General features: G+C 38.3%; 1 long non-coding RNA gene across 2 annotated transcripts; it reads left to right on the top strand.

Moving 5' to 3' along the window:
• Positions 1 to 27,448: 27,448 nt before the first annotated feature.
• LOC310923961 lies at positions 27,449 to 46,163 on the top strand. Of its 2 annotated transcripts, none has more exons than XR_014592728.1 (3): positions 27,449 to 27,657; positions 42,395 to 42,503; positions 45,796 to 46,163. It is a non-coding gene; the product is annotated as an uncharacterized lncRNA (long non-coding RNA). The 2 variants fall into 2 exon arrangements; XR_014592729.1 differs by lacking the exons at positions 42,395 to 42,503; positions 45,796 to 46,163 and adding exons at positions 28,808 to 28,874; positions 30,920 to 30,982.
• The last annotated feature ends 25,926 nt before the right edge of the window (positions 46,164 to 72,089 follow it).

Genomic DNA, 72,089 nt, shown 5'->3' with positions numbered 1-72,089 from the left:
AATATTTTAAAAGAGAACTTACCAGCTGCACTCCCCAGATTCTGTCTCTCACTCTTGTCCTCCCCCCTTTATTAAACTTACTCTTGTCCCTGTGAGGTTCTTTCTAGATCAGTAGAAATGCATTTAAGCATTGGTAAAATGACAGTTTTCTGGGCGGATAAGTAATTGAGTAACAAGACAGAAATCAATGTTGCTTAGTCATATGCTATTTCTTCATTCTTTTATATAATTAGTATGAAAATTTTGATTTTATTAGATATCATTTTAATAGGTAGATCCAATTATGTTCTCAAAGGATAAAGATGATGAAGACTTAAGCTCTGCTGGTGTGACAATTCAAGCTGTCAGGCTGCCATAGCTTGCTCGGTTCGTGGTTCCTCCTCCGCTGAATCCTCAGATGAACAAATGCTCTGTCACTGCTCTATTTTGGTGCCACTATTCAGCTGGTAACGTTTTATAAAAACATTTCATTCTCCAAGGACTGTATTGTTCTAGAAGTCTTGCCGACACAAAAGCAATAAATAACTAATTAGGTCAACAAGAAGACATGGCAACTTGTAACTGCCTACATGACGGTGTCGATGTATAAATACCCTGACTCGTGATTTCTAGGGCAGAAGGAGATGGTTTAGCAAAAAAGACAATCCTCTCACTGTGCTTGGAGTATTGTACAGGAGATATAGCAGGCACCTGAGGCACAGACTCACAATTTCCTGTGAAGGAGTGCTTTGGTTCTGGATATAATCCCCAGAATACAGCCCTTTGGGCATCATCCTCTCTCATGTACAATGGGGCAGGGCTCCTGTCCCACCAGACAAGTACCTCAAGGCAAGAGATTCAGGCTTGCAAAGATGTGGTGTGTATAAGGGGCTAAATAAGGTAGATAAATCATGTCAGAGTGATTCTGAATTTTTCTTCTCATAATGTGTGATTAACACCCAGCACCAGGAAGATACTCTTAGTCCTGCTGCAGAAGCTGTTTTTGATAATTTATTAGGGCCCATCAAGAGCTATGGACATTGACTAGGCCCAGAAGTAATCACAGCTTTGTATCTGTCTGTGCCAAATTTTAGGATTAAATCAATCTTCCACTACAATCTTCTGCCACTCATCCCTGCCCCTCCTTTCCCACCTTCAGCAGCCATCTAGGAGGTCCTTTGACAGCAAGGAGCGGATGGAAATTTCCAAGGCCAGCCAAAGAAGAGATCAGCTGTGCAGCTCCCAGTAAACCAGCAGCTTTCAGCACCTCAGAGACACTTTTCCAATTAATATGCTTTTCTTCCCCATGCTCTTGGTCTTTATCTCACTGTCCTTCTAAGTGGGAGATTAAACTCTGGAAATGGAATCTGGATGAAAATCTGCAATTATCAAGGGGGACAGGGTCAAACAGCAAATGGAACAGTGGAAATTAATCTGATACTGCCGGACAATGCAGTTTGATTGCAATTATATGAATGCCAGTAAACTGTGCACACATGGCAGATTTTCCACCTATTTATTGAAATAAGAGCTACATTTATGATATCCCATAGAGGATCATAAATATTCAAGGACCTAAATTTTCATTAGTACACTAGCAAGTAAATTTTCAAAGTGATGCATAGGGATTTAACTGCATGAGTCCCATTAATGTCACTACTTTGAAAATTTACTTCCCATGAACTTCTAGAGGATTGGGAAAAAAAAAATGAAAAAATATTCTCATAATTTTAAGAAGTAGACAGGAAAAATCTTGTCATCACTTTGGCACTCTGGTACTTTAATTGGTTAAGAATAATTTAAATCATATCTTCAAAAGTAAGCTCCATTTTAGGCACAGACACAGATGGTGATATTCCATCAAGAGTTTCTGCTGCACACTAATAGACAATGTACTAACAGGCCTTTTACTTTGCTGTAAATATTAAGAGTAGACCAATTCTGCGTGACTTCTGGGAGAAGTTTAATGGGAATTCTTCCTCATGAAATTAGCAATCAGACTCTGGGATCTGAAATTTATAACTCTGGAGTGGGATTATTTTCTAATCTTTTGAGGGCTCAGTTCCCCTTGGGCCAGTTATTAAGTTACATTAGAAAATTCTCTTTTTCACATGAAAAACAAATATTTTATGGGTGGCAGAATTTTAATTCAAAAAAGAGTAACATTTTTTGTCACGCATAGAATTACCAATCTGCTTTCTCTTTCTCTGAAATATATTTTAAACAAACTTTATGCTGCATTTTCTCTTTTGTCTATAATAGAACATGTGAGTGCAATCAGAGTACAGCCAAATATGTACAGTTTTCCTCAAAGAATCCATCGGATTGTGGAAATTCATGCATCACTGTAAATTTTGTAGCTGGGAAGAACAAGGAAAACCATGGGAGAAGCCCTTACTTTGAGGTTATAAACTTTCAGACCTAAGAGGCTGAGAGGGGTATGTGCTCACCAACATTTTGTGTGGGCATCACTAGAGAAAAAAACCCGAGGTGAGTGAACATTCTAGATCTGATTTCAGCTCATGGACACATGTGAAACTTCAAATTCACAGCTGCTGGTTGGGTTGAGCATGGGTCCTTGTTGGCAGAAAGAGCAAATGAAGAGGATGCAGATACCTCCAAGAGGTGTTTCTTTGCACCAGCCTCTGCTGCAGAGAAGGAGTGGATTTCACAGCTTGCTTTGCCTGTCAATGAGGATGATGAGCTGTGATGACTGAGCTACCATAAGGAAAGATGCTGAAAGAAACTGATAATTCAAAAGCTTCAAGTCAGTAGGCCTAAAGGATAGACATCACAGACTTCTAAATCTTGACAGGGCAGAGCAGCTAACAAACTGCACAGACTTTAATTAAAAATGCCTACTCTATCAGTAACTTAGAGGGTGGCAAAATTAATATCTCTAATTAAAAAGGCTTCATAAATGATCCAAAAAGTTACAGATGAATAAACATTACATCTATATCAGGAAAGTAAAACAATAAACACCTGAAAGTCCAGGATGTGATAAAGCCTAGCCTGCTGAGTTTTCTGAAGAGTCTCACTGATATGCTAAAATTCAGTGAATGTCTCCAAAGCAATAGATAGCAGGCAGTTTATTCAGTCCTCTGACAAGGTCCTGCACAGGAAATTAGTAAGGAAAGTAAATATTTGTGAACTAAAGTATCACTGTGGATCAAAACTTTATAAGAGACAGAAAACTAAGACTAGAATTGAACTGTCAGTTTTTGCTGGGGGAAAACACAAAGTGCCTCAAAATCACACCTGAGACCAAGGTTTTTTGGCAGAGTCATGCTTTGGAGTAGCAAAGTAAGCAGGTTGCAGAAGTTATTTAGGTTATAGAAATGCAGAGAGGACTGCAAGGAACTTCAGGGAGATCAGATGCTGTGCTCACAGAAGCTTTCATTAAGTACAATGCATTTCAAGCACAGAAAATATTCACCTGGGGAAAAAAAAAAAAAAAAAAAAAAAAAAAAAAAGTAGACTCTTCCTATACTTCAAACAGTATTAAGTAATTTTCCTACTGCTCCAGGGAGGAAGAATGCAAATGCAAAGAAAATGAGAGATGGCATATTATAAACAACTGAATGAAAGTATCTGTTCAGAGTGTTTTCAGTAGACTGTGGAACTCTTTGGTGCTGCAAGTCATCAAGGCTGAGAATTTAGAGACTCTGACTTACATTTTATGAAAACAAGAAATTAATGCCGTACAGAAGTATAATGACTAATTCCAGAAAAAGGGAAGCAAAAGGATGAAAGGGATTTAACATTGTGTTGGCTTGCATTGTCTTTAAACTAGAAAATCTGCCAGTGGCTGGGTTTTTACATTCTTAACAGTGGTAACTAATTCTGCAAGCAGACTTCTTATTTCTTGATCTAAAAATACTTTCTGCAATGAAAATTTTTTTCAGCTTCTCTTCTGGTTCCTCAGATTCATATGTTCAAATTGTAGAATAGTGAGGGGCAAAGTCAAGAGAGTTCAGAGAGTTGAGAGAGTGGTTAATATTTTTTTGGTATTTTCACTATCTAACTGAAGGACATTCAGCACTTATCATCAGTGTAACCACAACTGGGAAACAGCAAGTGGGGAGTAGAAGGAAGATTAATTTTAAACTTGATTGCTGTAGCAATAGAAATATTACCAAAGGATAACCATAAAATACTGTAAGGCAGGAACCAGTGCCCAGTAAAAGCAGGGATGTTTAAACATGGGACTATTAAAGTCCTAATTCTGACAGGGAAGGGCCCAAGACTTGGAATGATGTATAATTAAAATGTCCCCAAGACAATGATAAGTAGTTATATCGTTTGGGAGAAGAAGGGTGAGTCTGGGGATGGATAGAAATACAGCCATGAGAAACCCAGTCCTTAATAGTTTGTTCTCAGATGTGTCTTTGGAACCTTGATTTATTTCATTTTCATGTGCCTTCTTGACACATAAAGTCTCCTTTCCCTCCCTCTTCCTTCTGTCTGGAGGTTGTGACAAGTGTGGAAGGTGCTTCAATTAGAGAAAAAAATGAGCTACAAACTTGTACCTGTACTCCCTCACAGAGTGACTAGCACATTTCAGGAACTCAAACCTGGGGAAGATAGGAAAAATCCAAAGAAATTTTAAATGAGAGAAACAGAACTGACCAAGACAAGCAAAGGAAAATTTCCTAACACTAATCTACACAGCAAAGAAGATTATTTTTCCAGTTTAGTTTTAAGTGCAAAATCTTTCATACACCTCCAGAGAGGCTCTTTATTTGCAGAAAAGTAATATAAAGATTGTAATGTGTCAAATCAAACTGTCACTCCCCTCCCCCTTATACAGATTCATCTCTCTCCCTCTCTTTGTCTGCCTCCCTCTGCATGCTCCAAGTTTAATCTGCAGTTTGACTTCAAATGCAATAATTCACTAGCTCCAGGCATGTGCTTAAAGGACTATGTATAATTGTAATTTTGAAGAGATTAATACCTTATATTGATCCCCTATTTCTTCATCTATCTTGACAGCATGTAGTAATTTTTAAGAAAAGGAAAAGTGATTTGTTTTCAAAAGGGTCCTGGTTTATTGCCTATTCATGTACTTGTTAGAACTCCTGTATTCTGCTAAAATCAGTGTGGTAGAGCATGCAGAGTGAATATGTGTTTAGATTTATTGGTTACAGTTGAGAGCACATGGGAAAAGTTATAGTCTAGAATGAAAGCCAGCAGAAGTGTCTGTTGATTTGAAAGGACAGGTTTTCTCTATTAGAAATAGCCCTTGCTGGGCACATGCAGTTTTTGTCCCAGTTCAATGGCTACATTTTACAGGCAATGTGGACATGTTCTACACCCTAAAATGAGATGGTGTTTCTTAATTGTTTTGAATGTATTGCATGTCCTAACAGAAGTGAGCTACATTTTTGTCTGGTAAACAGTTTTTCTGTCTGAGGTAATTTATCTGGCCATTAGATTAGTGGGTTTTTTTTCTTTTTTTTTTTTTTTTTCTTTTTTTTTTCTTTCTGTCTAAACACTTTAATTGGAAATGCAATGCTAATATGACAAACAGGCTTCATAAGATACTTCAGGGTGTAAAGAAAGAAATTTGCTAAGAAATAAAGGACACCTGCAGATTCTTATATGTTTTTGGTTTAATTGTGCCCAGAACGTAGACTCCATAGAGTGAAACTAGGAACACTACAAACTACTCAGGGAAGAACTTTGCAATAGAATTGCCTCAATTCTGTGACATCCCAACTACTTGCAACCCCTGTTCATTTAAATGACAACTTATGTGAGTCCTTGCAGTCTATCTAAGTCTTTATCACATTAAAAAAAAAAAAGGTTCTTTTGTTACATATCATATATCTGCAGTGTTTTTGTAAAATTACATATTTCAGACTCCAATGAAGAAAGACACTTTTAAAAGCAGAAATAGGCACAATTGGAAGTTTGATATGAATGATTCAAGAGTTGAGAATTTAGGAATATATTAGTAGATCTAGGCATACAAATAAAAGTGGTCACCACTTAAAATAGTCTGCTAAATCTTTATAGAGATGCATGAGAATATCCATTATTTGAAGAAAAAAAAATGTAAGCACAATAAGGAAAATATTCAGATTGCTATAATATCAAGAAGCAAATAACTTCCATGAAAATGACAATATACAATCTTGCACTGCATTCAAAATTCTCTCAGCCACTCCATAAATAGCTTTCTCTATGTGCATTTAGAGTGAGTTTTTGGAGCTCTATTGCACTGATTGTTAATACCAACCCCTTGACTATGTGTTTTGTACTAAATGAATCCACCCTTTAGTTATGATATGGAGGCAATATGATTTTGGTCTAAAATTTATGCACAGAATATCTATGCATAATACTGCTGGCTCAAGTTGTATTCAGAAAATAACATAAATTGAAATATCTTTGGTTTTGTAAATTTAAATTAGAAGCCTGTGAAGTTTTCCAGTCAACATGATATTTGCAGAAAGATAGTAAAAAAGTATACATATTGTTGGCTGGCTCAAGCTGTGTCTGCATTAGCATTTTGGACCATTTTGCACAGCAATTCAGTCACAAGAGAACTCGATTCCTTTCAGGTGAAATTGGGCAGGAAACCCTGATTCAGGTGCAGGTTTAATGCACTACATACCCTAATGGGCTTTAACCAGTGATATGGGCTCAGGACATTTCCAAGCCACATTCATAGTGAGGGCACACAATTCTTCAGGCCAGGCTAAATGTAATCTAAAGTAAAAGGTGCAAACTGCATATAATATTGGGGCTCCAGCAGCAACTGCTTTGATCTGGTGCTATGCTCCTGCTGAGCTACCCACTTGCTAATGTAGGCACAGCCTTATGTGTGCTTTCAGATCACCAGTGGTGCCCCTGTTAAGGCCAGAGACATAGATCAGATGAAAATAATAGACTCAGAATTAATCAAAACCCTTCATAGTTTTAGTCACCTTTTTCTTTTCATTAAAACTTTATGGTAGCAAGGCCAGGTATAATTAATGAAAAAGCCTTTTCTCAGCCAGGATTATTCTGAGGTATAAGCCTGATTAGTTTCCACTCATTCTTTGACTCATTTCATGTTCATTATATAGAGTTAACATCAAAAAATTAACTGTAACTCCTTTCCATTGAAAAACTGAACTACTGAAATGAGAAAGCATAGATTATCCAGACGAGAAAATTTACATTCAATGAAGTGTTTTATTACCAAAAGAAAGGAGGGAATGTGATTTTAAGAAAGTATTAATATGAATTTTGCTATTGTTCCCATATTGCAAGTTTAAATGAGAATGACAAAACTGAGTACAGAAACTTTTCAATGCAACAGTGAACCAGAAACCTTTTCCATACAGGCCAATGGGTACTACAAAAATAGGAGAAAAATAAAGATGTCCTGAGGCAGTAAATTAGATTCTTCTACATGTTCCTTTTATTTACAGAACTTTTCCAGTACATGAGTATTTTAAATGTTAAAATATTGCAAACCCCATTACAAACATTATTGTGCATGTTTTCCAAAAACAAGCGTCTGGATGATGATAGTCTGACTTTTTGTTTCTAATTTCACTTCATGTGTGACTTAGTGAGATGATATGAACTGAGGAACTAAATTTCACAAATGCTAGTAGTGACTAGCTCAGGTGTAAGAATATATGACTTGCTTCTGTTCACAAATAATTCATAAGGTCTGTAATCTAGCATGACACCCCTGCTTAGTTGATGACTGTGCTATTAATCAAAAGCAAGAGTTGACAATTTTTCAATCTTTAGCAAATAAAAGTTTTGCCATCTTGTTGAAACCAGTGATTCAGCAGTGAGACTATAAAAGACATCTAATTATTGTATTCTGTAAATCTTGGTCACATAAACACAATCTCTATTTTTTTGTTTGTTTGTTTATTTGTTTGCTTATTTGATTGCTTCTACTCCCCATCTACAGTTTCATTCATACCTTTTCCCAGGTCTGTGTGTAGAATACCACAAATACTTTTGCAGCACAAATACAGGTTTTACTTCCTAGTCCCTTCCATCTAAGATGTGCTCACCTTAGATGTGCCCATCTCAGATGTTTCTACCTCAGCTTCTGGCATCCAGAAAGTTTCTCAGCTGGCCCTGTATCTCTGGGGTTTATTCTGCCTTCCTGTAAATTTATAGCTGCACATTGCATTCCTCCATTGATTTATATGCATCTTCTGTATTTCTGCAGGAGGCATCATGTCAACTCTCCCTTCCTTTCCCAGGCCCTGTACCCCATCTGTCTTTCATTTCAGAAGTTTCGCACTGCTGAGAAAGCATTTATGGCTATTTCTGGCCAGCTGCCCACTATGCTTTTAGGGGACTTGTTTGTTTTGTAAAAAAAAGAAAAAAATTATCCTAAGTACTAAAATCAAACAGAAGTGACAGAAATTTCAGAAATAGCAAATACTCTTTCACTTGTTATTGTACAGAAAACAAATTGCAAAACCTGAGGCCTGTGTTTTATATCTCAGAGTTCCAAGAATTTGAAAGCAACCTTGGAATGGTTTACAAACTGCTGAAACCTACAAGGCAGCTGAGGGAGAAGACTGCACAGTTATATTGAGAGATTTAGAGCTGAATTAAGGTGCATTGCAAAAAAACCTGGTGGATAAAAAAAAAATCCTTCCTTGGGCATAATCAGATCTGGGTTAGTTGGATTAATGTCTGTGCTTCTTTTCAAGACTCTGTCTCAAAGATAAACAAACATCAGCAAAGAACAACAACACACCAACAAAACAACAAAAAATAGATGAAAGCTTTATGAGTTTTCTCTAAATGTAATAAGAGGTGTTAGTTATTTTATCAGCTCTCAAGTTTGCACAATAAATATTAAGGTGACAGGCTGTCCAGAAGCAATGGGATTTAGTGTAAACAGTATGAAAATGAGTCAGAAAACCTTAATTCTCCTCCTAGGCACTAATTTTGGCAAACTTATTTCTTTCCTTCTCCTGTTTTGAGCATTTTGTAAATGCTAGTTAATACTAATAATAGGCAGGAAGGGTAGCAAGATTCCTGAAATACAGTGGGAGGAAAAATGTTTTACTTGCCTCAATACAGGTGGAGAAAATAATCTGATTGAATTTCAAGATTCCCATGAGAAAGAGCAGGAAAAATATTCCCACAAACCTTCATAATAAATACTATAAAAATGCACAGTACATGTTTAAGCCATATTTAAGGGTATTTTATGAATATTTTTAGATGACCTTTTACATTAAAAAATGGTTATTTTTTAAATTACAGTAACCTAATCTTATAATTATGTTCAAGAAAATGTGCCATAGTTATTGACTAGGAAGCCATAGCTGCATAAGAGCCACTCCAGATTAAAGTCACAATTTTCACCAGACTTTTCCTTCTCAAAACTCTGCCTTTTCCATCTTTGCTTATGCAGGACTCAGGCTGCAGGGGTAATTATTCAAAGTGTAATGTGCCTCCCTTGTTTAGAAATCATTCATGTTCTAAACCTTTAGGGGGATGCACTGAAGCTTAATATATGTCACAGCAGCCAACATATTGTCAAATCTGCTGTCAAGACCACCTGCAAACAAATTGTTAGCTCATTTTCTAGACCAGGCTTCTAAGGTAAGCCTCAGGTTTCTAGGGTCTTTTTTCCATGATTTTAAGAAGCTAATTTTCTCTGCTTTTCTTAAATGACTTGGTCACAGACACAATACATGAGTTAAAAGTTATATGCCTGATTCTAATTCTGATGTTTTGACAGCTAGCCTAGGTGATACCCATTATGATATCAGAGTGACTGGCAAACTGTGAAGGAACACACACACTTTAGCAAAGGCCAGTTCAACAAAAGACTTAAATTTGTAACTGGGAATACTCAGTGCCTCTTTAAGTATTTGCAGGGATCTCTGGAATTTCCTGAGTCCTGCATTTGAGGGAAAGTTGCAACCAAAGCAGATGGTTTGTGCATGAAAGTCTTAGAATATTTTATCTATCACTCAATCAAATGATGAAAAAGGAAAAAAAGGAAAAAGAAAAGAGTTTTCTCACCTTGCTGGAACAGAATGGATTTGTGAATTCTCAATCAAGCAGCAAACAGAAAAAAATGGAAAGGCTTTCTGCATCTTCTACCGATTGTCACTCTAATTAAGATACTCTAGGTCACTCTTCTATTAGGGCAGCCATTTTTTACTTATTCTCATGTGTGAAGAAAGAGCATATGGCACTGGAGGTGATAAGCTGAGTTTTTTCATCTTTAGACCACGTGAAGCTTGGTCAATTGAAAAGGAAAGAGACCAACCAACAACAGATAGCTGAGAAAGTATCTCTAAAGCAGGAGCTGTTATGCCATGACCTCAGCAGCAAGAACAAATCCATAGGAGGGTGAACACTAAGTGCTATGACCTGTAGGTCCAGAACATAAATCACAGCCATACTAGACCTTGCTTGAAGCCAGTGAGCTGTGGTCACTTGAGTCAAATTGTTTTCTTTGCTCTGTAAGAGCTAGCAATGGAGCAAAACTAAAGGAGCATGGAGCTATAAGAGTTGGACTTTTTGACATTTAATTTCTGAAGCTGTTTATTTATTTACAGGAATTTATCAGAGTGGTGTTGATTGTGATTACTTTTCTTCTGTTTTACAGTGAACAATATTCATCTCCTATGTCAAAGTCAGAAAATGACCTTGCCATCTTACAGGCTTCTGGCACTGACACTGTTAGAAAAGCTCTCTAATTGCTAGCAAGAATTTTCTTTTTCTTTTTTTTTTTTTACTTCTGCGAATCAGTGAAGCAAAAGTTACAGAAAAAAAAATCCCTCTGAAATTTTGTAAGCTGCAAAGTTTTCAAAATTGTTTGGAAAGAAGTGAGAACAGAGTAAAGCAGAATAAAAAAGTTTTCTTAAATATTAGTCAGCAAAGAATAGCCTGTCTCCAGATCTCCCAGTTTTCTGGTACTGCTACAGTTTTATAATTCCAGTGAGACAGCAAATATGACAACATGGTGAAAATGGCTTTGTTGATGTAGTCTGTGCATGAAAGAGATTCTCTGCCTGCATTCAGGAGACCCGAGAGATGCTCTCAGCTGTGAGCACCCAGAGGTTTCCTCTCAACTTTCATCTCTAAATCAGGGGAACTCCTGCTGCAGTTTTGTCAATCCTGGTGTCCCTGCAGGGCTTGCCTGCTGCCTTCAGGCAGTCTGGCTCTCAGCTGAGGTTTGCTGATCACATCTAAGGGAGATATGAATGTGCTGGCTGAGTGATATGTGTGGCTGGGCTTTCTCAAGCCTGTGGGGAAAGGGCTGAACACACAGGTACCTGCATGGAGGTTTTCAAACAGGAACAAAAGAGATGGTCCTCATTTCCACTGTATCAGGAAGCAAAATGCAAAGCAGATGAGATTCTTTCTGAGTTTTCTGTAGGCAGGGCAGAGGAAAGAAAGGTCTTGAAGGATATCATGGGGCACAGGACCACACGTGAGGACAAACCTGTGGTTCTGTGCAGGGGCTCCATTGCAAGGCTCAGTCCTGAATTGCTGCAGCCCACGAAGCTGGCCAAGCCACACTGTCTGAATATCAAGCCACGATCTGTTCTTCTTCCTGCCTGTCAGCTGAGGGATCCTCAGCCATCTGGCTGGACTGTCTCAGTCTGTGGTGACTGCCTGTCCTAAAGGCGTTACGGAGATAACAACTAATTTATGCATATATGATTTTTGCTTTAAACAATCTAATGCTGACACTGACAGCAGAGGAGAAGTGACTGCAGTGGAGGCATTTGCTAGATTAGATTTACTTTAACAGGCACAATTTGCTGCCATATGTCTGTCAGACCCCAAGCTGAAGGCTCACTGGACAGAGACTTTTTACTGCCCTCCTACCTTCAAAAAATGAGCCTTTGGAATTTTTATAAGCATTTTATCTTTCTAGAAAGCACCACAACAAAATAAGAATAATAAGTTAAAATGTATGTAGGAAACATAATAAGGAAATGCACACACTACTTTAATCTAGTTGTTGTTTAATCATTCCACCTTAATTATTACTGAGAAATAAGACTATAATCCCCCCAGGTGAGTCACTAAAAGCTCAGTTCCATGGTAAATCACTTTGGAAGATGATGTCTGAAGAAAGCTTAGCATTCCCCGAATTCTGAAATGTATATGCCAGCCATCACTTAAATAGCATCTGGGATTTATTTTGAATAGAAGCAGCCAGAGACTTATATTGGCAAGAACAGCTGAAGAAACATTTTAGACCTTGACCTTCAACATTGATAAGGAGACAAAGCTGTTTTCTATAGTATTTACTCTGAATGCTGTTTGTCTTTCTGCTTAGCTGCTACCTCCAGCTATTCCTTCTGTTTTCTCATGTCAACCCTAACACATTTTCTCCATTAATCTCTTCATATTCTTTTCTCCTGAATCACCTCTTTTTCCATCTTTGTTTTGTTTAGTCCATTTGTTTTTATGCTACATCACTGTTTTTTCCTTCTTCCCATCTGAGTTGAAAAATACAGTATTCATCCTGGCAGTTCCACAGTAACACCCTGCATGCATATTGCAGTTCATACTATCCTTAGAGCAAAAGCTTTTGAGAACTTGAACTATCTTCCTATATTTCTCTGTATTATATAGGGCTGGGATCAGGGTTTACTGTATCAGGGATAATAATAGCATAATAATAGCAACATTTTCAGACACCAATAAAATAAAACTAATTTTCAGAACTTCTAATTCATTTAACTAGGTATTACCTTTGCCTACACACATTTAAGAAGTAGAATAACAGAGACTAAATGGCAGCTTTAAGTGAGGTCTTTATATATTTATCTATGGCAAAGAGACATTTTATCCATGTATTGAGATATGAAATCATTATGTACTTTAAAATAATTTGCCATTCCAGTAACATTCTTTCTTTCTTCACCTTAACTCATCTGGCCAGCTGACGCACTGACTAATGAACCTGTCTTCTGTGTAGATATGGAGACTTTCATAGTTGTCATTGCTTTGCCATAGTTTCTTATAAGCCTCTAGATATTTAATACTCCAAAATTTTTTTCTTTTCTGTGGGTCAAATTGTAGTTCTCCTGAAGACAACAACAAAACACACTGATTCGTCACAGTGATCACTGAGACAAAGGTACTTTTCAGACTCTTCAGAAATGGCATCTAGGCCTCTGTTCTGTTACCTGACATCTCTGCTGGGGGTTGACATTAAACCAAGCAGCAATTGGAGCTTCAACCAGTGCAGGTGCTTGTTTGCACTCCACGATCTCCATGTCCATCAGCTTGGGTGTTCCTGCATGGATCAGCTGCAGGAGCAAGGATGAAGGCTTAGAGTGAGAACAGGAGCACTGCTCAGGGCCTATACATGTAAAGCTTTGTTAAACCAAGCCTTACTCCCTAACAGAATTTAGAAATGTGTTACAGTTGTCCATCCTGCCCACTGAGAGCACTGGGGTCTGCCAGCACCAGCCTGAGGGACTGTCCTAGGGTGACTTTATGATGCTTGTATCCGCAACTGTATGTTCTGTTTGTGCTGTATATTGAGTTCTGTGCCTTTAAGACTGGTTCTGAGAGTGAAGCAGGGGAAAAAGAAGCTCAGTTTGTTCTGAGAAAACAGCCTTCACTCCTCAGCCTTCCTCCTCAGGACTGTGTTCAGCTGAGGCACGGACAGCAGTGGGACAGAAATCTTTTTTTTTTTTTTTTTTTTTTTTTTTTTTTTTTTTTTTTTCCTTTCTCTTGGGACTGTTTAAACCTGCTCTGGACTGAAAGACCCAGAGGAGCACCAGGAGCTCACACGTGCAGCCCAGCAGGGCCTGGACTGGTGAGAGACTGAGAGAGAGCTGAGCTACACCCACAGCAAGGACTTTCTCAGTTTACCATCTTACTCCAGAACAAAAGGGTTTATTGTGTCATATTATTCATTCTTTATGTTTGTGGGCACTTTGTTTGTTGAATAAATAGTTTTTTCCACTTTTCTTCAAGGAAATTGTTTTCCCAGACGGGCTGAGGGGAGGGACCATTTGGGTTTACTTCCCAGAGGGATCCCATTCAGAAGTTTCCTCCCAAATTTGCCCTAAACCAGGACAGGGACCCAGGGCATGGCTCTGTGGCCACTGCAGAATGACGAGGGCTCTCAGTCCCAATCCCACAGGGACTGTAGCTGTGGACAGTTTTCAAAGTCATTTGAGGTTTGCCACAGCCAGAACATGTTGGAGGTGGCAGTAGGGGCTGGCCCCAGGGGCTGGCAGGAACCCCTGGGGGCAGAGCCCAGTGTCAGAGGAGGTGTCCCTGTGCTGGCACCCAGCACCCCAAGGCACAGGCTCTGTGCACAGCAGTGCCAGCCTGGCACCCCAACTGGGATCTGCAGGATCACCTGCACCCCTGTGCCAGGGACAGCTGCCAAGTCTGACCTCCAAAGTGTCATTAGGAGACTGTGAAGTGACAAACAATGACAAAAAGCCTTTGTCCCGTGTAAATTAGAAAATCACCTGAGAATGTGGTTTTTAAACCATTGCATCCACTAAAAGAAAGGAATAGCGCTGGGGCACTTTTATTGAAGCACAAAATATTTCAATGTACATTTTTACAGTCTCTGAATAATTTAGGAAGGCAAACTTGATAGAACTTGCCTTATTATTCCAATACTTTGTCAAGGTTATCTTCATTACACACTGGTTTACCACATATAGAAAAGCTGTAGGTTTGATTGAAAAAAGCTATTATAGCAGCCAGAAGCTCCTTGAATTATATGTGCCCATAAAAACCATTTGCAGTAGGCTTTACTGCATTTTTCTTGCATTTAAACTCTCTGCCAGTTTTGGATATCTCAGAAGTCAAATACTGTTTTAAGATGCACTGAGTATGGCAAGGAAAAAGTCAGCATTGTGCTATTAAAAAGTTTTTAAATCTGAAGAAATGGTGATCTAGAAAACTAGCCTTAGGAGCAAAAAATTGACAAGGATACACTGAATAGCAATGTGTAGACATATAGGTCAGCTGCAGAGAGAGTTCAAAGGCCTGGCACACTACATAATTCAAAAAACTGTTTCTCAGTTGACCCTTCAGTGTGCAAGAAAATGCCCTTCCGTGCAGTCCCTTGAAAACTGCTAGGGGACTGTGCCTTCTTTAATGCTTGAGAGGCTATTGACTAATATGTGATTCATAAATCCATTTCTGGTGCTGACTCGTGGAGGGATATGTGGACTGATCGTGGCCTTGCATACATTTTCCAGTTGCAGAACTCTCAGCTCACCCGCTCCACCACCCACCTCAACAAACACCATCACCAGCAGAACACGTCGCCCTCTGAGGCTTCTCCTTCTGGAAGGACAGCCTGGAAAAGAAAACAGCTCCCACGGTACACAAAAGGGACAAAATAAAGTGATCAAGGGAAAGAGGTGGAAAAGGAGAAATGAAGGAGGCACGAGGTATATGTTCAAGGTGTGTATGTCAGGGAGAGGCTTACAAACTGCTGAGATTGTTATTGCCAATAGTTCCTACTCACCAGATACTTGAAAAAAATCCATCATTTCTTTGATTCAATTTTCTCGATTCACAGCAACAAGGGAGAAGCACAAATTTTTCCTGAGTTTTGACATAAACAGGGAAGCCTTGTTCTGTGACAGTACAAGCTGCATTTATTTCAAGCCTCATGTTCAATTTCCTCAAAACAAAAAAAGTTTCTTAGGCTTTTCCAAATAATAGCAGATAAAACTGTGCATGTATAGGTACCTGCACACATAGACACAAAGTATTTTTCAAAGTTTTTTGCACACGCAACAGGAATGTTACAGTAAGAAAAGCTGGCTTGAAGGAACCAGCATTGCTCACTGAGGAAAAAATATAAGGAAAAAAAAAAAAAAGAAGAAAAGACTCTGACTTACATGCCTATAGAGCAATTACAGGAAAATGCTTGTACTTTAGCAACCAGCCTCCCCAAGCCTTACTCGCTAACATCAATTTAGAAATTTATGATGTTATTATTATAACGGTTGTTCATCCTGCATACTTCAGTAACCTACAGTGCATTATTATGGGTCTCCATAAATAAATTTCTGTCTTTTGTGTATGCAACATCTCCCCCCTCTTTTGCATTGCGAATTCCATTCCAAATTGTGCAAATTCATAAGTGTTTAAACTTCTGCAAAACATAGGAGTTTAGCAGATTTACAGTGCAGTAAAAAAATAAAAGTCAACAGCATACCACCAATCTGTTCAAAACCAGACAGCCAAAAAAAATGCATACTTCCCAGGCTATTGCATATGTACAGCACTTTTGCCTAGCACTGCCTTCCTAGCTTCCCATCTATTTTTCCCCTTCATGCCACCCAAAATCATATTTGAAAATGGTAATACAAATAATGCTGAGAATGCATCACCTTGAAAATTGTTATGGTTTGGGAACCTACATACTTTTCTTCCCAAACATCAACAGGTTGCAGTCCCACTTTGCCAGGTATGGGAACCCAATAGATCAGACCAGTGAAGAACAGAAAAAAACCAAATATTTGCACAGCAATAAATGATTACACCACTGTCCTTGGTGTGAAACCCATCAAAGAAACTCTCTGCCTGACACACTATAAGCCAGCTCCTCTTAAAGAAGTATCTGTTCATTGGTGAGATGCAGGGCAAAGAAAATTGTGGGCTGGAGCAGATGAGACATTTAGGATCATGCAATATCTGTTGGATGCTTAGGAGAGAGAAGGTAGGATGATAAAGGGAGAGATCAGATGAGGAAGGAACAAGTATAGGAAAAGTATGAGGATGAAAGATCAAAGGGTGCACTCCAATGTAAACAGGCAGCTGAGCAGTTTATTTGGCAGAACATTATGTTTGATGGCTACAGTCTGTTCTATTTTCCTATTAAATCCTACTTCTAACTCAGTACTGGATGAGCATGCCCCCATTCAGGGCAGGGGCAGGTGAAGACTGGCAGAGACCTTGACATGGGGCAGGACATGAGCACCTTGGGGTGGGGACACGGGCGAGGACTGCTGCAACCACCCACAGCATGTGGATGTGTGTGTGAGCAGCTGGAGAGCTTCAGGTCTGAGCAGCAGGCAAGTGGGAGGCAGAAGAGCTGTGAAAGGGGTTTTTCCTTCCCTGAGGATGGGTGTCAGGGTCAGGAGTGGCTGGAGCTGGGATCTGGGATGAAGTGAGCAACCTCAGTTTTGCCTCAGGGAGGGGAGATCTGCTGGGTCCCACAGCCCACCTGGTTCAGCTAGCTCAGACAGAGTTAAACTGTTTGATCAGTCATCATGCTCCCATTAGAGACACAGGGTTGTATCTAATGTAATTGCTCAGCTGTGCTGGCTGCAGTGTCTGGACATGGTCACTGTGCTCCTACATTCTTGTAAAGCATCAATGTGCCTAAGAAGACTGTCCAGACTGCCATGCCAGCAGTGCTGTGTCAGTCCTGTGCCCTCAGTCCTATGACAAGTCTTTCAACACAGATGTTGAAGAGAGAGACTGAAGCACAGAACAGCCAAGGAGCTATGTGATGACTGTGATGGAATTAGCTGCAAGTCATTACTGCAATGCTAAGGAAGAGCAGACCTGCTGGCAAGAGGAAGCAATCAAAACAGGAATGCAAGTCTAATATTTTCTGTCTTTTCTTAACTGGCTTCAAGCTCTAATAAACCTCTTCAGCTTTTCTTCTATGAAAAAGAACATTTTTCCAGTAGCCATATGATTTCAGTTTCAGAAGTACAGTTTATCCAGAGATTTATTTTTCTTCATTCAAAGTGAGTTAAAGATACATCTAACAGAAGACTCCCAAGATGTAAAATCAAGGGATATATTTTTTATAAAATCTGCAGAGCAGAAGACAAAATACACATACACACATGCATTAGAGAGATAGGTAGATGGATATATAGATGGATATATATATATGAGATGTTAAATCTTCTTAGTACACTAATCATAAGACTTTCACACCAATCAATTCATTACTTCAGTTTCCAATAAAGCAGCTTGGGATAACAAATGAAATTTGCTGAGCAACCAGAAGGCCAACAATTTTTGACAGTGATAGTCCAAAGGGAAGGAAGCAAGTTTCAGAGATGATCTTACATCCTTGAAAAAGTATTTTCAAATTTGATTAGGTAGCAATTAGGGTGAGTGCCTCTGTCGATTCCAATCATTATGGCGAACTGCAGAAATACTGCTTAACCTGGAAGAATCCAGGTCCCAAAGCAATTTATAATGCTCTAGAGAAACATTGCACATCTGGATAAACTATACAACAATCCTATTTCCATTAAGTATTAATGGGTCTGATCAGTCACATCTAATAAAGGAAAAGCTGATTATTGTCTTACATTACATGATACTTCTAGAGCACAGTGTAAGAGAAAAGTTAGCATCCTAGCAACTTCTCTGTCTTCATTTAAATTCATGTAAAATGGATACCAAGCTGAGGAATGGATTTCTCAAACAGCAAAACTCTGACAGACTGGTAAATGTGACTGACAGGAAGCTCTGCTTCTGGGCCTGTCTGAAGAGCAAATGGCTCCATTGGAGGGACATCCAGAGCTAAGCACAAGTGCAAGACTGAAGGTGAGACTGGAAACTGCTATTCTGAAACCAGGAGGAAAGGCAGATTGTCATGCGAGGAGGAAGTAGAAAGGATTGATTAGATACTCCTAGAGACTTATAGGATGACGTGCTTCTCATGCATGGTCCCTCATGCAACCCCTCCCTGTCCATAAAACATCATCTATAAGCTGAAAACCCTACTCTGCCTGTTGCTGCTGCTCTGTGTGAGGGCAAGAGCAAAACTGAAGGCTTTGTGCAGAATGAGAGGCCATCCACAGCTGGTACCATGTCAGCACTCAGATCCCTTTTTCTGCCCAAGACAAAAGAAATCAGATGGATGCATAACCCTAGTCTCTGCATTCAGGGGTGAGCAGATGCTAACAGTGGTTTTACTCACTTGTGTTTCTAAGCACCTAACAGAGCTTTCCATAGATCAAGACCTCATTGCACTAAACCATTGCTCAGTCATAGAACAAAGAGACTATCTTCTTCCCCAAGAGATTGCAGGAGATAATAGATAGATAAGGCAAAGGAAGTCTACAAGTCCCTCTGTCAAAATGAATTGGATAATATTAGTTAAAATAAGAAGCTGTGGTCTGAGAAACATCACAGAGTTCTGATGACCCTGGACTGGAAATCTCTTGTCTTTCCACACTGTAACCATCAACTTCCAAGCTGGCCTATCAACACTTTGAATACATCAATGATCATCAAGGACAGATGCCAACATTACAATTCTTCACTTTAATAATTTTCTTCTATTATTAAAAAAGATCATCCGAGCAAAATTATACCAGTATTAAATGAATATATTCATCCATTTTATTAACCAAGGTAATAAGTTTACAACCTAATCTATTCCAAATATAATCATACCAAAATAAACATAATTAAAACCACCCAAGCTGATATATGTCAGGACAAAGTAAGTATTAGTAGATAACTACTGCTGATTGTCAATCATATAACAAAAACGGAAATGAAACTTTTTGTTAACATTAAGAGGTGTCATGCCTACTTCTGATTCTAATCTGGATTAAATTAATCCTGCATTTTAATGATCTGAGCCAACAAACAGACACAGTAACAGGCAGCTGTTCACAGAAGCAACGCAGTTTAATTTCGTTTGCTTTTCATACTCTGCTGTACATCTGTGAAAGAAAAAAATAAAGACAGAAAAAAAGGTCAATTCTATATACCACATGGCTACTTAAGCACTTCTTATTATGCCTTCCAGGAAGACCTGTCTTTCTTTTCCACCCAAAGCCTGATCTTGCTGATTATGTTTCTGAAAGAAGCCAGGAGGGATAACCCAGCACTAGACTGAGAGGTAAGTATCCAATACTCAAATTCTATTTCTGTCTCCCTGCTAAAGGGAAATCCACATTTCATTTGTTAAGAAAAACAGTCTCCTTGAAAGTAAATTAGATGTCAAATTTTCAATTAATATAAAGCAAGAAAGTACACTTGTAATTTTTCCTTTTCTGCAGCAGCTGTTCCCAGCCAGCTGACAGCTCATCGCTGGAATGTCCCTTGTAAGGTGCTTGGTGATGCAGCCAGCACAAGTTTAGAGCTTCTGAAAGCCAACACAAGCCTGGAAGGAGCCAAACAGCCTAGGCCCAAGGCTTATCTGGCCCCCACATCCACATGACCCCTTGACAGCTTCTCTCTTCCTGGAACATTCTGAGAATGCCCAAAGAACTGAAGCCTGGGAGGTGTTGCAGGTGTCAGAGCCGAGCCTGCAGCACACGGTGCCCTCTATGAAACAGGGCTGCCAGGTGAGACCACAGGTTACAACCAAGGTCACACTGGTACAGCCTCTGGGGCATCCTGAGCCTTGGATGGTCACTGCACACAATATGGTGCAGCTGCAGGAAGTCTGCACTGCTTCTGGGAGAAAGCTGATCCTGCTGCTCGAGCAGAAAGCAGAGAGTGTCAGAACATCTCCTTTATTTTCACCAAGCACTGCTGAACCTGCACTCCGCCATCCTTGGCAGAAACACAGAGCTTGTCGGTAGTATCAATAACTCAGCACTGCCCTCCCTCTGACAGCTTCTCCAAATTCTCATGTCAGACCGACCACTAAACCTCACTCCACACCCAGAGGCTCATTTTTCAGCTCACTCCCCAAGACTCTAAAAGCTGCACAGTGAACTCATAGTGAAATCATATCTTTTATATTGATATAACTAAAACACAATTAGGACACTATTGAGAATGTTGTATATGGAAACTTCTGTATTTGTTTTTCAGCAGAGACTAGAATGTCAGAAGCCATCAGATAATACTAGGTAACAGGAAGGGATTGAATATTTAGGTCAAAATAATTTTTGATACACAAACACAATGCTTGATAATACTGCTGATATTTAGCAATGCTGTGAGAATTCATTTGAATATGGAGATTTAATAATTGAAGATGTACCTTACAGCCTTTTGTAAAATAACAGTTCAATATGTATATTACATGCTTCATACACTGTGTCTACCTTTAGAAAGTTCAATAAAACTAATTTTATTTTTTTTTTTTTTGTTTCTGACCCAGCTGTGATTCTGAGTTGTCACTTTGCACAGATTCTGGACACAGTCTTTTGTTTTGCATCATTCCCACTTCCAAAGCACGTGCAGTAGAAGTCCCATTCTTGTCTTTTATTCTCACTTGTATAAAGAAGAGCGGACATAAATACTTAATAATTCTTATAGATCACTGAGACATTATAAAAAACCCTCTGAATGCTATTTTTTTTCTTTCTATGTATTTTTCTTCCTATCTATTTATCATTTCCTGTTCACCCCTAGCAAAGTTAGGAAGCATTTGCTTAGGTCCTCATAGTGTCCACATCAAGCACTTCTCAACATCTAAAATTGCTGGTTTTGACAACCTCAATTTTATTATTAGGTCTGCCTTGCCAACAAAACACTGCTAACCTAGAGGAGCTTTACTTCACATCTTTTACTTTAAGCCAGTTAAAAAAGAAACTGTTTTCAAGTTGTGAAAGCACATTGCCATGCTCTTCTCTGCTTCCCAATTTATCATAAAGATACACTAAATGTTATGATTCATATGGTGAAATGAAATGTATTTAAGTTTAAATGAAAACTACAGCAGTGACTAGCTACCAGCAGAACAGAAATAAAAGAGAATCTGAGTTTCTTTTTCTGTAGTTCTTTCCTTGATCAAGTCTAACCACATTTTTCTTGCACCTACAAGTCTCTCAGATAGATAGATGATACTTAATGGCCTGCCTTGAGACATGATTTTTAATCTTCAGAGGGAGAGACCAGAAAATCCTCAAATAAAAAAAACTCCAAAGTTGATTTATAGATTATACCTCTCTTCATAACTCTGATAGAGGAGGAAATACATTTTTTGGACTGTAAAGAATTTAAATGAGCATAACTTTATGATGGATTCTAAACTACACATGAATGAGTGAGATGAAAACGCATTTAGAAAACCAGTGCATTCTTGTTCTCACCTGGACTGGCAGACCAAAGGAGGCAGCTTTAGTTATCCTAATTCAAGGCTATAACATTTGCAAAAAGCTGCAGTGTAGCCACAGACAACAAATTAAAAAATTGAAAGAATAATTAAATTGTAATTCCTGCCTAGAAGGTCAAGTGAGTAGCTTCAGTTCTAAATCAAACATGTTAAAAATCAGTCATCTAACTTGAGTTATTAAAAAATAAGTTAAGCAAATAAGGGAGTGAAACTACTTTGTAAATAGTTTAAAAGATAATTCAAAGCCAATGATAATACATTCTTTTTCTTTTATTTACTTTTTTTTTTCAAATTGAAAGAATGCTTAAAATCTTTGAAAAAGATCTGCTCATTGAAGCAGTTCAGTGATCTATAAACTAAAGGAAATATTTTTTGGGCATTTAATAACATCGTAGTTAACTGTTTAAAGGTAAGCAGAATATGCTAAAAACTGTTTTTTTAAAAAGGCTGGAATAAAGCTGGAATAAAGCATTTCAGCATTTCTAAAATGAGCATTTAGATGGATGTTCACCTCTGAACAGCCCAACCAACAACCCTACCAACAGCTTCTCCTCCTCATTACCCACGACTCTTCTTGGCTTTCATATCATATGGAAAAAATACAGAGAAAACAACATGGAAAAGAGTAAAAACAAGCTGGAAGAAGGCTGAAATGTACCTCTACACACCCGTGACATGGTCTCTACCAAACAGGAGGCAGAGCCACTCATAAATAGCTCATCTGCCCTCCTGGAGCTCAGGTACCAAAACCTTCTGTCCGTTTCAAAAGGAAGAGATTACATCACACATCTCTCTCTTCTGGATTGGCAAAGTGACCCATGAACACTGAAATTCACTGAGAGAGAGTTATATAACTTATATATATAAGTGTTATACCCAGAGTTCCTCAGCTGTGGAGCAATACTCATTCTACCTATCTGAGTTCTGCCAGTTTTAGCCAACAACTTCATCCAGCTACAGTTTTTAGGTAAAATAGCACCAATGAACATATTCATAATGCCAATTAAAGCTCATCTTATTCTTCTAGGTTGAAAATAATTTGCATTCAGTCTTAGCTTTGGAAAGTAAAAATAATGATGTAGATAATTTCTTCCTATTCATTAAGGACAGTGGATATTTTTATCCTGTTGGACATTTCTGCAGCATTTAGAAACACTATTTCAGGATGACCTAGTGTTATCTGACACAGAGAAAAAAATCCATGCATAATGTATCAGTATGTTTTTTCAGGAACGTACAAAAGAAGCAGCGACAGCCAGCTGTACCTCCAGAGCTAGAGCCTTGCTGCATGGGGTATAAAACGAGATCCTGTGGAGAGGGGAAGAACTGGTGACATTGTGTGAGCCTAGTCAGATAAAAAGCATTAAAGTAAACATCTGCTGGGTATTATATAGCTCTGCCAATGCACTCCCGTGTAAAATCATCCCACTGTTACCAGGACCTGTTTCTTTATATGATGGGTTCATAAATGAAAACCAGGTTGCTGAGGCTGGAAACAAGGATAAAGGCCATAGCTCAAGGGAAACTTTAAAGAAGCCATAGTCTTTCTTGTTTGAAAATATGTGCCACTTGTAGTCAAGGTTTTTGCAGTTCTAAAAACTCTGTAACACAGTAATACCAAATGCTGGTATGGTTACAAAGCACCATGCTATCCTAATATATCTGGCTTTATTCATCATTTCAGTATTAATTTACAATATAATCTTGCCTATGAGTTCATTAGGAAATTGCATGAATAGAAATATACAAAACCTGACCTAATTATCTTCTTAACTAACATTTGCCAGTCTTTAAATATAAAGCAGTTTAGCACATACCTGAAGGTCCAAGTTTAGTATTGCCTTTAATAACCTTATATTGGCACAGCTGAACTTTTTCTTTCTAAATATTATGCCAGAGTTTATCTTAAGGTAGAGAGAGGAGTCCAAGATTGCCAGTCAGTTCCTGCAGGAGCTGTAAAATAAAAGAAATAGTGAGTAAAGGTTTGTGATATTGCTCAACACATTTAGTGAGAGCATCTAGTGCACTGAAAAGCATCTCCTTACCAAAACAACACATTCTTTACATACTCTGAGGGGACAAGAGAAATAGAATGATGAAAATACAAGCAGCGTGTGGGAAACCTGTAAACACATTACTTAATGCACCACTGGCAAGCACAGTGTGAGAGAGACCATTGTGTATTTGAGCAGAATAAGAATTTAGGTAAGTATTTGCAGCAGGAAAGTAAAAATTTTTGGTTTAATACAGATTTTTTGCTAATACAACCAGGATTGTCATGCAGAGTTATTGGTAATAGAATCACCAAATCACAGGATCAATGACGTTGGAAAAGACCTCACAGATCACTGAGTCCAACTTTTCATGGAGCACCGTGTTGTTAACCAGACCATAGAGTGCCACATCCAGCTTTTCCTTAAACACCTCCAGGAATGGTGATTCCACCAATGGGCAGCTCATTCCAATATCTAATCCCTCCTTCTAGTCAATAAATTTTTCTCAATATAATGTTATGAACAATAAAGGGAAGGTAATCATTCAACATTCCTCCAATATGACTCTCAGTTGTTTTCCATAAAATTATGCTGATTATATATATATAATTTTCAATAATTAGACACACACACATATATAAACACACACACATATATTGATAGCTTCAAATTCCCCAATAAATTTGCAATTACATAAATTGATTTCTGACATCTCTGCAGATATAAATGCAGACATCTTTGATAATAAATTCTTTAGTGTGGTACCTTAAAAACATTTTAAAATGAAGTCTGGTTAAAATTCTAAATGGAAATTTTAAGAAAGCTTCTTCTTAGGCAAAATAACATATGACTCTAGTGTATAAGTATATTGTAGGGATTTTACATCAAATGGTATGGGTTACAGTTTTATCCACAAGATTCTGGGCATGAAAATTGGAAAGATATTTGTTTTTTTCCACAAACTGCTGTTCAACAAAATGATTTTTTATCTGTAGCAGGAAGCAAGGCAATATATAATAAGAGAAGTATCATGCTTAGATTAAAGCACTATGACTATGACGAGTTAGGGTAACTTTGTAATTCTGACAGCTAACAGATAATATTGATTGGGATTATAGCTTGTCATTATAGTAGTGGTAGATTGGCCTTTTCAAACTAAGTAGATTGGTCCCTTGAAATGAGCACACTGTGACAGTTTAGGTGATTTTTCTAACTCTGTCCCCCAGTCCATATTGTGCGCTCAGAGACTCTTCTTTAGGCTTATTTCAGGGCCACACACCAGTTTTCTTCAAGCTTTTCTCAGCCTCAGGCACCTCATACTCCTCAATATGTTTTGAAAGGAAACATTTGCTTTAATTGCTCTTACTTTACTCCCTGGCTTCAGATACATCTGGAAATGGGAAGCAGAAGCAGCTTTTAGTGTTCCCCTCTAGGCAGGTCTAGGATAGGCTTGCAATCTGGAAAGAAATACGGCCTCAGAGGTAATCTTTGGGTTTCCCCAGAAGTTCCTGCATGAAGATTTACAGTGTTTAATCCCATTAATATCACTATACTCTGCAGGTATATTTTACACTTTCTGCTAAATAATCATTTCAGAATGCAGCAGCATGGCATGGAACATAATGTGCAGCAAAAAATAATCTCCACGGAAATCATGAGACCTGGATTCATCGGTGCAGTCATGCTATGCTTGCTCAGCAAAGGCATCATAGCTTGGCCCAACTGCTTTTTCCCTGAAAGTCTCATTCAAAAATGGCATTAGTAAAATTTAGTTTGCACACACTAAAAGAAAAAGAGCAAGTGTTTGTGTTTCACTGTGTTTCTGTACATCACTGTCCTGGGCTCCTCAGGGGGAGCAAGGAGCAACCAGAACCATGACCCACTGTGCATAACCCAGCCTTTGCACCACCAAAAAGGCATCTTTGCTGTGGTCCTGCTAACTTCTGGAATCTGAGGGGCTCTTTTGGATCAAGAGGAGACTGTTAAAGTGGTTTATCCCCACCTGCTGCAGGAGGGTTCTCAGTGGGAAGGAGTAACTGCTCCTTTTGAATGAGCCTAAACCAGAAATTGTGTCCTGGAAGTTTACTTAATCTGGTCCAAGATCACCATGATAACCATAACATGATAATGGGGTTTCAGTCCATGGGAGGATACCAGAGTGACTCTGAAGTAAAACTCTTCCTTTGGGGGTAAACCCACCACAGCCTCAGTGCTGTTTGGCTTGATAAATCCAGACTTATTGGATTGCACAGTTTGGTGACACAGTAAAGAAATGTGGAAATACCATGGCAAGATGGACTGTGGTCTCCCAAGAAGGGATTAACAATTAGTGGGGGGTTTTGTATCTTTTTTAAGCAAGCAAGCAAACAAACAAACACAAAATAAACCACAGAAAAGGAAGTGATACATTCCCTGGAAATATTCAATGCCAGGCTGGGTGGGGTCCTGGGCAACCTAATTTAGTGGGTGCCATCCCTGCCCATGCAGGGGCTTGGACTACATTAGCTTTAAAGTCCCTTTCAACCCAAGCTGAATAGAATCATAGAATTATGATTCTATGAAACACAATATGTGTTTTATTTTACTGCAGATGGCAGTAGATAAGGCCCTTCAAAGATCTATAAAATACCAGATTCCTACATTCCCTTGGGATCCTGACTGTGTTTAATCTCTACAGCCTCTAAAAAATTTGACCTACAACTAACAATATTATTTCTTACCTGTGTCTATCTGCAGACAAGCTCCATATAAACCTCATTTTATACCTCCTGGGTAGCTCAGAAACATTGATCTTCAAAGCACAGTTATGGAGTGGTCTGGTAACAACAGGAATGTACTAAATTGTGCCACTCTGGGAGTGTTCAAGGCGTTTGCTAGAAGTTTCTCTTCAAGTAATACTCAGTCTCACTCACCTTATGAGGTGAGAAGAAGTCACAACACAGAATGACTCAGCTGATGATGTGGTGAATAACTGTCAGTTATTTGTCTGGCACTGTTATGCCAGCTCTCCAAGCTTCTGGGAGAAAGTAAATGTCAAAGGCACCTTTAACCCAGGAGCTGAGCTTTTTCAAGAGCTGGTGTTTAATATATTCATGCCAGGCTAAATAGGAAGGGTGACACAGGTGATCATCTGCTGTGCCGAAGCACCATCTGTCAGTGTAATGAAGAAGGGCACGCTGAAAACAGATTATATTCACCTGAAAAAAAAATAAATTGCTGAAGTTTAGACTGGGCACTCAAAGGCCAATCCTTTCCCTGTTGACTTCAGGCCAGAATGAGATTATGAGCTATCTTAATTTATCTCACTTCCAGTTCTTGTAAGCAGGGAAATAGAAACCTGAATAAAGTGAGCAGTAAATACTTTCTGTGGTGTGCAGAGAAACAGAACTCCTCTTGGCCCTCTCGAATATCTTTTGAAACAGAATTATCTTGGCTGCTATGTTTCTGTGCTTCTCCAGAGTAAGATACTACATGCTGGTGGGGTCATCCTGCTGAAGAGAGAGGGGACTGCTAGGGAGCTGCAGGTTAGGGAGAGAAAGTTCTGAGAAGTTCTATTGTTGTGAAAAGGACTGGTAATCCCTGGGGACCCACAACCTGCACACCACTGCTGTGCCCCTCACTGCAGGAGTCACCCTCCTGAGAGGCAAGAAGAGAGAGGAAATGTTTCCCTGGAAGGTAGGTCCTCTGTGCTCCCCTTTGTTTAACTACAGGGGAAAAGTTTAGCTCTTCTCTGCTGTGTCCCATGCAATCTATGATGTTTTTTTGAAGGTTGGACTTGATGATCTTGGAGGTCCTTTTCAAATTTATGATTTCATTATTCTGTGATCTATTAAGTCTTACTCAACTTGTGGGTGTTCCCCATGTAGGAAATTAGCAGCGAGCTGTTCGAGTTGCTGTGAGTCCTGAATAAAATTATCAGGGTCAAGTAGCACTGGTTAGAGAATCTCCATTTGGAAAGTCCACAACCCTACTCTTTTTGTATTTTTGAAAGCTGTATTTTAAGTGCATCAGTTTTAAATGGTACAGCCTATTGTATGGTGTTTGAAACATATTTTGTATAACACATCCCCAGAGGCTCTTTGAGAGGAGCAGGGAGGTAACAATGGGCAGCAGAAGGTGAAAATAATGAGGCAGGTTTGGAGGACACCTTTTCTGCTCACAGAGTTCATAGAGAGCTGTTCACTGTTTGGTTTCTTTTGCCATAGACTCTTGGGAGGAGAGTTTTTGCCCCCTAATTTTTAGGATTTTTACAGGAGTTGACATCCCACAAAGGAAAATCTTCATTCTCAAGACTATGGAAAGCTGACAAAAAATTCTATTTCTCCCAACACATTTCAGGATTAAAAAAAACCCCATGTCTAAGTGTGGAGACTGACTGGGATAAAACTTTCAGAAACCAGAAATAGAACTGATTCAGCACTGTTTCCTCTTCCATACTCCTTTGCCTGGAGGGATTTCGAAAAGCTGAACTCTTCTCCAGCTGGTTTTGGGCAATCCAAATATACAAAAATAGATTATTTTTGCCTTAGCTTGTTTTCCCCTTCATGCACGTATAATAATACATAATTGTAATATATAATCATAAAATACTCTATGCATTGTATTATAAAATTTATTATATTGTTATAATACATAGCAAATATTATAAAATAAATCACTGTTAAATTATGTGAGATATATTCTATACCTGCTACAGAACAGTGTAATAATACTTTTTATTCACATATGGGAATAAATTTGCTCTAGCTATTGCTTTAGTTGTGTCCATACTGGCTTTTACTTTAAATCAAGTACATACAGATTTCGAATACTCTCCCACCCACAGGGTATGATGACTTTTGTCCTGAGTATCTCTTGGTTCTCAGCTCTCAACTCTCATACTGAAGACTGAGGTCAGATATTTCCCTTTAAAGTGTTTTTGTCCTTACCTTTCTTTCAAACCCTTTCAAGAGGTTGCCAAATGACCACAGTCACAAATGACTACAATTCCCAGTGTCAGGACAATGGACAGTGGCTGGAACAGCATCCAGCCCCATGCTGGGTGCTGTAATCATTGTCTCCTCAGTCTTCAACCTCTTGATTTGGGACCACAGTACAGCTCTGCCACTGACAGGGCTTGACCACTCAGCTCTCAACTCCTACTGCTTTTCAAGCACGTCTGAAAATAATATATTTCATTTTAAAAATGAACGTTTTGCCATGGAAATGAGAGAATAAGAAACACACAGCAGTTTACTCTGAAGTCAGAGTATCTGCAGCCTTGTTTGGGTGTATACTGAGTACAGCTGAGACTGCAGTTCTCCTGAAGAACTCTAGATGTAAAAAAAAAAACAAACTTTACAGAGCAAAGGAATTCAGTGTTCAAGGAGGCATTTCACAAATAAGATATTAACTTCTAATCAAAAAGACAGACACCACAATCTTAAACCTATTCAAGTATAGAAAATGCCCTATTTGGAGAAAGGAATATCAGATTTTCATTATATAAATAGTCATTAAGCTAAAACAGACAGCTTGTAATGCAACATAAAATACAGGTTGTAAACACATACTCCACAATGCATTTCATTTCTATTTCACTTTCCAAATTTACATCCAAAACCTAAATGTAGTTACTGTTGTGTGAACTTAGCAAAGAGAAGCATTAAAATCTTTTGTTGTTCTTTCAAAAGACAAATTGAAAGACAAAGTAGATGACTTAAAATCTAGAAAGATCTTGTACGTTGGGCTACACTGTCACTTGTGGATACAGACATAAATGCTCCCTTTCAAAATGCACATTACAGTTTGTGCTCTGTGTGAAGGAAATAATATACACTTACATAGAAATATATTTTCCTAATTAGTAATTTTCAAAATTAAAAATTATTTATTTTCTCTTAATTATCATTTGAAACACATATAATAAAATTGCAGAAAAGTATATTTATAAGTTATTTTAAATTACAAGACATTGCACCTACCAGTATGTGGCAATGGCATAGGACAAATAAGAAATGTATCTTATTGAAACCACCTCACTGTTCCACATTGATGAATAAAATGGATAAAAATGCATGCTAAAAGGCTAAATAGCAAATTTTATAGTCTAACTCATTGGAGTGGACTATATCTCCCCTTTACCAGACTCTTCTTGTTTTTCATGCATAGAGATGATAATTTATTTTTCTGTAAAAGTGGGTGCTGTATTTTTGTCTCTAATCTGAGAATTTTAGTGTATAGTAAAAAACACTCTCTGAAATGTCTTATGTCTGATCTTTATTTTAATTGAACCGGGCTGGTAAAGTAATGCTCATACAAGCTGCTAATGTGTGTGTAGTTTATCTTCATTTAATGAAATGTCAGGTTTAGGACAGGAGAATTGTAGAGTTTCCTAAGCTGTGATGTGTTTCAGAGTAATGAGATTGTGTTTCCAACATTGCCAGAACTGTTTGAACTTTCTGAAGTAGTCAGAAGGGCTGTACATGAGGTGAAACACTTTGCCTCCTTACAATTTGCTCCCCTTTAATTCTAAAAGACAATTCTGAAAGGTGTGCTGTCACTGATCAGCATGTACAATTCACACTAAGGCCACTGGGGGCTGGCACACAAATCAGCTTCAGTAGATGTTCCCAAAAACACCTTGCTCTCAAAATAATTGAAAAACACTGTTTTACTGTATAGTTCTTCACCAAAAAATAAAAAAAAAAAAAATAAAAAGAAACCCTGTCCAAAATTATTCTATTTCTTTTCTTTTCTCCTTAGAAAATGCCAAAAATGTCAGTGCACAACCTTGCATGGGGAAGAGCACACTGCTGAATTACAGGCTTGAAAACCAGCTTGCTGTGCTGCTACCTAATTCCTACAAAAGAGGGAGAAAAATTAAAAGGCAGACAGGCGATATTTTCTGATTACGTGGAGAGTAAACTTCTCATTTTGATGCTGTTTTCTATCACAGAATCGTAGAATACCCTGAGTTGGAATGGACCCATAAGGATCATCGAAGTCCAACTCCTGGCCCCACACAGAACAGCCCCAAGAATCCCCCAATGAGCCTGACAGCAACGCCCCAATGCTTCTGAACTCTGTCAGGCTGGTTCTGTTACCACTGCCCTGGGGAGCCTGTCCAGTGCCCAACCACCCTCTGTGGGAAGAACCTTTTCCTGACACCCATCTGAAAATATCCAATAGTCCAGTTCCCCAGTTGAATTATAGGTAAAATTATTTCAGCCTTTTCTGCACAGGTTATTCCTGAACAGGGCTACATGGAGATGGTTGAATTATTACATGAACTGAACAGTAGGCAAACATAAAAAAACAAAGACATGCTGCATTGCAGCAATACCACTGTATTCAACCCCAGCAGTTCAAAGGACTGCCTTACAGACTGATTCAACAAATGACATCTCCCCTCCAACCCCCATCTAGGTTATTTTACTGAAACTGCTGAAAAGAAAAACATTCTTCGTAACAGGTGGAAGTTAAGTCTCCTGGGAGACAACGAGACTCTTCTTGTTATCTTCATTGTTTACATTCTATTTTCTTACCTTCATTACTCATAGGCATGTGTGTATTTACCAATTTTGAACAAAAACATGAAAACATACATGGTAAACTGAAGCTTTCAATGTAGTTCCAGAAAAAAATTCCCTTCCTGAGGCAGGGTGGAGTTTCAGGACTTTTGACCTCAGTAATGTGAAGTACTGTAAATGTATCCACTTACAGCATTTTCTCATATATGAAGGGAGGAAAAAAAAAAAAGCAAAACTGAATTTGAAATAAGCTAGAGGCATGAAATAAAATGCTATAAATACAATATATCGTATGATTCAAAAGAAGACCTGTGGGGAAAAGGCTATTGAACTTTCCTTGGAAGGTGACAGAAATAAATCTACTCTAATTTATCAGCCAGTATGGGACCAAAGTCTCTCCAATCAGAAGACATTGAGATCTATATATGAAGTGCAGTAAAAAAAAAGGGAAAAAGAAAGGGAAAAAGAAATACCCCAGAAGTTCTACCTTTAACAAACTCAGACTCACAGACTTCAAACAGGCAAAATAAAAAAGTTAATAGACACTGTAAGAGAAAAACAGTATTCTTTGAACAGAAAAAGTCTCTGATACATGTTGATAGGTATATATTCATCTTTTTAACCCACGAGATACTGTGCACTTAATTCTAATGCCACATTTTGAAAGTGGGAGAAGTTGTAAACAGTGGTTGGATGATACAGATGTTAAGGACTCACCACATTGGGTTCTTAGACTCTTCTCACCATTTGGTATTTTTCCTTTTATGTCCCATTGACACAGCGGGGAAGAGTACTCCAGCTAAAAGGACTTCTAAGATTCACAAAACAGAATTGCTCTGTTTGAGTCTTGATCATAAAACCTTGCAGGAATCTAAAGTGCATCCCTCTTGCTGACATTTGGGGCTGGGTGGGCATGTACAACTCTGTGCTGATGAGGGCAGGTGTCCCCACTAGGACATTCTGTCAACTCTGGTGCTGTCACTCCAGAGAGCAGCAGCCTGAGCATCTGGGGATGTGTCACCCACACAGGAAGTGTCGGGGTCTGGTTGATTGTCGAGGTTCCACAACCTTCCTCATTAGAAGCCTCTTTAAAAAGACACCTGGTTTGATGAGGGCACAGGCACTCTCAGGCATACAGTGATTTGCTCTTTTGTCAGGCTGTCTGAGCTGCAGATCCACGCTTGCCACCTTGGGTGATAAAACAGGAATAAAACAGCAAGACTGGATCTTTCCAATCTCCATGAGAGCTTCTTTATTCAGTGATGTCCGAAGGGGAAGGAACAAAGTAGCCCAAGGGGAGAGGGATTGTATAGGGTAGCCAGGGGGTTTGGCCAATTGGGAAAGGAATTGGGAAAGGGACCAATCAGGGAAAGGATCCAAAAAGAACCAATCAGGAGGGGTAAAAACCAGGAACAAGGGGAATAACCAATAGGGTACGAAACATTAACATAGAACTGCAAAGGCTCGTGGGTTGGAGCATTTTTCTCACCCTTAGCTACAAGGAAGACTCCCAGGGGGGCTTCCCAAGGGAAAGTCACTGCTGCCTGAGGCAGTCTAGAGGCTGCATGCTCTCCAAGGCAGTGAAATATCTTCTGTGGAATGGCCTAGGGACCACCACAAGGAAAAAACATGGTAGGCCTTGGCCAATGGTCAGCACCCAAAATGTGTAAAAACAGGGTTACTGCTGAGTTTTGAGCTACTGATTGACAGCTTACAATAGCTAAATATTGCTAATGATGCCATTGCCCTGTGATTAGTGTCATGAGGTCTGTGTAATGTCTCTTACTCTTCTAATATTCATGTGATTGAGCTCCATTAAGCATTTTTAGCCAACTTGTTAATTTCCTAATCAAAACATTAAAAACAGACTGTCAGATTTTTAACTTTAATTCTACTTGGTTAGTTCCATGCAGGGAGGTTTGTTTTGGCTTGGACCACTCTGCAGTGTTGCAAGTTGAGTGTCCCCTGAGCTCCTTGTGCATTTTTAAAAGATCTCAGTGTTTCAGGTAATTGGACTGGGAACTGTTTCCTGTGCACTGGTTGCAGATTAAGGAAATTAAGGGTGCAACAGTTAGAAAGGCGCGTTTCTGATTTAATTTGCTCTCTGGAATGACAGAGCTATTCAATCAATTTCAGAGCATTGCTATTATTCTGGAAGACTGCCAGCCAGAAAAGTATAACTAAATTTTTAGCTGGATTTGAAACAAACAAAATAGAACAGGGGAGCAATTGGCACTATTGTAATATAAAAGAACTGAAAGTTTGCAGAACAAACTGACTTCAATAGGTGTTGACTTTTAATTAAATTAGAAAGTGATTATTTTAAAAATCCTTTCTTTGCAAGGCATCTGAAGATGTGGAAAAAGGCAGAAGATGACACCTTTTTTTCTTCAGAAAATAGGAACATGGATACTTTATATTATAAAGAAAGCAAAAGAAGAATTCTTACAAATGGAGGGTAGACAAATAGGTATATATATATTTATAATAAAATATATATATTAAAATTATTGTTATTGCACACTTGGCAGACTAAATAGTAGAAGAGATTGTTGTTAATGAGGATAAAGCTACTTTCTTTGTTCCCTAATGTCCATAAATGTAGTTTGTGCATCTTCTGGAAACTAGTTTGAATGAAAATGTATGAGACATTTGGTTGCTGTTGTTTGATTATTTTCCTCACTCCTTTATACTGAAGAATAATAGTAATGAAACTGGAGAACTGTATTAGAGGGCTGCTGATTGTCTCTAAAGCAGGAATGCTGTAGCATGCCTTGCCATTATTGCCCTGTCATGAATTAGGCTGAAGTTTGAACAACATGCAGCCAACAGAGTTTTATCTAATGATTATAAAATTAACTGTTATCTGAAGTAAAAAATGGTTAGGTTTTCCCTAAATTCTCACTAAAAAAATAAAAGATTGTTTTCCATTGAATTCATAAATACTGAGGAGACTCAAAAACTTACAGTAGGCATTTCAAGTTTTAGTAGATGAATTATGATTTGGCTCAATTTGAAATATAAAGGAAGATACATTTGGTACTCTGAAAGAGTTAAATTTTATAAAGTAAGAAATGTATATAAGTACCTGGAAGGACAGTGTTAAGGGGATAGACCCAGGCTTTTTTTGGTGCTGCTGAGCAATAGAACAAGAGGCAACTGACAAGCTGGTGCACAAGAGGGAAAACTGAAATCTCCATGAATTTTGAGACCTCCAAGATTTAAGGCTATCAAGAATCTGTATGTCAAGAAAGCAGAAAAAAAAGAGATGAGCAAAGAACATTTAGCCAATCACTCCAATAAAGATACCAGGAAGAAGCATTAGGTTTATGAACAGGAAAAGAACAATTAGCAAGCTATGTCTTAGCTGTCAAGTAATGTGGGGCTTAAACAAGAATTGCCAGAAGTCAAGCTGAGAACTGAGACCTTACAAAGAAATAAAAGAAACAGTTAAAGAAACAAAAATAGATGATTAAAAAGTAGAGTTCCTAAGTATAGAACCAGCAGGGATTATCTAAGCAAGTCTCCAAAGTCACAGAATCACAGTATCACTGGGTTGGAAGAGACCTCCAAGGTCATCAAGTCCAACCCAACCCCAACCTCAACTAAACCGTGGCACCAAGTGCCACATCCTGTCTTTTTTTGAACACGTCCAGGGACAGTGAATCCACCACTTCCCCGAGCAGACAATTCCAGTACTTCATCATCCTTCCCATAAAAACCTTTTCCTAATATCCAACCTATGATTCCCTTGGCACAGCTTAAGGCTGTGTCCTCTCGTTCTGTCAGTTGCTGCCTGGAGAAAGAGACCAACCCCCATCTGGCTACAACCACCTTTCAGGAGGTTGTAGAGAGTGATAAAGTCAGTTACTACTCTCAGTTTTCATTGTGAAAACTTCGAAGATATAAAGGTGAGATGCAAAAAGGTGTTGAAATGACCATGTTAGAACCAAAAGGAAAACTCAAAGAACTCTACAGAAACCTGAAAGATTCAGCAAAACAAATGTTAATTCTGGTAACAATAATCTCACCTAATTCAAATTTAGGATAAGTGGATATAAAAGGCAAAAGGATTTAAAGTAATAAAGAAAGGATGAAGAGATTGAAAAATTATTATATCTGGGAATCTGCTGTCCAAAGTATGCATATTTTTGGAATAAATTTTGGAGGAAATATTGCAAGCCTGAGATGCAAAAGGGAAATGAGGATGAAATGTAACACAATTCACCTAAATGTAACATTATTTACCTAAAAGAAATTTGATTCCATCTTTGAAATTCTTCCGTCTCTGTATTTTCTACATAATTGATCTATTTGATCTAAAATTTTTCAATTATTGGTCCAATTGAGGAAGATGCAAGCAATTAATTAAAAGCAGAAAAGGAAGTGTTAAAGCAAAGACTTGTAACATATAAGTGCTGGGACTGAAGGGGAGATATTGAGCTACTAACTTGAGCTATATAGAGCTATAGACTTGAACTATTAACAGTGATTAGATTTTGTTTAGTATTTTTGCATTTACCTACCAAAAATATATATAACAGAAAAAAAATTAAGAAGACAGAAGATTTAAAAAGTAATTTATTAAAAGTATTTAAAAAGTAATAATTTTAATATACAAAAGATAAATAAAATGTTTTGAAGAGCAATTTACTGAGATTAAAAGGCTTCTAATTCTTAAGAGTTTTCAATATTTGGGATGTAGAAAGAACAGTTTTCCAGTAGCCAACACTGAAGATTTGAAAAAAGCCAAAGCAACTCCCTAATTATTTATAATACTGTTGTTTGTAAGATTATGAAAGGCACTGTACTGTGCATTATTTGTAGTGGCAGGTGGTTGGTGTTACTCACTTCAGAGGTCCTCTACAGTCCAAAGCACCTTAGTGCAATGACCTAACAATTTTACAGCTCTGAAAGAAAAAATGTGCTATAGATTTATACCAGCTCTGACTTTAACTCTGGCTTTCCAGCATGGGACTGATAAGTTTAAAGGTATTTTTCTTGCATGTGCTATAGGACAACACAGTTTTCATCTATCATCCTGAGCTGCCTTTCACCTCAGACTGCTGGGGCTACCAGTTTGGACACAGCACGAGCTCTCCCATAGCTCACACACTTCAGTTAGAGAAACAAAAGTTGGGGTTTTTTTATAAATTTTCCAGCAGATGTAGTTTTTGTGAATACAAATGATGAATAGCATTGACAAGTAAGAATAACATTTGATTGGACCACAGTGCTCATAAATCAGAAAACCAAGGTCTAAAATGTAAATCAAAGCCACAGGACTGATGTGGAAAAAAAAACCACCCCAGAAATAAGTATAAAAATCTGTCAGAGAACAATCAAGCTTTTCAGTTAAAATTCCCTAAGCACAAGCCAAGACCAGAAGTGATTAAAGTCATATGTTCTTGAAGTGATATTTTCCAAACTATTAGCCTCTTAAATTTCATCTCCCGGCTAGAGTGAAAAATGAGCCAAGTCTTTTAAAACATAGCCCTTTAATGTATTTAGATATGGCACAAACAAAATTAATTTCTTTCTTCATGAGATTGGCAGCACCAATAAAAGATGTACTCTGACTTTTAAGAGAAATGCTTCTTACAGTTGTATTTCTCAGTGTCTGCATGCATTTTTTTAAAGAGGCCTCTAATCTTAACAACAGTTACATCAAGTAAAAAATATTACCGGATTAAACAAGCTGTTTTCAGGCCTTGAGATCCAATTGTTGGAAATGCTTTGCCCCAACTCTGCAGCATCTTTGTACAGGTAGAATTTTTTCTATCTTCCCCCCAGGGTGTTTCTCAGGAAGCAAAGCAGGCATTGATCCTGAAGCCAGGTGATGGTGATGGTTTCCAGTGATGTCAAATAAAGCACATACTGGCATTTCTGTCTTTCCCTCTTCGAGGGCACATAAAGTGATCTCTTCATTGTCTTTGGCCAACAGTTTCATTTAGTTTGTCAAAAGTGAACAGCTTTGAGATCTCACATGTCAGTCAGAGCAGGAACATTATTTACAGGAAGGTAAAGATAGAAAAAGAGAAATGCATAAAAGAGAAATTTTGCATCTTTAAGACACAAGATGTGGTGATGCATCCCTCCACAACAATTCCTCCACAATTTCTAGGCCTGGTCTAGGATCCCAGGAGTTCCTGATGAGCCTCGACCAGACCAGCTGGGGGATGAAGCATCTCTGACTGTACCAGGTGCTCTTCCGTGACACAGGTGGAAACAGCACTGAGTGTAACAGGAACATCAGCTGCCCAGCCAAGGTGGGGAACAAAGGATAATCAGTCATCCCTGATGACCTATGAATCTATAATAAGTTTTTGTTACAATTGTAGTAAATCTTATTTAATCACTTTACAATTATTAAATTGGTGAATGATTAAATGCTGCTAAATCCTTTTGCACCCTTGTCTTTTGTATTTGCAACCTAACCCTTTTTTTACCAGGTAAATATTCTAAATTGACTCATGATTTTCCATTGTATGCTTCATCCATGCATTAAGTAATAAAGTGAACTTCGTCACTAAACTCAAAGTTGGATATTCGCGAATTCAGATTAAAAGCTGTTTTTTGCCAATATATTGATGGTGATGTTTTAAGTGGCTGAAACCACTCATTAATGAGTAAAAGGCCATAAGGCCACAGTTAAATTAGTTCAAATGTACACTGAGCCTTAAAATGTGAATTAACCCTCAGTATGGTGCTTTCTCCATCTAAATGAAGAAAAAAGGAACCTACTTATTGTTCTCTTTGTGGGGTAGTTTTTAGTGTTGAACAGATATTTTCAGAATTGCTAGATGTTATTTTGTGTCTGCTTGTGCTATGAGTATGTATTCTTGTGAAATACGAGTGGGAGATATTAAGGGAATGTCACTTGATGGGAAAAAAAGGAGAAAAAGCATTCCTGACAAGTATTAAAAAATTGCGTAGGAGCTCAAGACCATCTCTGCATGAAATCTGACATACCTTAGCTCTGCTAGACAACATAATGGTTAAGAATAGAAAGCAACAGTTATCTAAGTACTAAAAGTTGCCTTCAAGGCCACAATTTGAAAAACAGAAGAAACACAGTGTTATTTTCTTCCTTCTTTCAGAGCTTTGAGAAGGCTTTCAATGATGCTATTCAGGTCATGAAAGCAAGGTGCTGCAGGGAAACAGGAAGGAGCAAGTCCTCCTCCTGCCTGTGCTTCTTCTCGTCTCTGAAGTTCTAAGCACCCTGCTCCTTTCATAATGAAAAGATTTTGTTCTTGGAATCTGATGCAATACATAACAGAGGAAAAACTAGGAAAGAGGCAAGAAAGGAAAAACCACCAGCAGCAGAACTGAAATGAAGACAATTCACATTTAGTGTAGCAGGTGTGTGGTAAGAAAGTATTTTTATGTTTGCAGGTATGAATCTGAAGACTGATGTAACTGCCCTTTCATGCACTTCTAATCAGGAATATACTGATCAGTTCAGGAACCAAAAGGCCTAATTGTGAATCACCCTTTTAAACATAGATTCTCAGTAGCTCTATGTGGCAGCACACGTGTAGTACAAGGGGATTTCATGTATGCTCTCCTCCCTAAGCAAGAATAATCTTATTAAAATGTCTTCATACTCTTGCATTCATTTTTCTTATTTTTAAAGACAACAATAAAATTCCAAATGTCTCATTTTCCGTGTTGCAATTGAACCAATAAAGCCACAAAAGCTCCACTGTCAGGATCTCTGAAAATCAGGGCTGCTTCAGAAATGGGAATAAAGGATATTTTCTTGGATTTCAGGTTTCTGTCATACAAATTCCTTATTCCTTGTGCCTGCTTTGAAAGGTCTCCTAATGAATGTGGAGATCAGAGAGCAAAGTTATGCCACAGGGCTGTTCCCATGCAAACAGCAACTGTGGGATAACTCTATGACCACAAGCTAACTCATTACCAGAGTCTTCAAAATTCCTATCAGGAGTATGCACAAGAGAATCTGCTTAAGGAAACAAAATTAGAAATGAGACCTATACCATTATCATTTCTCATGCCTTTAAAAAGATAATACAAACACTACTATACAGAGTAATTTGGATGCATTTTTTACTATGCCTGGCATTCTCAGAGGCTGTAAAATCTCTTTTTCATGAGCAACTATAGATATAGATTTCACAGAAAACAAATTTAAAAGAAAAAAAGATAGAAATCTCTGCTGTTTCAGATCACAAAAGTATTTTGGAGATATTTAGAAGTAATGGAGATAACAGGACAGTCTTGGTAAGCCTGATACTCCTAATGAAAAACCAAATACTACCTGATCTAGTAAATTTACATTGCAGTAATTATGGAAATGGGACAGGCTTATTTTCATTCAATATTTTAAAATGTTTTCTCAGTCATATTTATTCAAAATCTTCATGCTTCTCTGCCTCTAGCTGTGAAAAACAGAGGACAGAGAGGTGTTAAAGAAAAAAACCACTTGTCTTTGACTTGTCACAAAGAAAATTTTGGACCATTTGTTCTTTACTTCAAATATTTAAGCCTGAAATTTTTTCCTGTCCATTCTTTGTTCTAGTCAAATTTTTATCATACAGGGACTCTTAAACTTTGCTGAGAGGCTTGATGGGCAATGGGCCAGGTCCCCAGGTCTGCAGCTAAATTAAATTAAATAAAGCAGATTGTCTCTGCTCTAACACAGAAAGACTGTGTGACTCAGATTTATAATACATCAAGTTGCCTACTGAAATTCTTCTAGGAGATACATAAACACATGCTTAAATTTCTGTCTGGAGCTTAATCACATTATTCCCTTTGCCTTTACTGGGATTAAATCACGCGTTCATTCCTTGTGATTAAGCACTTTCCTGCCTTTTGCTGCTTTTCCTACCCAGTGCCAAAGGGCTGCACCCACAGTCACCAGGTGCAGGACCACTCCAATGAACATCAGCACCTGAGACCTGCAGAGCTACAGCTAAATTCACCTGTGGCATGAGTGGGGCCTGTACTTTGCACCCACAGAATCACAGTCATAGGTTGGAAGAGACCTCCAAGATCAAGTCTAACCCAGCCCTAACCTCAACTAAACCACGGCACCAAGTACCACATCCAGTCTTTTCAGAAACACATCCAGAGATGGTGAATCCACCACCTCCCCAGGTAGGCCATTCCAATACTTTATTAACCTTTCTGTAAAAAACTTTTTCCTGACATCCAGCCTATATTTCCCTTGGTGCAGCCTGAGACTGTGTCCCCTTGTTCTGTCAGTTGCTGCCTGGAGAAAGAGACCAACCCCCACCTGACTACAGCCACCTTTCAGGGAGTTGTAGAGAGTGATAAGGTCACCTCTGAGTCTCCTTTTCTCCAGGCTAAACAACCGCAGCTCCCTCAGTCATTCCTCACAGGGTTTATGTTCCAAGCCCCTCAGCAGCCTCGTTGCCTCCTCTGGACGTGCTCAAGGCTCTCAACATCCTTCCTAAACTGAGGGCCCAGAACTGGACACAGCACTCAATGTCCTTCCCAAACTGAGGGGCCAAAGCTGGACACAGCACTCACAGTACACCCCTGTAGTCTGAAATCAGAGAGCCCTTATTTGTGTGCAGCACAGCTCCCTCTCTGCCCTAGTTTTTTCCTAAATAAATCCTAAGTATGCAGAGAGATACCAAAATCATCCCAACAGGGAGCCACACAGAAACAAGGTGCACACATGCCAGTCAGGTTTATCTGGCACCCCTGAGCTGCACCAGCAGTGTTGTTGCATTTGAATTCTTCTTAGGTTTTCAAGTTTTTCCCTCTTCTGTTTTCTGACCTCCACTTCATTTTCATTTTCCACCCATTTTATCCTGTATCCACATGGCTGCAAGATTTTTGCACACTGCACACACATTTAGAATCAATAGACAAAAAATCCCAGAAATCTTCAAAACAGAAAACTTTCGAAAATAATATGTTGAATTCAATTAACTGAAAAACAGACTCCTTGAATAGCTATTCCAAGGAGCTATACTTTTGAAGACCAAAACAAAGCTTACAAAAATTGATTCTCCAAAGGTCACTTTCATCTTATTTTCCCAGTAGTTGCAGCAAACAAAACACTCTACATCTCTAAAATAATTACAGAGAAAAATAAAAGTATTCCTAATTTCTTGATGCTGCACATACTGAGACTAAAACTGTCTTTAGAGACACACATAATGGCAATTCATGAAAAAGCACTTAAATGAGGACTAGGTAATTCTTTGAAAGAGTTCTCAACCTTCCTGTGCTACTTCAAAACTTGGTTTGGGTGGTTTAGAAACCTGAATATTGGTTTTCTGGCTAACTTACAATTAAATTTTGAAAGCTATTTATAGAATTTGCAGATACATAAGTACTTGTAATAGCTTTTGGTTTCTTTACCTTTTGGTTTGCTTGTATCAAAGACCAGCTTAAAAAAAAAAAAAAAAAAAGGTATTTATTTGTGTTTATAACGAGAGTTTCAGAGTGTTCCATGAACTTTCACTAAATGTATGATCTATAATCAGAAACTGAATTACTGTCCTCATCCTTGTTCATGCAGGGACACATTTGTAGGTGAGATATATATATAAATAAATACATACATATGTTTTATATGAAAATTATATTTATATTTATATTTATATTTATATTTATATTTATATTTATATTTATAGAGAGATGAGGGATAAAAAGAGCTCTGGCTCTTCAGGCAGAGCATACAAGACAAACTGCAGTGGCTCCCCATGGGAGTGTCCCCCTGCCAGGCCCTGGCATTTTGCAGGGAGTTGTGTCCCTGCCTGAGCTCATGTGCTCCCTGCAGAGTCTTCATGTTCCCACAAGGAAAGTTAAAGAAAACTTTCTAGGGATTCAGAGCAAGGTCTGGCATTGAGTGTTGTGGCCTTCTCAGAATTTCTGACAGTGAAAACTTCCAACAGCCACTCTCACACCAGCTCCAGGTAGTCTGCTGGATAAAGAAACAAGTTGGTGAAGCAAAAGTCTGTGACACTGAGTCCCCAGTCTGCCTGAATCCTCACATGACCTTGGGTAAGTCACTTAAATATTTATCCAAAATTTCCTCTTCCTATTTGTACAATGGAGTAGTTCCTTGCTTCTCATATGGGTAAATATTAAGAATTTCAGTGCACTCAGTGATAATGGAAGCCATTAACTACCTAAATCAGCAAGTCTGCATTGATCTGAGATGCATCTGTTAAAAAGAATACCTTACAAACATAATCAGCAAAATATCTTTTGCCCTATTTTGGGAAGAGTTTTGCAATTATGAGACTGAAACTAATAGAAGTTACTTATGTTTCCAAGGTAGATTTGTACTTAACTCTTTTCAGATATAGACTAGCTATTCCCAGAAATGTAACTGGCTTTATTCCTTTCAAAATGAACTGTTATTAATACTAGTATAATTGTTTCTATTATCCACAGAGCAATCCAACCCATGCCATGACTCACATGAAACTTATTCAGAGCTTTCACATATCTTCACATGTTTTCCTATTGTCCCTTTTTATTCACTCTATTATCTAAATTATGCAAGTTTTTAAAGTGCTATGGTGTGATTTTTTTTCCTGGCTTGAATAATTAGTTTTTCCTTTCTGATGATTTGCTTGCTGAGCTGAAGTGGCCAGAGCTGGACATAATCGATGAATATATTATTACTTTTGCTTTCTGCAGGAACAAAAACCTCTTACTGTGTAACTTGTTTTCTGATGGCTTCAGACTTACATAAGCACAAAGCCTAAATTCAGCTTTTGAGGTTGTTACACAAGCAAAAAGTCACATTAAAGTCATATTAAAAATTGCACTTCTGATAAGCCTTTTTAAACATATCCTAATTTAAGGAAACACAAACTGTTCCTTGTAACACTTGTCCTTAGAAAATGCTTCTCAAACAGATGAAAGAATGAAATGTAAATAAATTGTGTCTGAATGCTTAATATGCCATTAACATATTTCACTGTGTTTTAACATCCCCCCAACTATTCACAGGGCCTTTGAGATAGTTCCCTCCTATGTCTTTGTCACCACAAAATAATTCTTGCACACGGTGCACATTAAGCTTCTGAAAGCCCAAAAGACAAAGGAACAAAACAGTTTCTGTTTCTCCTTATTCTGCTTTTCTCCAAGGGCAATGGCATAAATTAGCAGAGCTGCACAAGAGCCCACAATCACCAAAGCAATACAAATTGCTCAATTGCCCTTCTCAGACCAGCTCACCAGAGCTGTGGCCCAGCAGGTGTGCTGTGACAGGATTTATAACAGGATAGCTGCAGCAAGGGTACCCAGACAAGTTTAGTTAATTAACTAAGTATAGCACCAATTCCAGAGAGCACTGCCTCAGATTTCCCTGTCAGGGAATTCTTTAGATCTTGGAGTATCAGCTTTCTCTACTCGCTACTAGGTTTTCTTTTCTTAGTACATCAGAGCTTTGCACACCATCTGCAACCCCATTGGAAAGTGAGTTTTCAGCCCTGGTTTGCACTGTAGATCATCCCTTCTCAGCTTAGTCTTGTGCTGCTTCCACACACTCATCCCCTAATTATGGTCATTCCTACACTCTTCTCTCTATCTGACTGTGAGTTTCAGCAGTGTTCAGTGTAAGTCTTGTGATTTTCAGAGACATCAGAATTTTATTGAGCTACTTCATTTTATTTCCCTTTTTGGCTTTCAACCTAAAATTTAGGTTTTCCCAGGATTTTACAGGAATTAATTCATTAAAAGCTAGACAATATTTCATGCTTCTGTCAGGAGATAAACTTCTGCCTCATGGTTAGGGTGATTTTCACCTGTGCAAGAAGACATGACATATTCTGAAATCATATATTCACCCCTTTCATTGCAAGGACAATTGCCCTTTTGCCAGACAGAGTGAAGCTCAGTTAGGAAAGCACATTTCCACCTAAATTATTTATATCTCTTATAAGAGAACTTTATTGAATAGAATTTTACAGAAGTTTAAAGATTGCTTTCAGAAACCACTTAAGTTAGAAAATCATTATGTATTTAAACAGTCTGGCTTTGCTGCAGTGTACTTGGAGGCAGAGGGGCAGCTGCTGACTGACTTTTATTGGTTTTCAACCAAGCCTTTGCTCTATTGTCATGGCATTTGCTATATTATCACGAGAAATTAATTTGCTAAAAATACTGGAGTCAACTAAGGTATCCATAATTTTGATTTTTTTAAAAGCGAGGCTAGTCATTAGAGTTAGACTGTTAGAGTGTGTATGTAAAGTCAGTGTTGTACATTGACAGCAGCTACTAGAAAGAAGCCAAGAACTTTTCTAGATTCATGGTCAAACCCTACAGAGTTTTCCCAGAAGAAAAAACACTTACACGATTCGGAATATTGTCACAAGATCTCGGGGAAACCCAGATGGTTAGACTTTGTTATGTGGTTTTGCAGTGAAACAAGTTAGGAACATGTACATAAACTGCAAGGTTATTATCACAGTAAAGCTCATCATTTCTTAAACTGTTAGAATGTTTCTGGGGCAATTTTGTGACCTGGCTTCTTTTCTTAGAGGAAAACATGACTTCCTTCAATATCAGTCAGAAGTTTCCCAGAGTAAGTGAATATACCTGTACGTGTGCCCACAAAGATTAAAATCAAGATGTTCTGTAAAATCCATATGAATTTCAAATACTTTGGTACAATAAAAAGGTAGAAGAAATTGTCTAAGAAGTTCTGCAAGATCAACTCTTCATTGTCTGTTTCTAAAACTAAAATGTTTTCAGCATTATCATGACATAAGAGAATGGAGTACACTTTAGTATGAATCATTATAATTTTGCATTGTCACATGCAATGGGCCATATTATTTACATTCACTCAACTAACAAGACCAGTCTGCAACAACATCATTTTCCAGTTCAGTAATTTTCTTTTTTAACAACTCTTAACATTAATAAAGCTGTACCCACAAAAGCATTAGATGTATTGCACATAAAATAAACTACATTTTAACAACCTCAGCAGACATTGCCAAGTCCTGGAGTCAGCCAGGACCATGTGCTGCACAGTCTCAGTGTGGAAAATAGCATTAGAGGGATCAAGAAAGGTTTTGTCATTAATGCTGAGATTATTTACTTGAGGTGCTTTTGTGGAACTGTCCTTCAGCTCTCTACATGTCCCTAAGCTCCTTGGGTGAGGCACAGGCTCAGTCACACTTTCACTGCTATCAGAAGAGCTCCTCCAGTGGGTCTGCAGCTGCTTCTTACTGTCACATTTAATTGTATGTCATCTGGGGTCAATAAATATACACACTATGGATAACTGCAACAATTTCCAACCAAAAGTCTTAAACAATGTTCTTCTTTCTAGGCTGTGAAAGCTTTCCTGTAAGACATCCCAGGCCAGTTCCCAGGAAGGCTGTTTCCTTTGGCAAAAGGAAATCCCAGAATATTTTCAACTGGCTGTGTTACCTCACCAGGGTTCCAGCAGGCACACAAAGAGGAATTTCCCAAATACTCCCAAAAACCGTGACCAAATAGATAGTCAGGCAAAGAGAAGGTTGTGAGCTTCCAGGCTGAGGTACAATGAGGCACAGATAGCTTTTCATGTAGACATTTCCACGGGGTGAAGCACAGTCCTCTGCTGTTCTCTGCATCCCAGGGACAGTGTCAACCCTGATGAAAATTCCCACTACTGTTCCTTTACTCACACTGTGTTCACAGTTTGGTTTTGGTTCTGTCCCATGAGATGTTCAATGTCAAACAGAAATTTGCCTTTTGCTGTGACTGAGCTCCAGCTATGCCTTGACACTGAACAGTCACTGCCTCTCGCCAGATACATTTTCCCCACATAAAGAAGATAAGAGATAACTATTTAAGTCCTTTGTGCTAATGACTTCTCATCTTTTGAAATGAAATCATAGCAAAACAAACAAACAAAAAATAAATATGGTACAAGGGATAAATAGGATGAATGAGTTGAGGCTTTTTGGATTAGATTTTTGAGCAAAATAGGGCAGGCTGTGAAATTTACAGTGATTATATTTCTATCTAGGTTGGCTAATATGTTCACATATTTTTACAATTAGAGATGCTAAAAAATTTTCAAAGAGAAAGGACAATTTACAGCAGTTCTAACCCACAGCATTAAACTGGACAAAAGAAGAAAGAGAATGCATTTTCCCTAAAATATCTTTATCTTGAATCTGTCTGTATTTCCAATAAAAAAGAATAAGTTCAGCTTCCTGACAGTAAGATGCAATCTTTTATTAGAAGCCGAATGCTTAAGTGCAAATTACAGTAAATGAAAACTCTTTATAAAATAATAGAATTTTTTGCAAAGTCTAAGACAGTAGTAATAGATGTCAGCATTTTACATAGAAAGAAGAGAAACTAAGAAACAATATAAACCCCTACCTTTTAAGAAATAAATTATTGAATAAAAACCATTTGTTAACAACCGATTCAGCCTGTCCAATTTCAGCCTGACTTTTATTGAAGATTGAGTGAGAAAAAAAAAAAAAAAAAAAAAAAAAAAAAAAAAAAAAAAAAAAAAAAAAAAAAAACAACAACAACAACAAACAGAGAAGCTGTTTAGGAATCTTGGCAGTTCAAGTAATTGTCATTGCATGGCTGATAGGTCCCCGTAAAGGAAAAGAGAGGAAACCAGGTAACTTCACTGTGGAGGTGAACTGAAACTCTAATTCTTTAGCCATGTGAGTTAGCAGCGTTAGATAATATCCAGTGAAATGACTTTGTCTCAGTCTACTTGATTTAGCTGCGAGATATTTTAGCTGGCTTTGTACTTCCGTGACATGTTTGTATTTCAATAAAGCTTTATGAATGGAGGCTCAGCCAAGGTTCTCCAGTCTCTTTTATGCATTCTTGTGTTCATCAGCATTTTCTCTGCTGAACAATAAAACAGCAGAACAACAAAGTCACAATTTTCTGGTTTATTGCCATGTCATTAGATTTGTCACAGTAAAGACCACTCTAAAGGGTGGGCATTTTAATTCTTCTGAAGTACATTTAAAGTAATTGATGAAAATGTTACATGAATTTCAGGTTCCCTTAAAACACAACAGAGGATGTTTTCTTCCTCAGTCCCAGAGACTTTATTTATTCTCCTACATCACTTCAGCAGCCCCTCAGCACACATATGCACCGAATGAGGCAGACAACCCATAAAACAGCTGTTAATCACCTTCAATAGCCCAGCTGCCAGAGAGTTTGTTAATTCAGGGCACACTATTCCAAATGCTGTTGTGGCTTCAGGACCTGGCCAGCACCATGACAGTGCCATATTTCTGAATTACTTTCGCTTTTGCTTTATAGAAGTTCATTCCTGATATAACTCCTCAGAGCCTGAGAAGCTCCAGCCGAGGGCTAAAGATTAGTTTTAAATAAATTGAAAACACACCTACTACCTTGGTCTAGATGCAGTTTATTTTACTTCTTACTGCACAGAAATCAGGTTATGTCCTGGGAGGAGTTTGTCAGTGCAAATGAGAGCTGCAGTAAGGTCAGACCTGGTATTTCCTGAAAACTACTGGGACATAAAACAGTCCTGACCAGTCAAGCCAGAGATGTGTGACATTAAAGACTGCTGGGACTGAATGCACTCTTTCTTACAACTTAAAAATATTCCTTCCTTTCAATGTTTAGTCCTGACACATTCTGCTTCATGACAGAAGCAGAAAAATCTATGCACAAAGAGAGAAGTCACAGTCTGTGTTGAACCACCTTTATTGGAAATAAAAGAATTTGATCTTTCTTTCTGGCTCAGGAGAGGGAGAAAAGAGTTCATGTCCTACACTTTGGGCTTGATCTTTCTCTTCTACTTAAACAATAAACTTTTAGCTAAGCTCTGCAAAAGGAACCAGTCAGGACAAGGCTTTTAGCATGTTTCCATGTCCATTTTACAGTAATGGAGCTTTGAAAGTCAGCAGTGTGATATGTTTTGACCTGCTGACAAAATGTATTCTTTTAATATACATATTCTGCATTTGCTTAGAGTATTTTCTATGGAATGCAACCAGTTTTCACCATGTGGCTGAGAGAGTTCATTGGAGTCAGAAAATTATCTCTGTTCTAAGATACTGTAATGCTTCTTTTCTGTGTTTGTCTGTGTGTGCACATATAATCATAATCATACTTATTTTTCTCAACTAATGCTCAGCCAAGGAAAGTTGTGGTAGAGAACAGGAATTCCTTTACCTGTAACAATACATGGCTTTTACTATAGTGTTTTGGAAACTAGGTTGTGTGTGAATTGATTGAAGAGTAATTTTTTACTCTACATCTACAGAAATCATTCCTTCTCAGTTGCAAAATAGATTTTTCAACACTGTGCTTTGACACCTTCTTCAGAATCTCTATTCAGTACAATGACAGCTCAAATACTATGTTCATTGGGAGGTGGAGATACACCATTCTCAGAGACTGACATATAGAAAGAAGTAGCAGTGATTATGTATGCTTATATGATTTTTTTTTAATATAACTCACTCCACGTTTTTCACACTATCTATTGTATTTTTAATGATCAACAAGACATTGAGTATTTTCTCTTTTTTTATCCTTGGCACCCACACTTAGCAACCCTAAATGCCTAGAACTGAACAATTGCAAAAAAAACTCCCCCTGGTCTCGAAGGTTCTGGGATTCTCAGGACTTCCTTTTCTTACCTGGGCTTGTTTCAAATAGAGTGTTTTTTGGTTTTTTTTTCTGGTGAAGGGTGTGGAAGTATTCATTGTCCAGAGAAGCAGAGAGGTTTTCCTTTCAAGCAGCCATCTACATGTGGGAGCCAAGAACTCTGTAGGCTTTGCAGGAGAGGTGCCTCTTATGGAAAACACAAGGGCATTGTCCTGCCCTTTCCCTTCAGAAAAACTCCTCTCTTCTTGAAACCAGAGTCGGACTTGATGTGGCAATTCTGTATAAAGTTGGGGGGCACTTCACTGCTGAAGAAAAGGTAAAAAGACCAAGACAGGGAAATGTGCATTGTCTGCTACATCTCCTACCTGCAACAGGTCAGCCTGGTGGTTGAGGTACTTTCATTAACTTTGGAGAACAAATAACACAGACAAGTCATTAGGCAGTAAAGGAATTTAAGACTAAACAGAAGCTCTGCCCTGTGATTTCCTGTCTTCTTTTCCACAAGACAATCACATTAAGTATTGTATATATAAAAGAACTGTGAATCACTCTAAATAAAGTTAATTCACTATTAGCACAGAGAAAGTAAAAGGTTCTTTACCCTCAGATGACAGAACACATTCCCAGCCTGAGTTCACTGCCAGTTATGGGCCCATAACTTTGTACAGCACTGCCCTTTAGCTGAACTACACCTCCTTACTTCTGGTGATCCTCAAAACTCCCCTTTGAATTGTTCTGACTTGCAAAATTAATTCAAATTACTTTGCTGTAATCCCATGAGACAAGAATTCAGTTATTGTGGTCATAGTTGTAGTCTTTCTCTGAACCTATTCCTGCTGAGATTTATGTAATGATTAAAAAATCAAACAGAATTTTCATAAGGTTGTAGACCAGGACTTACCATACTTCCCTCTGCTTCCCTACCTGAAATAAAAACATCTCCCCTTTGGTTGCACTAGTCATTTTTATTGTACAGAAAATCCTCATGGCCATCCCAGCATGAACTATTTTTAGTTCTGGAAGATGAGTTCTCAGGAAAAAAATTTTGTTCCCAAGAAGAAATGTTGCTACTTTTATCCATGTATTTATCCTTGCATTTTGATCTTCTCATTCTGAAGCACTTCCATGAGGTAGTCAGTGGTGGGATGAGTTCCCTGACAGGAGGGAAGACAAGGTGGCAGAGGCTCTGTTTTCAGAGACAGTCTGGGGGCTAAATACGCTACTGCCTCTGAAAAGGACAAACTATTCAGACTTGTGGCAAAGAAAACCCTCAAGATTTTGTTCCCCTGTGAAGGTCCTGTAAACCTGCTTTTTTGTGAAAAGCCTGGTGCTCCTCTCACACACCTGGCTGATGCTGTTGTACACTACAATGACAAAAGACTGACTTCAGAAGGCTGAAAATGACTTCTATTTTTGGGATGTGTCTCCCTTTTCATACTATTCTACACAGACCAATTCAATTGGTGAAACAAAGACAAACCTCTTCAATCACATTGGTCAGACCAGAGGGACATCAAGAAGTCCCTCCTAGGAAAAGAATGTAAACATAGTACAGTTACAAAAACATGTCTCTTGTTTACAGAAAATTCCCTGGAAAAAGAATTTTAGAAAACCAAAACATCTCAGGCACCAAACCAGGGCTACACCTGGCAACTACCCCAGTGCAATGCAAAAGTTACAGTGGCAGAAGTAAATAAACACGGGCACTTATTTCCAGCTTGATAGTTGACTTTTCATTAGTCTAACTGCAACTGGGAGGTGAATTGAAGTTGTCTGAGGCCTAGAACATAATGGGAAGATGTGTTTTATGTTGTTGCAGACATGCTATCAAGAAAGATGCCACTGGCTAGACATGCTGCTTGGATTTAAGAGAAAATAGACATCTGCCTTTTAGCATAACTCAGTACCAAACAGAATAATTGGTTCATTGAAACAGAAATTAGTTCGTCATTCACAGTTCCTGGAAGGAAGCTCAAATTGGAAAAGTTGTCTAAAATAGATGAGTTTGGAGATACTCATTTTGTACAATGGAACTGACCCATTTAATTAGAAGCTTGGTTGTCAGTTGCTGTTTTCTTTCAAACCAAGGTAACTGAGATTGAAGTGACACACATCACTAAAAATAGAGCAGTGCAAATAATGGGTTCTGTTCCAGCTGCAAAATTAAGAAAGGTCTTTTGAATTGGATAGAAAGTTTGGGGTTTGGTGGGGGTTTTTTGATGGGTGTTTGTTTTTTAGTGAGTTTGTTGGTGGGTTTTTTGGGGGTTTTTTTTTGAGGTTTTTGGGGGGTTTTGGAGGGGTGGATTGTGGCTTTTTTTTTTTTTTTTTTTGGGGGGGGATTTTTTTTGTTTTGTGGTTTTTTTGGTGGGGTTGTTTTTGTTTTGGGGTTTTTTTGGGTTTTTTTGGAACAAGTTTTTTTTGCACTTGAAAATGAAAGTCTGAAGAACTCTGCAAAAACACATCAAAAGAAATTATTTTGTCTTGTCCAGGTAAAATGGGATTCATATCTTTGAGTTGTAGGGCATAACCCAAGCTGAAAAATCCACCAGAACTGCGTATTAGCAATCCAGCTCAAAGCCAGTGAGCTCCTCAGAAGGGGTTAGAGGAGCACCAGAAATATTAAATAGATGAAGATCCTTGTTTGTGTGATGCTGTGGCTCTGCTTGTGGCTTGTCTGACAGTTGTGTTAGAAAGAATTCTCTTTACAGGTTCAGTGGTCACACAAGGCGCAGACACAGGTGACCTTTGGGGTCACAGCAGGGCTGACACATCCTGTACCTCTCACACATTCTGCTTTTCACCTTCCACCATTTCTCTGCAGCCTGAACTAGACAGACAGACCCCAGAGTTACAGTCTTATTTGTCTTTCCCTTGAGTTTGACAGAGCTTTATCCAGAATAACTGGTGTCCAACTTGTGGATTTACATCTCCTTAGGCTTCTTTCCATGGGCAAGTAATATCCTTAAATTCTTTGTTAAGTCACTAAATGTAGATGTTTTTATTTTTAGGTTCTGCAGATTATCAGCCTGAACTCTGAAAACTGCACTTAATTCCAAACCCTTTGCTTGAAAGGTTTCAACCCTCATTCTTAACTCCTTATCCTCTTCTGATGATTAGTATAAGCAGACTTAAAAAAAACCCCTTGTCTTAATCTCAAAAATGAAATAAAGTGAAATACATTTTTAAAAATTTTAAATATTTATTCAAAAGGAAAATATTAAGTAATAAAATTACTAAACCTTGTATTTTACAGCCAGAAAAAAAAGAGCAAGGAATTCATTAAGGACTTATTTGTACAATTAAATCTATAGTTCTTCCTATACACCACATAAAAACCTCACACAACAGAAAACATTGTAATTCAATTTGCTCTCTTTAACTTAATTATCCACTTCATTTCTTAGAGCCATATAAAAACACTAATTTATTTTCTTGTTAAAGCTCACTGTGAGTTTTTAAACAGAATCTATTTGACTTTGTTACTGAATGTATCGCAGTTATGTCTTGCCTGAATTCTGGAAACTAGACTATCCTCACAGAGGATTGAAAGCAAGGATTTGTTTTACTTAATTTTAAAATGCTTTGTTAACTGCTTGAGTGCTGCCAAATGAAGCTGCTAAATCCTCACAAGAAGCACTCACTCCAGTAATACCATCAACATTCAAAAGAAAGATGACAAACAGGACTTTCTCCACAGAACAGCAGCATTAGAACAGGCACTGCAGGCTTGAGCAGGAGAGATGAAGCAGTTTTCAGGTTGGCTCTTCTCCATGTCTTCACTGAGGTGATTCCTTCACTGGAATAGCTCAAATGACTCACCCTCAGTGTGGTATTTCCATCCTTTATCACTTGCTGGAAAATCTGGCACAGCTCAGAGCCTTGGCTGGGTGAGTTTCAGTATCCTGGAGCTGTAGTCAGCAGCAGCCAGGGAGAAGCCCAGCCGTGTGTCAGCACTGTGGGACACCTGTGGAGTTCTTCGGTTTTGGCTTACTGAAATGTGTGCTTATGTCCAGTTCACTTCTTGAGGCAGTAGTTTCATAAGGTTTCTGTCCTTCCTGTGCTTGTTTAGAGAGAGAATTCACTGTATGACGCCATGAAGTAAAGGTGAGAGTGGGAGACTGTCCTGAAGTGCAGGAAAGGGTTCTTCAGTGGCAGCAAAGCTTTCACCATGGGAAACTGTTATGGAAAGGAAAATACCCTGGAATGATAAATATATTGACTGCCTTAAACAAAAATTGGGTGGAGTCATTATCTGCTAAAAATTACATCTAAATTTTATGTACAACCACAAAGACCAAAATCCTGTTTCAGACTGCAATCTATTAAAACCAAACCATGTGGCAATGGAAACTATTACTTGAATGCTGGGAAAATAATTCTTGAGTGAAGTATTTCTTCTTTCTGTTCAGACTGCATTTGAGAAATATTGTTCTTTGTGCTGAAGCAATAGCTTCTGACGCAATCTAACCACAATGTTACTGTTGTTGTTGTTGTAGAAGGTACTAAAACCAAGACAAAAAGCTCCATGTGTTCTTCTCACTCTCAGAGCCAAAAATATACTCTGAACATTTGGAAAGAGGAAGTAGTTAACTGCACAGAGATATATAACCCAGATTCTCGGGCTGTTTATTTTTTGACATATTTTACATTTTGTTCTTCTGGTACTTGATGTTCCACTGTGACCAGCACTGAGGTGAAAAGGGGTTAGCTGATCAGAAGATTACATTTATACTATTTGTTCCAGGTGGCCCCCTGATTACTCTCACGTCTCAGATTTGACTGTCATCTTTATCCCCAGGCTGCAAGTATATATTTCAAAGTCACTTGCAACATGCACTCCACAAACTCCACATGGTATACTATTTGCTAGGCAACCATGTAAATGGCAGACATTGTTTCAATTGTTTCATTTCAAATTAGTTGAGTGTCTTACATCTCCAGAACGAAGGTGCATTACTCATTAATCCTCAAACAAAGAAAAAAAAAGTTAAAAGCTGATTCCTTTCCACAGAAATGGAGAGTTAAGGCACAATATTAAGTGGTAAATAATTAAATAATTAGGCAGAAAGGTAGAAGATTTCTACATAAGCTGCACTTAAAAACTGAATAGTGAATATTAAAAGGTGGACCAGTATGGTATCCAAGGGGATGGACTTTCTGTGAAGAACTTATGTTTCTAAGTAGACTGCTATTAGTATTCAGAGGTCTCAAAAGAATCCTGCAAATCGACAAGGATACAATTTCAAGAAGATAAAAGTCAGTAAAAGAACAGGAGTTCAGAATTCCCTAATCCCAAGATGCTTCTGATACTGCTTGCACTCCTTATTGTTTGTTCACATTCGTGTACTGTATTTGCATAGCAAGAGCAAAAATATTTAGAATATGAAACACAAACTTCAGGCATATGTCAACATGTCACACTAGAACTGCCTTGGCAGTGCTGTCCTGATGAGACTTTGGTTTGACTTTAATGTCAAGAGAAGTAATTCAATTTGCAGTCAGAAAGATGTGGAACTCTATTGTGCTTGCTGGCCTGCAGCCAGGTCACACTGGGTTGTGATCTCATAAACTTAACGGAGTCAGCATGGATCAGAACTAGAGGAAATGAGCATTCAGTGATTTAGAAGTGATGCTTCTCATCTCAAATCAGCAATGTCCCAGGATGGCACTGAGGGCTCAGTTCCCGAACAAAGCCATCATTCAAACTGAATATAAATCTTATGCTTTGACAGTTTGTGTTTATTAAAGATCCAGGCTACTTTCCAGTGTCCTCAGCCTACACTCCTACTCAGCTCTCCAAGATGACCTCTGCATGTTCCTGGTGATCTCTGAAATTGTGCTCTCCCATCCCATGCCCGATGTGTTTCCTGCACAGCCTTTACTGATGTACAGAATGTATCACACAGGGGAAGGTGCAGCCATCTCTTCTTCTTTACAGCTGGAAAAATGTTAAAGCACACAAAAGTTTCGAGTGCTTGCACAGTCAGGAAAAACCTTAGCAGTTAGCAAAAAACAACCCCCTAAACATAAATAAAATGTAACATTTTCTCTAGTCAGAGGCAGTGATCATCACTACATAGTTTGCAACATTTCAAGATTTATATTTCTCGGTACCTTTCAGAATGAGTGGTATAACTGTGGCAAGGAAATGTTTATCTGGGAACTATATTAGTTATGTCAACCAAAAAATTGAGAATAATGAAAAACAAGGATAAAGAAGATAAGCAGCTGACTGCTTTCTGACATAACAGGTTTTTGAGAAACAAGACAAGCAAAGAACAGATGATAGAAAAAAGAGATGGAAAGTAACATGGCAAAGGAATACACTTGTTGAAATGTCAAAAGAAGATTGAGGTTAAAGTATCTGTAATCACTTAAGGACCTTTTTTTCAATGTCAGATTTTGAGTGAACAATGTCATTTAAACAAAGAATAGAATTTTTTAGAAAATTGCTTGGCATGGCATTGCAGGTCAGACTTTCAAGAAATCCTGGTTGGCAGAAATATTTATCTAACGAAGCGTTTGTCCACTACCACTAGAGAACCAAAGGACTGCTTTGACAAAGCTATAGACTGGCAATTACTGAGATTTGTGAACCTCAGATTGGGTGTTGTACCAGCTTCAGCAAGGATGCTGTGACAATTTAACCTGGGTCTTCAAGAGGAGAGAAAGAATAAACCTCATAAATCTGTATCTATGCCATGTACAACAAATACTAAGTCTTTAAAAGCTACAATTGAGACATTGCTTCACTTGCGTACTTCACCTGTACAATCAGTTTGTTTCATCAATCACTAAATTTTAATGTCACAATTTACTTTTGATGTGAAGTAGTAAATATCAGACCACGAATTATCAAGTTTATGTTGCACCTGGCCTGAGATGTCAAGGGAGAAAGAGTGACAAATGCTTTATATCAGTTTCCCTGATCCCAGGTTCTCCAAGGGTAGCAAAACAATCTGCAAGCAATCTGCCCCAGAAGAGTCAGCACAATCCAGAAGCTGCACCAAAGGATTGAATTCTGTTCTCTTTGCCCTTTCTTACAGCCAAGCTGGATGTGTTTCTCCTACTGAAAGATAAACTTCCTGAACAAGGATGGTTGCTGTACCAGTATCTTTACTGCCATCTCACTCCTTGAGTAGTCTGTGAAATAATTGAGGCAGGGCTTGAACTAAGTTAAGAATTAGAATAAGCACATCCTAATCTGTATATCTCTTGATATTTTGGTTTTCATTAGTTCAGATGATCAATATTACAGAGATGCATCTCAGAGTTCATATTGCATGTGTGCTGGTGCGTTGGACCCACATGAATAAGAGGGGATATTTTTAACTCCTAAATCCAGCGTTGTAATTCAAGCCACATATTCTATCTTATGATTTTATGAAATAGAATTATTGCCTGCGGATGTTAATTTCCAAAGAGAACAGTTCTCTGTTCAGAACAGGTTATTATAGATGTGTAGCTAAACTACACTCACTGTCACTCAAAAAGAGAAAAAGCCTCAAACCAATGGGAAATATGACAAGGGAAAATGCTAGGAAAGCAGTTTAATTTTGAATATACAGTAATCTTCAGCTCTCGGGAAAAAAAGGCTAAAATATGAAGAGCTAAAATATGAAAAAAAAGCAAGACTAAAATAATAATAAGCTATCACTGAAAAATAAAAATTTTCAGGACCTGGATCCACTAGGGATGCACTAGAAGCTGGATAACTGTGGGGGCATTTAAAATGAAGAGAGGGGAAAAAAGACTGGCAAGCATAAGATGACAACATCAGTCTATTACATTTGAAGTTGTTTTGGATAAATACAGCTTAGGCATTGATAAAAAATAAATAGATGCATATCATATGCACTAAAAGTACCAGTGAAGTGAATAGAAATTTCAAAGAAGTTGTATAGATACACTCGATGCAAAGTAAAAGGTACTGTGTTTCTCTGTGAAAACACCCTGGGAGATCACTAAATTTTCTACTTCATCTTTTCTTAAATGATCTATTTACCCAATTTTTTCTTCAGCCATAAATTTTCACTCATACACTCAAAAAGTGCAAGACAAAAATTGCTCACCTGAGAACTTCTTTCCATGTCAGATCTTGTATTGTTTTCTTTAGAATATAAAGTGGAAAGAATCAGATGTATTTTCCACCTTTTTTTGTTTTATTCCCATCATGTCTAGAATGGGTTTCCTAAAAAAATTTGCAAACATCCAAGCAAGCCTGATGTTTGTTCTCATTTTTCCACCATTTTCACACACACTAGAATGCAACTGCATCCCCTTCCCAGTCCAGTATTGCTTTTTTTTTTTTAATAAAGGAATTGATCAAAAACTGCTCTCAGTCAGCAGGCAACTTCCATGCCCAAAGAATGTTCATCTGCTGAGGAATATTAAGCATGCACCACAAAGCGGGATTAAAGAATCAGCTACTGTAACAGGAGTAGCAGGAGTCATTGTGGCTGAAAACTGATCAGTGAAATGACTTCAGGGCTGAACACAGCTCCTGAGGACTGACCTCAGCTCACAGCAGAGACCACAAACACATCCATGGAGGGAAGATCAAGCCCTTTTGCTGTCACCATGCACCCTGGTGCTGCAGAGTGGTGCCTTGCACACTACTCAGGGGCTGGTTGAGTAAGCAGAATTGCACTGCAGGGGCACAGTTTTCAGTGAATGACTGGCAGACAGAATCCTGAGAGCAAAGCAAGTCAGGCAAATCTTACCAGGCAATCCCTGAGAAAGATGAAAGTGTTTGGGGTGTTCTTTTTCAAGAAGGTTATGTAAATATGTTGAGCTAGTACTCCCTGTTGAGCTATTATTCATTGTACAATTGGCTTAAGGCAATTACAATCCAGCACAAAAGCTAATCTGCATGTAGACTCAATTCAACAATCCAAAATCATGTTCAGCAGCATTTGTACCTGCATACAGTCCCTCTGAAAATCACTGGGAAAATACTGTACAACTCACACTGTACCTCTGTGTCACAAAAATGTGCAAGAAATCACTCTAAGCACAAAATAACTTACAATAAGCAATTTGAAGTATTTAGAATTTATTTTCTTTAGGGGAGAGTTATGAGAAAAACATTATTTAGAAAAAGATTCCCTCAGTGACTGTGCATCTCACCTTTACAGAAAGACCTCCACAATATAGTGGAAAAACCTACTGGACTATTCACCAGTGGAAGACCATAAACTTTTATTTTCTTTCAGCTTCAGTGGTATTTACAATGTCACAAACATTGTTGGTGTCTGTACTAAAAGGTCAAGGAATAAGATTAATGCACTTGGAAAGATCCTTAAATAGTGTTGTAGCCTCATGAAATGTCACCTTTTTATAGCTAGCATTTATTTTCAATTCTTGGATTTAATGTGATTTTTGATCATTAGGTTTTAAGAAAAATTAATTTGTTGTTTTAATTTTCATCGTTAGCAAATGCTATTAAAACACTAGAAATAACCTGGAGATAAAAAATGATGTCATGAAAGCTTGACTTTTTCTTATGATAACAAAGTGCAACACACAGCTTCAGTTTCAGCAGTCCTCTGTAGCAATCCAAATTCAGAAATCCTGGTTATCATTGGAATATCTGTTCAGCTTTCTGCAGTGTCTCTGAAACAGCACAAACTAAAGAGCCTGGACCATTTAAGCAACAAATGATTGCTTTAAACTTTCAAATGGAATACATTAGTTGAACAATTTATTTCTTGCATTCTTACGTGGTTTAGGCACATTGCAAAGGAGCTTCCATCAAGAACTGCCTAAGATTTAAACCAAGTAACTGTGCAAAACCCTCAAAGACCAGAGTGGGAGGAAAAAGGAGACAGTATGATTGATCACTCAAAGTTGGCAGTGTTCATATCCTGAGCAGTAGGCACTGCTCAGTGGAAGGGAAAGAAAGCCAACGGGATGAAGGGAGCAGGGAGTTATTTTTGCTTTCTTTTTATATCACTCATAATTTTGAAGACATCTATCACGTTTCTCTCATCCCTCTCTTTTGTTAACTACAAGCCTTCAGTTTCTTCAGTTCTCCTCACTGTGAAAGTTCAACCAAATCTGCCATTATTTGCCCTCAGTCCTATTTTTTGTTATATTCTTTTCTGGTAAGTTAACAGGAACAATTAAAAAGAACTATATTAGAACATCAGCATTGTGTTAGAGAAGCAGTCATGATCAATATTTATAAATCATTTAGTATGCATGTGTACACATGTGGGAATATATCCCTAATACAATATATTCTGGTTTAATTTATACTGAAGTCGTGATTACATCTTATTATGAGAGAAGCAGCTGGACCCAGGAGATGTTGCAGACCACAGTCCTTTATGCCAGTGTGAAAAACAGGAGACAAAGGCAGCAACATAACTCAGTGCTTTGTGTTTGTCAGCAGGAACTGTGCAGGAGCCATTCTGACATTTGAATAAATGGCTATGAAATATTAAATATATCAGTGGTTGTCTTCAACTCTGCTACTGCAGAATGAGAACTGTGTGCTTGAGCTTCATTTGCCTCTTCCTGCCCAGAGTGGCATAGAAGACTTTGGGCTGAAAACTCCTGCCTGGGCCTCCTTTGCATCTTACATGAAATAAAATCTCCTGACCTCTCACAGGATGTACCTGTCTCCCCCTCTCCCAATAGCATATGCCTGAAATCGTGTGATTTCATTTGTCCTTATCCAGTTTTTTAGGCAGACTGCTGTCTGGGAATTTTTGGTGATGCACATAAAAACCTTCAACACTGATCTTTTGCCCAAGCAATACCTCAATGCCTGTCAGCATTTTCTGACATGCACAAAATAAAACAAAGGGATTCCCTGTCTCAGAATTTCCTTAGGTGATACAACTACTGAAGCAGAAGAAATTCCCCACATGGGTTAGGAAAAGGAATTTTTTAAATCAGATGTAAGGAATCTATATCGACCAGTCCTATCATCAATTTCCAAGATTTTGTTCCCTAGTGAAGGTGTCTGTGAGGCTATTTCCCAGTCTGTGATTACTCCCAGGGGATGAACAGAGTGTGCACATGACCTCAGGCTGAGTGAATGAGAGAAATGGCAATGTTTACAAGTAGAACAGCCACACTTCATGTCATCCTACAGCAATAAAGTTCACAAAATATCATAGTGGGATATACAGCTGCAGAAACCAGTCAGGTCAGACTGCAAAGCTATGGCAAACTCAGCAAACAGATCACTTTGGGACAGAGAAGATGCCAGATGTCATTACAGGATCTGTCAGAATGTCCATCTCTAAATATGAATAAACTGCTACTACTAATAATTCATAAATTAATTACAAGAATAATTATAACCAGTTAGATTAAATAAGAGATGAGCTAGCAGGAAGATTGGCAAATCAGTTTCCTTTGGAAGCAGCAAATTAAGTGAGACAGATATTCACTTTACTGTCAAAGCACACGGTGATAAAGACAATACACATCAGCCTTTCACAAGATTCCTCATGAGAATCCCAAAGAATATGTTCTTTAAAAGATTTTATACACCCTCCTAGCACAGACACCATATTCCACATGTGAAGAACAAAACCTAATTTTCTCTTGGACTAATATTGATCAAATTACTGCTATTTGAAAGAATTCTGCTGCTGAAAAGAATTTGGACAAGCCAGTTTTTGCTATTGTGGGCAAAGAACAATTCTGTTCTATTTGACTTTTAAATTACTTTGCAAAGCTTAAAAATTATGTGTTTGTTATATATATATATCTAAATGTTAATCCTGTGAAGAAGATCCAGAAAGAAACTTTTATTTCTATACTTCTCCTTCAGAAGTAAATTGCCTTCTGACCCAGTATTTCTCATAATTCAAAGCTGTAAAGGGAGATTAAAGCCTCTCCTGACTGTTTGTGCCCATGCATAGCTATCAATAATTGCGCCCTTTCCCCCTTTCATCCATCTAAATTTTCTTTTACCTGTCTGAATATACTTAAAACTGCTGTGGTCCACCCCTGCATCATACATCCTTTAGGACATTTACCCATATGCCTACTTTTGTGTGAGTCTAACTACAAAAATATAATAAGAATAAGAACATAATAATTTCATTCATAACTATTGCAGAAAATACTCATAAGTGTCCCAGGCAATTCACACAACTGTTTAAAGTTAGGTCTCACTCCTAGCAGAGGTACTGGGAGACATTTGCCAAGTGTCTGGTTGGGTTTCAAACATCTCCATCGGTGGATACCCCACAATATGTCAGGGCATAAGGATCCTGTAGGTTCACTTCAGCCTGCCAAGGTCCCTCTGAGCAGCAGCACACCCACGTTCTGCATCAACAATTCCTCCCACTTTGCATCACCTGCAAACTTGCTGAGAGTACTCAGCCCCTTTTTTTAAGTCACTTCTGCAGAGGTTGTTTTACCTTGATCTTGGCCTATTAAGTTTGGTGATCTGGTCAGTGTTATTTTTTATGAACCACATCCACAGGATACAAATCCTTGGTGTAAATATAATCATGCACTATCTCTGTACCTCTGAGAAAATCTTTCTTGTGTGAAGGTCAAAAATTCCCCAACTACTCTGTGTTTAATAAGAATGTGAAACCAAGATTCGGCAACTGTGTTTGTGTGGCATGGTTCCAAATAGTTCACTTATTTGCAACAAATTTACAGTCTGGACTGAAGGAAAATGTCAACACTTTCAAATCTGAGGTCCTGGTGATGACTATTTAGCATGATATTAAAGCCTTTGATGAAGCTAATGGAGTCTTAGATGTGTTGAGCATTTCCTATCCCCTGTGAAGGCTGCAAAGATTAAGAACAGGCTACTTATTAAGATACAGAAATATGAAAATAACTGTCAGTCTTAGTAATTTTTGTATATTTAAATAGAGCCATGATTAATATTAAAAGGATGTGATGTTCCCATGTTTAGCCCATTTTAGCTGAAGGCTGCCAAAAACAGCAGTGAAAAGGGGACGAACTTTTTACACTGCACATCTCAATGGGACATGAGCTTCAAAGACTGCAGGCATCTGAAAACCTAATGCAATTAGTTAATCAGTTTATTGTCCCTTTGATTGTAGGCAAGAACATACAGAACTTTTTTCCTCATTTATTAATTCTACATTTAGAGTTCTATATTTGAAGCATCCAGAAAGGGGGAAATTAGTATCTGCAGCTCACCTACGTCACAAATATTGCAAGTTTTGCAAAGCATTTTTAATATGACATTTCTTTCAGTGCAATGAAAGGTGCTTCTGTGGCATATTTAATTTCTTATTTCCTGCCTGTCACATTTTTATCATTAATATAGCTTGCTGAGTATTTAACAAAATGGTAATGGAAAGTAAAATGTCTGATTTCCTTCATGGTGTGTTTCTGGGAGAATGGCACTGTGCTTTACCTTACCTGAGCATTTGCCTGTAGTTCTAAGTGGAGAACCCATTTCAGAGTAGATTTTGCATAGTTCTTGTATTCCTGAGATAGCTTTTTAGAACCACTAGGCCACCTGAAATCATTATTCATGATTATTATTAATAGTTATTACTATTATTTACATGTAAGGGAAATACTGAATATCTACTTTTGCAGACAGTGGCTACAAACAACACAAAGAGAAAAGTCTTCAAAGAGAAGCAATTACCACCTGGTAATTATTGTTACTCTTCTCTCACATACCACACATTCTCATAAGGATTTATTTTTTATTATAGTTTTCAAATTTAAACAAAAATGTGTTTCCATGTCTCAACCAAACCCTGCTCCATCCTCTGCAGGTGAATATACAAAGTTTTCTGTATTAAAAAAGGGAAAAATTGTCATTAGCATCACATCACATTATTAGAATTATGCATCATAAAATATTTAAAACTCATACTTTTCTTCGATTCTGTTGGAAAAACAAAATACAACTACAAAAATGGATGGAACAGCATGTTAAACACCAGACAGGGTGGAAAAGAAATAGATAAATGCTTTCAAAGCCAGCATGTTGATTGGCGATTTCCAATATTTCTGTGAAGAATTTGTGGTCAGTGTGATGTCAACTCAAAAGATCATGGAACATGTTAGAAAAAGTGCATTTAAAAATTCATATCTCCTGCAATTTATATGGCTATCAAATCTAGAATCTTTTGGTCTTGAAAATTAATTTCCACATGAATAAGTCATTATAAAGATGAATAAGCTTGTAACCAATCACAGAAATGTCTTGCTAGTGAAATTCAATTTTGAGGACCTCTTCACACATTGTCAGTGTTTTCATTTATGCAAGCATGATCACAGGAAATGATGAAAGAGCAGTTTTTATAATTTCTAGGTGACTGCCAAAACTTCAAATCCAAATCCAAGTCTGTCAGAGTGAACAAAACCCTTCAGAATCTAATGGAACTGAACCCAATTATGTCAGGCTGAATTTGATACAGAGACCAAATTGTTAACTCTGTGTAGAAGAAACTTTCCCTTCAGGTTAGTGAGAGCTGTACAAAACATTTATAACCTTAAAGGAAAGTAACAATCATCTCTAGAAGATTTAATCCTATCTTTATCTCCTTTTGACAATTTTCTTGAAGTACTATAATAATGCACATGTGAATTCTTACTCTGTCTGCCCATCTTCCCCCAAGCCATAGTCTTGAAATATTTTCTAAGTCATTGCAGTAATAACATTGCCAGATAATTTAGAGAATATTTCTTTCAAGAAGAATAGCAATTTTTATTTAAGTATGTGTCATGTTTTGTGCTATGCTGCTGGTGAGGAAAATACTACCATCCCCTTTGCAGTGCTGATTAACTTTCATTGGATTATTTTTGTGATATTTTTCCTACGAATAATTTACTAAAAAAAACAGAACCACATAAATTAATAAAATCCAGAAATACAAAGTGCGCTTTAATTTGCAGTATTGACATAATTGTAGATCACTTAGTTTCTGTTAATGATGAGTGATGCTCCTTAAAATGCTATAACAAAGATTAGCCGGAATTGTTTTTGCTCTTTGCTGCAAGACCTTCAAAGATCAGATTTTCCAGACTGAAGAAACAGAAAAGGAAGCTACAAAGGATATGAAATCTTGCTATCAGCAGAAGACATAAACTTTGTAGAAAATCCTTTTACATTATTTTATGGCATTTCTAAGGGATCTTGATTTTTCTTTGTTCTGTTGCTTCACTCTTCTATTTGCAAGTATTGAATCCCTTCAAAGCCATAAATTCATAGATTAATATTCCCCAATTTTCTAGCCAAGGCATATTAACATCTTAGTCACTTTCTTAGAGCAGAACCACCCAGTTCATATGTCCATTAAAAAATGGATTAGGAAAATATCCTCCTTTGCTGTGAGAATAGTTTAGTTCAGGTACTTGTCATAAAAAGTATCAGATTTTTTCCTAATGAAAAAGGTACTCACTTTGTCTTGCATATGTCCTCCTATTAAATCAACATATATTTTAGAATATTTGAATAAATAGCGAAGATAATTTATTCTTAACAGCAGTGCTGGTGACCTTTCTCTTCTACCACGCAAAACCAAACAATCAAACAAGAGAAAATCCAAAGGGAAGTCAACAGAAAAGTGTGCCTAGCTCTTTTTCCATTAACAATCTGTCCTAGGCTTCAGCTTTCCTGTCCACAGAACGATTGTGACTAACATATGCTCTCCTCCCACAATGGTGTTACATGGTGGCAGCACGGCAACAGCAGCAATTAATGCTAATTGGAATCCTTGTATTTATAGGAAATCAGTTGTGTGTGTCAGAGTAAGGACACGCTTTGGCACAGGGAATGGTAGAACCTATGGACTAGGCCATCAATGGACTGTCCAACTACATTTGTACCAGGATATTTCCCTGGCAAACTAGATCTGATTAGCTGAACTAATTATTACATGATTTTTATTAGCAATGTCAAATTTGCCATGTTAAGTTTCCAGACTTGAAGAAACTGTCAAGATTCTAAAGAAAGTCCTTTTCCCACCTCTCCCAACCTGCTTTTGGCCTTCATACTTCAAGTCAGCTCATCTAATGCCCTCCTGAGCATGAACACAAACTATGCAGGTGGCTGAGGTTTTAAAATTACATATCCTCTCTTCAAGGATGTCTCACTTAATTATTGACTAAGGCTGTTGGAGAAAGGCCAGTGTTTCACTTCAGAGAGGCTGCACCTTCAGTTCACTGAGGCAAGCAGAACTGTGTGGGCACGAGTACCTCAGACCTGCCTTCAGGCTTTTCAGCAGCTTGGACTGTGCCCTTGCAGGGCAGACACAAAGGGAGAAGCAGAGTCCTCATCTCATTACAGAAGAAAAAGGAAGAAAAACTCATTAAAGGCGATGCCCTTTCCTCTGGTTGATAGTGGGAGGGATGGGATATGCAACCACTCATTTAGGGAGATTAATATCCACCTATCTCTGCTCCAGTGTTACCTTAGTGCCTTTGTGGCACTGAGGCCACTGAACTGGACCTTTCAGTACTCTCTTGAAAGCCCAGCGCAGAGAAAGGTCATTAATAACTTTGCTCCCCAAGATACTTTGCCTCTGTCAAGACCAGCTCCTCATTACTTGAAGGATGCTCATGGAATTAAGTGAATTTACCCAAGTCAAAATGAACAATCTTATTATATAATAATGAGTAATAGCATCATATAGGACAAGAAGTGATGGTTTTAAACCGAAGGAGATCATGTTTAGATTAAATATTAGGAAGAAATTCTCTGCTGTGAGGGTGATGAGGCACAGGAACCGAGAAGCTGTGGCTGCCCCATCCCTGGAAGTGTTCAAGGCCAGGTTGGATGGGGATTTGAGTAACCTGGTTTAGTGGAAGGTGTCCCTGCCCATGGCAGTGGGGTTGGAATAAGATGGTCTTTAAGGCAGCTTCCAATCCAAGTGGTTCTATGATTATATAACAAGCTAGTTTGAAAATTAGTTTCCTCCATGCCTTCCTTTTAATCTCTATATTTGAAAACACTTCGGATTTTCGAAAAAACATTAAAGTCTGACAATATAATGGAGTGGGGGGCCTTTCAGTCCCCCTCTACTAAAGCCACATAGAAAGTGATATATTCAACACACTTATTCACATTAACAGGCACACTTGAAAACACAGGAAAACCATTTGCCCAATAAACTGCCTATGAACAACTGTATCCATAGATGACCAGTGTGAGGAAAGCTGTGTTTGGGCCAGTATGTTTTGGGCCAGTATGGGCCTGCAAGTATTTTGCTTTTCCAAGTTAATGAAATACATATCAATGAATTAATGGGATTTTATGTTTCATATGTCTAATTATAAATTAAGTGTTAATATAGGAAATTACATTAGTACATTTTAATGAATATTGGAAAAAAAACTATTGAGTGATTTTAAGTGCTGTTGAGTCATATGTGATTCATTTATTTGCCCCACTGCTGAAGGAATGGGGTTTTCAGCACGACACTAAGGATTTCTTACTGACAGCCCACAGCACTTTGCACCCACTCACTCTACCTCCTTCTATCTTTGTCAGCTGAAACTAAAAAATTTCACATGCATTAAATCTGAAGGTAGCTTATTAGGTTTAATTCATTGATCACTACGAAATTTAATTTGCTGGTTTTTTAAGAGAAAAAAGACTCAAAGCCTATACAAGTCTAATAGCTATCTCTAACATTTTGTAATATTTCCTGATCTATCTACAGATATTGGACTTGATTTGTCAAACTGTGAAATTATCAGCTGAAATTTAAATGAGTGGAAATTTCTAGTTCTTCAAGTCAAATAAGAATGAGTATTCATAATGCTCAGAAACTATGAATCAAATAGGGAAAAAAAACAGTGTTAAGTCATTGTCATAATTTTTTAAAATAGCTTTAAAAGAAAAAAAAAATCTCTGGAGATTGGCCAGACTGCCTTTGCGTGTTTATAACTGTGTTATCAGGCTTCTCAAGATAAATTGTCTCAATGAATGGACTTAGAAGGATCACTTCTCCTTTCCACACTGCTCTGGATAATAATGGTATTTATCTCTCCCAGAGAAGTATTTGAGGATCTGGTTAAGTATCCATTATCTGGCATCAAAGGCAGGATGGGAGTGTAAAACATTAATAGAAGCAAGCATTACTTACCACGTAACTATTTAAGGCATACAGTTACCTCTCAAGGTGTGAAATTTAGACACTGTGTTATTTGAAAATCCTGTATATTTGTCAGCACAACCAGGAACTGAACATAATTACAAGAGGCTTGGGTGACTCACTAATAGTGCTTCACATTAAATAAAGACAACAGCCGGAATTATCAGAGCTGCATTTCCATGTTCATTGTGTTTTGAGAGAAAATGGCCACAGTCACAGAGAGCATGCCATGTCACCCTAGCTAAGTAATTAATTTCTCATTTAATATTACCACTGTTGTGAAAGTCCAGCATGTGCTTGGATGGCCACAGAAAAGAGCAATAGCAGCATTTAAAATATTGTGGGCTTTTTTTTTTTTTTGGTTTGAGCTTTCCGTGCAAATTATTCAATTTGCAGATTAAAAGACGGGGCATGCAGTTAAATAATCAGTTTTCTGATTTATCTACCAGCAACAGAAATGTTCTGTTAAGAGAATTAATTTAGATGCTGTAGCATTTTCATTCTTTTTTTTCTTCTTAATGTAGCCCTCTGTCGAGAGAACTAAAAATCTAGAGAAAAGCTTGATATGTCTAAACAATCCATTCTGGAATTTTAAAAGTAAAGGTAAGCTTCTCAAAGACTAATGGAAAATAAAGCCATGCAATAACTGGTTTCAAAACACAGTACAAAGTTTAGCTAGCTTCTAACCAATGCCTGGATTCACAAAGGGATTTCAGCTTCCACACAGGCACTCAACTCCTAAATCCTCGAGTGTTCTCCACAGAAATCTCCACTTAAACTTTGGGCCTCCTTGGATGATGACAAATAAAAGCAGCAGCATGTCAGCTTATCCTCTGTGGATGTTACAGCTTCCAGCTCTGCTTCCCTTCAGCCAGGGCCTGGCAGGGCTGGAGGTGCAGGCAGTGGTCTCAGCAGGGATTTGGTGCTGGTCTAGCAGGTGGGAGGTCACAGTGCCTCAGTAGCAGCAAGAAAACTGGGTGGAAGCTGGAGTTCAAAGAGGTGCCTGACACCTCAGCTGCTTCCTGCTCTGTTTTCCAGGGCTGACACATCTCCAGGGCTACAATACCAAAATCGATGGTTTATCCATAAGCAAAGAAATACTGCTTCTGATAGTTTCATTATTCTGTTTATTGACTCTTAGGAGGGGAAGAAGGAAGTAAATGGAAGAAACATTTGCAAAACACTTTGCTCCTGCTGTAATTGATGACACACCCCCTTTGACTGAAGAAGGACTGAAATGAGATTAACTCTAAGAAAGCTGAGGTGATGTGCAATCAGAAAAGAAAGACAGGTGAAAATATGATCCCAGACCTGTTCAAGCTTTTTCCCTGGCATCATTTTTCTGTTAGAATGTATGGGGATATGGTACAAGATTAGTAGTTCCTGGCAGTTATTCCAAAGTACTCACTAAGGACCAGATTCGTGATCTCTGTTAGCATAAAATGATGCTCAAAACAGTGCACTGTTTTTTATATATACACTGAATAGGATTTTAATACGTGTTTCAATATATAGTTTCTTGTTACGAGACCCTTTCATTCTGTATGAAGGTAAAAAATCAAAGTTGGAGAGAGAGAAGATGGTAAGGCTACATATATTTTGAAGACCAAAAGGAGGAAAATGGAAATGGATGCTAGAGTGAGACAGAAGAATAAAAGTAAAAATTAAATCAGTGCAGCTACATTACTCTTTATGGGAATTCCTTTCTCATTTGCCACCTAACTTTAATGCTAACATTAAGATCTGCCACAACTGTTGCTTGTAGTAATTAGACACATTTTTAAAATTTTCAGCAATACCTACAGATTCCTTCCTCCTTATATGAAATTCAGTTGTTGGCAATATTTTAAAAGTTGCAGCTCCTACAAGAACATCACTTCCCTGTTTTAGATCCAGGGGTTCCTAGCACTCAAAAATTTGCAGATTGTTCAAATGGAACATGAGGAATAAGAAGGTTGTTTGCCAGAGACAAGGAGGAACCTGAAGATGTAGTCCTTATCACACTGTTTGGGCCAAGCAACAGGAAGGTGATGTTCAACAGAGAAACGGGCAAAGGAGATAACAAAGGGGAAAAGGAGATTTAAAGCATCACAGTGGAAGTAAAACCAGAAAAGTCTTTCAAATCTTCAACAGTATTCTACCCATCCAATTTGACATGTCAGTTTCAATTTTTAAATACTTATGGCAAAAAAAAAGTTTTTATATATTTGTCATTTCACTTTTTTTTTTTTTCTTTTGAAACTTGCGCAGGAAATTTTCAGCCCATCTCTGTCATCAGCCAAGTAACACAGTCCCAGCTAAGGCCATCTGAACAAGAAACATAATCAGAGCTGGAGCCTCTGCTCCAGACTGTCTCTGCTAGAAGCAGCATCTTAAAAGAGTAAGTGAAGCTCAAGGAATTTGAAGCTGCCCAAGGCAGCTAATTTATTTTTTTTTAATGTACTACTTTTCATCTCCACACATGAAAACAGAGCCATTACTGATGATGTCATTGAGTACTGAGTTCTCTAATTGCACTATGAACAACAAACTGATTTGATTCTGATCATATAAAATCTACTTCAGTACTTTTTTGTTAATTTTAGTTATTTTAGTTCATATTAGGGCACCAGACCTGTGCAAAACATTATCATAACCAGCATATAGTTTTCCTGTTTAGATAGATTTCAGTTGTTTTATATCTCTTCCCCTTTTAAAAATGATATTTACATAGCATTTAAATTAACCCCTGACACTTCAGGTTTATCTCTGCTCTTATGGATAATTTATTATGATCAAAAAAGAAACTTCCATTTCAATTTTGGTGAAATAGTGCTATCATTTGCATTTGTCCTCTAGCCATGTTGATGTTAGCCTAACTGGAAGACTTCACCATAAAGGGGGCTGCTGTAATTACATTTGATCAGCTGGAAAAGGGATTTTTTTCCAGGAAAAGGATTGGAAATGCTTTTATATCCTTTTAGATAATGTCAGAATTTTTTTGTTCATATGAGCTTTTGCCAGTCTCTAACAGCATGATCCAAATCCCATTTGAAGGCGATGGAAAGTCTCCCATTGAGTTTGATGGCCTTTGGATCAGTCCCTAAGTGCATCTAGACTTATTGAGATGTTAATGTGAATTTTATGCTGCTGGTGTATAGGAACAAATTTTCCAAACTTTCTTTTCCCCGCTAATACAAAAAGAGTGATCTGTCTTTTTAAACGTTTAAATTTTATTTTCCTGCTGTAATGGGTGTGCACGCAGGAGGAGGATTTGTGCAGCTCGTTGTGTTCCCCGCCTTCTCTCGCTCCCAGCACCTTTTATCGGTGACACTGCAAACCTCAGCGAGCATCACCCCATCCCGGGGGCGCCTAAAGGAGAAGCAAATTCCGGCCTCCCTTTTGCCTCACCACTGACCTGAAACCAAGGAAAAGGCAAAATTAAGGGCGGCGGAGGCGGGGTTGGATCGGGGGAACACCACCAATAAAATAAAAGGAAATCAAAAAGGAGCAACCAAAAAAAGCACCAAACGCCGGGGAAATGGGGAAAGTCTAGTCCTGGCTTCTTGCTCCACCTGGCGGGAGATGCGCGCCGGGCCAGCGACACCCGGGCCGGGCAGGGACCCGCTCCCTGCTCCGCTGGCTTTGGGGGATATTTTAGGGAACCCGAGGGAGGCAGTCGGGATCTGATATGAGGTGTCGGGGATTTGGTCTCGGCTCACGCACAGGTTTCTCAGTTAGGGTGAGGTTCCTTTTTTCGGGTGCCGAAAGGGAGTGATGCTTGTCCTGCAGCCCCTTAGCGCTGTCGTGCGAGTTTGGCTTCCCTGGGGACCAGGGGACATCGTGTGGCTCACGGTGATGTAGAGATTAACCCGTTCCTTTCCGTGGCCTGGTGCACCACCCCATGGCTGTTCACAAGCCGGCGGTGCTGCTGTCTGTCGGACGACTATTTCGCATAAAAACACACAGAAATTCTCAGAAGAGAGAAAACGTATCTTGTGGGAATATCTCAGACGCTCTAAGAAGAATAAAGAATCATCTGCCTCGGGTCGGTGACATTGCTGACCCAGCCGGGAACACTCACGGAGTGTGGGAAGTTGGAGACACAGCACAACATGTACCGTACAAAGTGCTTTTGATCAGAGTGAGCAATCCCAGTACTTCTCAGAAGCTGTTAGCGCATCTTAAATCTCCTCTTTTATAAATATTTGGAACACAGACAGGCGTTAATGGCAACATTTTCATGCCCTTAGGTACAAAGTGAGCTCTCTCCGGAACACTCTGCTCTGCATCTTGGAAAGCCTCAGCAGAGGATTCACCCCAAGGGAAGCCACAGCTCCACACAAAGGCAGGCTGCAGAGGAGTGGCTGAAATCACATCCTCCCGAGGACAGCTGTCCCAGCAGGAGGCTGGAAGTAGACTCCAGAATGCTACTGGGTTGTTCTGGTTGTTCTCAGCCTTTTGGCCCGGTGGCTTTTTTGGGCTATTTTAAATGTGGCAATGAGAGGAGCTCCAGGGTCTCAGACTCCTCACCAGAGAAGAGGCAGCTTGTCTGTCAGTGCTAACAGGTGATGGTGAGGTGCCAGGAAAGCCAAGGACTCTGCACTGTGAGCTGAAGAACAAGGAGAGAGACATCTGCATCTGGCCATGGGAGGGAGGATATCCAGCTGTGAGACAGCCCCTGCAGCCAGGGCTGCACAACAACCTCTCTGGACATACAGTTAGTTAGACACAGGGGAAGAGGGTTTTCCATGGATTCACAGCCAAACTTTGGCAGGAGAAGTGGCAAGCCCCGATCTTGGTATTTGACACCACTAGGATGGAAGTAGCTGCAAAGTTTCACTGTTTATTCGTTTTCCCAAGGGCTCATGAAGGAAAAAAAAAAAAAAAAGTGTTACCAGTGGAGAATATTTATAACAACCATTAGTTATTTTCTCTCCATTCCTTCAATAACTGCTTC

Source organism: Zosterops lateralis (assembly GCF_965231275.1).
Source record: "Zosterops lateralis genome assembly, chromosome: 2".
In the NCBI taxonomy this organism is placed as follows: Eukaryota; Metazoa; Chordata; class Aves; order Passeriformes; family Zosteropidae; genus Zosterops; species Zosterops lateralis.
The sequence above is the reverse complement of the archived record's forward strand: the minus strand, read 5'-3'. Positions and strand labels throughout refer to the sequence as shown.